Below are 72,089 nucleotides of genomic sequence, written 5' to 3' on the forward strand. Positions count from 1 at the left end.
TGATGTATGTATGTACTAAGTGTGCACAATGACTGACACGCCGGGTTTCCGATGCAGAAGGTAATGCCAGCAAAAGCGTTACCCTATGGAAGCCTATGGGTTTCTTTCTGCATTGGTGCTGTCAGGGAGATCCGATCTGATCCCTCCCTGCATCCCCTGCGGCTGTGGCATCACTCTGCACATGCGCAGGCGGATGCCCGGGACATAAACTGGGAAGTCCAAGGACTGGCGGCCATCGCCTTTACAATACTAATGGCATATTTTAGTACATATACTATTATTATCGGTGCCGTAAGTGGCGGGTGTACCGCAAGAGGTTGGTACATCCCACCCACTATCTTTTGTGAGATGAATTATTGTAAGAGAGATAAGTGTTCATGAGGCCCAAGCAGTAGCCTACTAATCCATGACACTACACAGGGGGTCATTATGACCCGATCGCTACTGCGTATGCGCGGGGTCCGTAATGCACACGCGCATTGATGCTTCATCGGGCAATGACAAAGGGAACTAAGAAAGTGATTGCAGCGGCGATCGCTTGAGAATTTACAGAAATGGGCGTTCCTGGGCGGCAACACAGCGTTCGGAACCGTTTTCTGGGAGTGGTAAGAAAAATGCAGGCGTGTTTGAAGAAACGCAGGCGTGTCCGGGGCGGGTGTTTGACGTCAGAGCCAGGACCGAACAGGCTGAAAACGTTGCAGCTGGTAAGTATGTCTAGACCTACTTAGGAACTGCACAACATTTTTCCCCATAGCAGCACTGCACAAGCGATCGCAGCCTTGCTATGGGAAAAAACCCACCCCCATAGGCGAAGTATAGTTGATCGCACAGGCTGCAAAAAGCAGCTTCGTGCTATCAACTCGTAATCAGGCCCACTGTCTGCCTACTTCTGTGACCTTGCAAGTTATTATTATTATTATTATTATTATTATTATTATTATTATTATTATTAAAAAGAGTTTCTAATTATTCTGTTGCGCTTTATAATTGTAAACAGTAATAGAACAAAACTGGGTAATAACAGACAGACAAAGCGGTAGGAACAGGGACGGCTCTACCATTAGGCAGCTGCCTAGAACGCCAGGATCTGGGGGGGTCTGCTTATCATAAAATTAAGGATAACTCTGAGAGATGCATCCTTGTTTAACTTAATGCAGACTGTGGCTGTTGAACTTCTAAGATGCCACCTCCACACTTTCACCTGAAGAGCTGGATAGTAGGTACTGGTTTGTGGTTTGGGAGGGAGTTGGGAAGGGGGGGGGGGGGGGGGGGGAAGCAGCACGCTGAAGTTTTGCCTAGGGCGTCCAGAAACCTTGCACCGGCCCTGTCTGCTGTATCTTACAACCTGAAGGTTTATATGATACATTACTGTTGAATTAGGAGCAGCGATTGCACAGGATAAATTCCCAAAGAGGTACAGAGTCAGATAAAGATTTTGTACTTTATACTGCTATACTGTTTTACGTTACCTTACAGCTTGAAAGTATACTTGATACATTGCTGTCTGATACAGGAGCAGTTATTCTGCTACTAAAGGGAATTATTCTCTGGCATTCAAGGAGTGAGACAATCTTATCTCTGTGTTACTTATAGAGAATTGACAGTTTGTTTCTAAGCTGAATGTTGTTCTAGATGGAACTATAACAATACTTATTACATGACTAATACTGGTAACATTTCCCTATCTTATTTGCAAAATAGCATTTTTTGGGACTTCTTTATCTATGGTGTATATTGAACAAGCCCAATGGGCGTTCTAGTGATTATTACATAATATTGGAGTGTCCTCTCTAAGCGCATGCAATTAATCTAACAATCAGGACTCATTACAGTCCAAATAATATTTTTGGTCCCTAAAATCCACGCATTATTTATAATGTACCTGCACAGGTTTAATCAATACATTATTGAAACCTATACGGCATTTATTCGCTGTCCAGGAACATAGTTTTCCCCTTTTTTATGTGTGTCTGTGTTGCTCCTCTTATTTTAATGCATATCTAATAAATAGTAGATTTTAGACTGATCAATATTGATACTGTTCTGGACTGTTTTTCCTATTATAGTTTAGAGTGACCCCAGTATAGAGTCTTCTTTTTTCCTCACACCAAAATACGTTTTTTCTGACCCTGGGGAGCACCACCAATCCCAATCCCTGTATTATTGATTTTGCTGACATAACATCAGCCATCAAATGAAAGGAATTTGGTTATTCATTTTTATTTCTATCTCCTTATGCAATTCTAAGCATTCCTACTGAGGAAGATAGATGTATTTAGCTTAAGCATGTCAGCCATTTTGTTAAGTAGCAGCCATGATGTAGTGAATAAGAAGTATGCTTTGCTGAGGTAATCATAATAATGCTGACATTTCATAGTTAGTACATTCTGTGCTAAGCAAGGTCTAAACTATAAGTCTTGAAAACATGTTATTAGACAGTCTCTTGTGTTTAGACTTCTGGTGAAGGACACATAGGAGGATGTCATCCTGAGAGGAGTTATGAGAAGAGATGCATTATTGTTTTTGAAATGTGACGTGTATCAAGTATTCATGCAAGTAGCTTTTTTCTCTATATAATGTCATGCTAAATAAAGTGAATGCAGTCTCATTTTGCTGAACATAACAGACGTGTGTCTGCTTCCTGGGATTCCCAATCGATTGGTAAACAAAGGGTAACGAACAGACAATTGAAGGAGATTGTTAGAAGGAGGCTTATCTCCAACACTACTCACCCTAGTGGGTTAATAGGGCTAGGAGTGATCCTGTGCGGTAAAAACCACTCTGTTCTTTCTATTATCACAGATGTCCAGCATGTGGGAGAGGGGGAGTGGTTGCTATAGTGCAGCTGTCCAGTGGGGGGGGTTATTGACCATGGAAATATCCTGAGGTCCCCGGGCAACTGCCCCGCACATGAGAAGGGTCCTCATCAGTACTCCTAGCTTTCTTCAGTTTTCTGATACTCTAGCCGACCCTCTGGTTCCTTATACAAGTTCACAAAACCCCAGAGACCTGACACATGGATACTGAGGGGGGAGGGTGATTACAAATTTCCTGGGCGCCAGCTTCCCTTTGGTGCCCAATTGTGGGACATACGTTGTGAAAAGTAGCTGCACAGATTAATAGCTTCTTATTGGTCTATACCACAGGTTCTCAAACTCGGTCCTCTGGACCACACACAGTTCATGTTTTCCAGGTCACCTTTGGATTTTTAAAATGTGACAGTTGGTGACACACAGTGCAGCTGCCGGATGACCTGGAAAATGTGAACTGTGTGGGGTCCTGAAGGCCTTGTTTCTGAACCACTGGTCTATACAGACACACCCCTCACAGGTTGCATGTTCATCAGCTCTTGCCAAAGTTCTACGTGCACTCGTACAGACTTGGGGGACCTTCCCAAAAAGCAGCCACAACAGGCAGAAGGTAACCTTTGACAGCAAATACACACACCCTCACTTACCCTCTCAGCAAGTCTCCCAGTCCCATTTTTAGACACTTGAGTGAGTGCCCAGAAAAGCATCAACTTTACTTAAACATAAACCTGTCAATTATGTCCAGTTACTATTTGGTAGTGCACAGACTTTGATACATTATTATTCACAAGTGGCCTCACATACTCATAAATATACTGTACTCATTTTGAAATGTAAATTAACAATAAATTGTGTCACATTTATAATATTTTTTTACATAAATTTACATATTATGATGTTCATGCAAACTTATAGGGGGTCATTCCGAGTTGATCGCTCGATAGCTGTTTTTAGCAGCCGTGCAAACGCTAAGCCCTCGCCCTCTGGGAGTGTTACTTAGCTTAGCAGAAATGCGAACGAAAGTTTCGCAGTGCGGCTACAAAAAAATATTGGGCAGTTTCTGAGTAGCTTCAGACCTACTCAGCGCTTGCGATCACTTCAGACTATTCAGTTCCTGATTTGACGTCACAAACATGCCCTGCGTTCGGCCAGCCATGCCTGCGTTTTTCCTGGCACGCCTGCATTTTTTTCGAACACTCCCTGAAAACGGTCAGTTGACACCCAGAAACGCCCACTTCATGTCAATCACTCTGCGGCCAGCAGTGCGACTGAAAAGCTTTGCAAGACCTTGTGTGAAACTACAACGTTCGTTGCAATGGTACGACGCACATGCACATTGCGCCGCATATGCATGCGCAGAAGTGCCATTTCTTTTGCCTGATCGCTGCACAGCGAATGAAAGCATCTAGCGATTAACTCGGAATGACCCCCATAATGTCTACTTGTACAACTTCTTTTTTTAAATATAGAAGCTCCTGTTATACATATACAAAGTAGTGATGATGCTTTACCATTCATGTATGAGAAAATGAGTGCTATTCACACTATAGGTCAGATTGCACCTGATAGTTGAAAGTCACTGGACTATCAAATAGCACACATATACAGAACAAAATTAATAGTATTTTGATAAACTGTGTTTTCTTTCTGCAATTCTCCATAGCTCATTTCATGCCTTTCAGATAGATCATAATGGGTTTCTAGTTCCCATTCTCCAGTGTACAATAAGTTTCCATTTCAATAACTCTTTGCTGTTAATTTCCAAAATTCAAATGTATTGTACATCGTGTCTTCTGCAGCTTCTATAAATGGCTTAGGGTAGTTTTTCATTGTTGTTCAAAGCCAATACCAAAAGGTCTTTTATTTCAATTAGTTAACTTTGGTATGTAATTTGATGACTTCATTTCTTTTACAAATAAAGATAATTCCTTAATAGGGGATTGTTTAAATGGTCTGTTTGGGATGCGGTTACGATCCCGGCGGTCAACATACTGACGCCAGGATCCCCACCGCCATAATGCCGGCAGGGGGCCCAGGACTATTCCTACTCATGGGTGTCCACAACACCCATAGAGTGGGAATAGAACCTTTGACGAGTGCAGTGAGCCACCAAGCACGCAGCGTGGTGAGCGCAGCTAGCCCGCAAGTGGCTTCATTGCGCTCGCCCCCCTGTCGGCATTCTGGTTGTTGGGATCCCGGCATGGGTACGCTGCCATCGGGATCCTGCCCACCGGTTAAGCATACCCAACCCATCCGTTTAATCCTCTGCATGTCTGCATCTTCTTCTCCCCATGTGTCTGTCTAGACCTATCACTACCTGTCTGTGTCTCCAAATTTTTATGTGTCCTCTCTTACTCCTTCTGTCTTACCATGTGTACCTCTCTGTCCCTCTGAAACCTTTTGTCGGTGTCTGTCCCAATCATTCTCTGTTTGTTTCTATTTTTTTATGTGTACTGCTTCTTTGTCTCCCCTTTCTTTTTGTTCCTTACTTGCGCCCCTCATCTCCCTTTTATGTCTGTCTCTGTCACAGTGTACTGGAGCTCAGTCCTCACTTACCGGGTCCGGCGATGCTGATCTCCCAGGGCTGCAGTGGGTTCCATGTGGGCTGGTGCTGGCAGGCGGGCCCCACCAGAGTGTCCTCTGGTGGTGGCTACTGGAGATGACTGGATCTCCCTCTCTATGGTGCCAGAGTATAGGCTCCAATACCTTACTCCAGCATTATAAACTTGTGCTTCACAGTATGAATTCTATTGTGTTTTCCCGGTTCCTTCCATCCCTAAATTCTGTTCCCAGTTCCTGCTGCCACCCCTGTGTTCTGTTTCTATTTCTGCCATTCTTGTGTCCTTCGCCCGGTTCCATAGGTGTGCGCAGGGGGGGTTCCTGGTGCGCACAGGCACCCCCTAATGTCTGGTACCCCGATCTCACATGCCTGATGCAGCGATCGCCGAGCAGGATGATTACTGTCCCCTCTGCGCTGCACCCTGTCAGGACTGCATTACTGACCGGACGCCTGGGTTAATCAAGGGTGCCACTGACACCGCTTTCAAATTCCCAGCTCCACCTCCATGTACAAAAACTGTGATGTGACGTGATTACGTCATGCTGCTTGCATGCCCACCCATCACACCCGCCACATACACACCTCTCTCCTTCTAAGCTATGCCAACGCCAGCCACTTATGAGGATCAGCATGCAGCCAGCGTTCCTCTTAGGAAGACAAATTCAATACTGGAAGGCGGTCGGCAGCAGCATTGACACGTCACTCGTTTTTCCAGCAGCAGCAGTACTAGTCTGCGACTGTCAGTGTCAGTTTAGTTACCGACTTGTAAGTAAGCTGCTGCAGCTTGCAGGGGAAAGAGAGGGGGAGCCAGACGAGGCTGAGGAGGAGCAGTGTAATTGCAGTGAGTGCCATCAGGGGTGTTTGTTTGGTGCACACCACAACATCTGACAATGTACCTGCTTTATTAGGATTGGTACAAAGGTGGATATTTTATATGCGTTGACCATCGATAGATGGTGCTAGACACGCCCAAAAGGCGATGCTAGACACACCCCTCCGACGGTGCACCCCCTAATAAAATGAGCTGCGCACGCCAGTGCCCGGTTCCTGTCACTTTTACCAATTCTCCCATTTATTCCTGACCCAGTCTGCCGGCTCTGCTATTATATGACTCACAGCTATATACCTGTTCCAACTCCAGTGTATACCAGTTCCGTACTAGGAAATCCAGACAGAGGGCTGGCCGCAACCTGCTTGATGGGTGTAGTAAAGCCAAAACCACCTTGCAGGGGTCCCTGGTGAAAAGTACCATCATGTTAGACTGCGCACCTCTGTTCTAGGTATCCACCAATCCCAAAGTATGGGTCAGCATCTAATAGCCATCCGTGAGATGTGACAGTCTCACTTTGCCGCTTTTATATATGTCCTTCCTCCTTCTTCTACCATTTGCCCCTACCACATTTTTTCCCTCTACTACCTCCAACAGCAACTTTTCCTTTGTGCCTCCGTTGTGCCAGAAACAAACCAACTAGCATGGCCTCCTTCTCTGTCATCCCAGATATTTAAATATATATATATATATATATATATCCTACCATGGCTGCACTGGGGATGGAATAAATGAAGACTCTGACAACAGCTTGTAGCTACAAGCTGTTGTCAGAGTCTTCATTTATTTCATCCCAAGTGCCGCCACTGGAGGATATATAACACATAGCCCACGGGCTAATGGTGAAGAAGACACCGAGTACAGCAACTTTTTGTTTCCAGTGAGTGCCATTGCTTGGAGATTGTGTGTGTGTGTGTGTGTGTGTGTGTGTGTGTGTGTGTGTGTGTGTGTATACATACACACACACACATTATTTTTTAAAGGAAATTACTTTGTTTAGGGGCAAGGGGGACATTCCCATAGAATGAGCCTACACACATACAGTACTTTATGTTTTTATAGACCAATAGCCTGCTCCAGGGTTGTGCCGATACTTCTGTAATGCAGGATAGCTCTAAGCACTCTTTCCATTCTCTAAATCAATTCCTTCAATGCGGTATGGACTGCCACTGGTATGGGGCACATAAAGATGTAGCCGTGCTCATCTTTGCTGCGATGCGACATGCTGCAACATGGCTTGCTGCATGGTATGCCGGGCTGCAACTTTTCACAGCAGGCGATCGCTCCATTAATTCCTTAATGGAGCTACAGATGGGTCCACGGTTATCTTGACTAGTTTTCTGCGCCTAGGCACAACATGACTTATTAGCATAAACCCTTCATCTATTGTTCTCAACTGCAATACAATACAGAGAACAATACAGCAGGGGATTAAGTCATTACAGCAGGGGATTAAGTCCGACTGGCCAGTCATAGTTAATCCTATTAAAGGTCAAGATAAATGTGGACTCATCTGTATAGCCTGTCACACCATGCAGCAGGCCGCTATGCAGCATGCTGCATCGCGGTAAGATGAACATGGCTACATCCAGGGCCATAACTATGGGGGGGGGGGGGGCTAAGGGGGCATGTGCCCAGGGTGCAGGATTTGAGGGGGCGCCGAGGAGTTACAGAGGTGCAGGGTTTTTTTTTCCCGGCAGTGCTGTGCTACTCCAGTGAGACAGCAGACAGCTCACAGGTCTATGTATCTGACCCACCTGTCTGCCCGCAGCTGGCTCCGACGCTGCAGATTAATATATTTTGCCGTCATTGTGGCTGAAAAATTGGGCACAAAAGTGATTAAGTTTAGTGTCCATAAAATTAAGATATTTATTGCAATATGTTGCAACATAAGAGCCATAGCTTTCCTGAAATAAAAAATAATAATATAAAGCCCTCTTGATTAGACTTAGGAATATAAAAGTTATTGCAGATGAAAAAAGACATGATAAAAATACCAATATTTTTCCAGTAACCTGCCACTGGCCATGCCATGGTTAAACAATATTAACATCAAAGACCTTGGCCAAAGATACCAATTTCCCTTGATGTGTTTAGAGCCTTCTACAGTTTTTCTGCATTGATTTAAAGCTTAGAAAAAACAAACTGGGGCAGAAAATTAGCCTATCACTGTTAATCTCTCTATAAATACTATTTCTATCGCTCTGCCAGGATGCAGAAGTGATTTGGAATAGTTCAGCTTTCTGAATAATGCCACATTAATGTAATGTATACTGCTCATTCTGTTCACAAAGCCCCACAATACTATTTTAATAAGATTAATGAAAAGGAAATAATACAGATCCGTTTTTATTTTGTAGCAAATTAAAGAGACAATAAACTGCCAAAGTACAAATAAGTTTCCACACAAGGCATAAATATGGATTTTATAGTAACTGGGTAACGCTGGCCCCACACGGCTTGATCCTAAGAGCTGAATGAGTGGATTAGGTTCCAATTTGACCACTCACATACTGTAGTTGCCAAAATTGTCGCTCTCTGGCTAGTGTGTGTTCAGGCAACAGAAGTTGACTATGCAAACAAACTGGACAAGTGACCATCAGAAAAGATTTTTGGACATTCCCAAAAATTACCCATTTGATTTAATTTTATTTTTCAGGTGTGCTAATCATACCAGAGCCACATATATGTAACAATTTGCTGATATCACGTTGCTGATGCAGAGATGATTGCAAAATGGGTGTAAAAAATGCAACAGAAACTTCTACCCATATGCAGATGTATTCACATCAGTGGCGTCACAAGAGGGGTGCAGGGGTGTGGCCCGCTCCTGGGTGTCACCCGCTGAGGGGTGACACCAAAATGCCGGCTCCTGTCACTGTGTAGGAGCCAGCACTGCAGGGACAGCACCCCTGGGAGTCAGCCCTCACCTTCCATACCCCTCATGGACAAAAAAACGGGTGTCGGGACTAGTGATGAGCGGATTCGGTTTCTCGGAAACCGAACACCCTCCCCCCCCCGAACTTCACCCTTTTTACACGGGTCCGAGCCATACTCGGATTCTCCCGTATGGCTCGGGTAACCCGAGCGCGCCCGAACGTCATCATCCCGCTGTCGGATTCTCGCGATATTCGGATTCTATATAAGCAGCCGCGCGTCGCCGCCATTTTCACTCGTGCATTGGAAATGTTAGGGAGAGGACGTGGCTGGCGTCCTCTCCGTTATTGTTGAACTTGATTGTGCTGTGCACTATTGCTTAATTGTGGGGAGGGCTGGGGAGCAGCTGTATAATATAGGAGGAGTACAGTGCAGAGTTTTGCTGATCAGTGGCCACCAGTTATCCGTTCTCTGAAAGTGCCATCCTGCCTGACACTGCAGTGCCACTCCTAGATGGGCCAGGTGTTTGTGTCGGCCACTTGGGTCGCTTAGCTTAGTCACACAGCGACCTTGGTGCGCCTCATTTTTTCTTTGCATCATGTGCTGTTTGGGGACAATTTTTTTGAAGTGCCATCCTGCCTGACACTGCAGCGCCACTCCTAGATGGGCCAGGTGTTTGTGTCGGCCACTTGTGTCGCTTAGCTTAGCCATCCAGCGACCTCGGTGGAAATTTTAGGACTAAAAATAATATTGTGAGGTGTGAGGTGTTCAGAATAGACTGAAAATGAGTGGAAATTATGGTTATTGAGGTTAATAAAACTATGGGATCAAAATGACCCCCAAATTCTATGATTTAAGCTGTTTTTTAGGGTTTTTTGTAAAAAACACCCGAATCCAAAATACACCCGAATCCGACAAAAAATTTTCGGTGAGGTTTTGCCAAAACGCGCCCGAATCCAAAACACGGCCGCGGAACCAAATTCAAAACCAAAACACAAAACCCGAAAAATGTCCGGTGCACATCACTAGTCGGGACGTGAAGCCCCACCCCCTCCTGTAAACCCCCGCCCCCTTTCCGTGCCTCCAATGGGCTAAAAACGGGTGCCGCTCACGAAGCCCCGCCCCTCTATTTAAGCTCTACCCATTCCCACAAAGCCCCACCCCCTTTTTCTCGCTGTCGCACCGGGTATTACAGAGGTGAGTGACGCCTCTGATTCACATGCCGAGATGTATCCACCTTCGCTACCATACCTTCTCCATGTAAGTTATAGGATACTTATTCCCCTTTCTCACAGAGTAGAAGACCTGGGATATTGCGGTGAAAAGCTTGGGTGACCTGGACCTGTGGCCTGTGAAAGGGTCTACCTGGCTCAAAATTTCTAGGTCGGACCCAGGTAGCCTCCGGCAGTGGCGTCACAAGTCGGGTGCACCCTGCACCCGTGTGTAACCCTGCACCCGGGCATAACGGAAAGGGTGACACCAAAGTGCCAGCTCTTTTGTAGTGACAGGAGCCAAGCGCTACAGTGTGATAGTCTCCAGCAGCACCCGGCTCCTGTCACAGACGATGAGCTGGCACTAGACATAGCCAGTCTCTGGGGCAGCCAGCATCTCTGGGGGATGCTGGACACGCCTCCAGAAGTGATGGAATGGAGAGCCCAGTAAGATCACGCCCATTCCATTAGGCCGCACCCATGTTTTGGGCAGCAGCACCTCCGAAGCTGGGGGAGTAATGCATCGTGTGTCAACACACCCAGTGATGCCTCCGGCCTCTGGTGTGAAAGGCATGAGCTGGGTCAGGATGACCTTGATCATGCCTAAAGGGAGCTGATGATACAGTATCTTCTCCATGTGACCACTGCTAGATGGAAGACCTGGGTCACTGGAAGACGCGGGCATGTTATTAACGGCAACAACCTGGGAATAACCCGAGTCCATCCACCAGTGTGAAAGGGGTCAGTAACCTCAAACCCGACTTCAACCGCATCTTCAGTGTCTTGGGTTGGAAATGGGTTTTAGGTGTGAAATTGGTATAACACTCTTATTAATGATAAAGCCAAATATTTATCCTTTAACACAAGCTATTTACTAATACCGTGTAGCCGTAATGGCCGCTAAACCTCGTGCACGTGCTACGCACTTTGTACGCTATATGCGTACAAAGACCTCACACGTGGTACGCTAGTTACGTACACATGCTGCGCTGGGTGTACGGAATACACACAGCGAGCATACACACAGACAGTAACCTTTATAAACTTTAAACACAGAATATGCTTATACTGTAAACCTTAATACCGTGATACTATAATGGTGTAACACTGAACCTTTGTGAGTATGCAAGCTGTTTGAGCAATTGAGATGCTCTGAAACCCTTAGCACTTTTATGGTGAATCACACAAACACTTGTTAAGGTTCCAACACCTTACCAGATGATTTTTAGTAAATAAAAGGGAAAAGAATACAGATTACAGCTTATACACTACAGACCTAACATTAATACCTAAACAGATTAACTAGACAAAAATATACACAATGGCGAACGAACGCAAACACAATACATAGAATAAGAGTGAATGGCTTACATTAAACGGGTAACACAGTGGCCACAGAGAAACATACCATACGGGGGAACACTCGCTAGCGCAACCGGATCCAGTCCTCCAATTATCCGACTGATAATTGTTGATGAGAGAGAGTACTGGCCGGCCAGGGGACAGTGGCCTTTATATACACAACATACAGTACACTACAAAGGGCCCTACAATCTCATTGTTCATTGGACACAGGAATGTCTCTCTGCATTATAACAAAAGGTCTTAGGTGGATTTGAACAGCTAGGCTGTGACTATTTCAAACTGCTCAGGTGGGAGGTATCCACAGGATTCCCGCCGCATGGATAATGAACTGCAAATACAGTAAATGTCCATAAACTTCTTATAGACATAACTATACGCAGGAGCGATTAATCTCTTCCTAACTGACACCGGAATGTTTCTAATAAAATACTCTTCAGTTAGGTACTAGACACCACTGTTCAACCTTTGTCAGACCCTTCGTATCATGCAAAGAGGAATTCCCATGTCCACGAACCATTTACATTAAACATACTTGCAGACATTATTAAAGGGAATACAGGTTGAGTATCCCATATCCAAATATTCCGAAATACGGAATATTCCGAAATACGGACTTTTTTGAGTGAGAGTGAGATAGTGAAACATTTGTTTTTTGATGGCTCAATGTACACAAACTTTTTTTAATACACAAAGTTATTTAAAATATTGTATTAAATGACCCCCAGGCTGTGTGTATAAGGTGTATATGAAACATAAATGAATTGTGTGAATGTACACACGCTTTGTTTAATGCACAAAGTTATAAAAAATATTGTCTAAACTGACCTTCAGGCTGTGTGTATAAGGTGTATATGTAACATAAATGCATTCTGTGCTTATATTTAGGTCCCATCGCCATGATATCTCATTATGGTATGCAATTATTCCAAAATACGGAAAAATCCGATATCCAAAATACCTCTGGTCCCAAGCATTTTGGATAAGGGATACTCAACCTGTATTATCTACAAAACGCACTATTTTAGTTAACTATGTTATAAACGAGTCGCCCGCTACAAGCTCATAAACTCTACCGTAAATACGCATATACCGCGCGTAATCGCCGGAGCGAGTGTACGCAATTTGCGGACATGTGCACGTACGGCAGACTGAATGCACGAGCAGCGGGCATGTGCATGGGGTTAGTATATGGCAATGTGAAGCACGATATTTTTTTACTTTGACAGTCCACCCTTTGGCAGTCAACAATAACTGCCACTTTCTAAACAATTCAAACAGAAAAATATATGTCATCATGGAATACTTTTTTATGATTGGGTATAGGGGGAGGAGAGGAGAAGGTGGGAAAGATATGACCTAATGTGATAGTGAAAGCATGTGTGTATGGGATCCATGTCTGAGGGGTCATGTATCATCGTGCCGTACGTGTTCTAAATCAAGCTTCGAGGTATTGCGAAGTATACATTTGAATCCTTCTTATCCCGTATTAAGGGTCTGTGGATGGGCTGTCAAACTCTACCGAGCTCTTTTCGGCTTTTGGTTACAACAAATGGGGTGCACATTAGTTGATGATACATGAAGTGGGAGAGTATGTGGATGCTAATATGTGAAAATCACCTTTCGACTATGTGGGATACTACCTGGAGGTTGTAGAGATGAAGATAAGAAACAAGCGTTATAAATGCAGTCATATAACTATGTGAGGTTTAGTATACAGTCGCCGATTGGGGTCTTGTTGATGTCTTGTCTGATGTACGTGTTTTCTGATGTCTCGCGGTGCTTTTGCTGTAAGTGGTGAGCAAAAGCTTTTCCAGTGTCCATAAAATTACAGTCTCTAAAGCAGGCTTGTCCAACCTGCGGCCCGCGGGCCGCATGCGGCCCAAGTCGGCTAGTAATGCGGCCCAGGAGCAGCGCTGCAGCAGAGGTTTTTTTTTTTTTTTCGAGTACGGACACCACATGTGAGGCTGAGCCGGCCCCAGCAGGCTGTCAGCACATCCATCCTGATTGGATTGCTGCTGCTGGGACCAGCACCAGCTCATGCCCTCTCCGCTGTCAGTCACAGTGTAGCCCTCCTCCGCTGCATAGCGGCACACGTGACTGAGCAGCGCGAGAGTAGAGGAGCCCAGCGGAGAAGTTGGTTGTACAAGAACACGTAAGTGAGCCGGGGGTGGGTGTCTGTCCGTGGCCGCGCCGCTGTACAGTGTCCCGGGGGGGGGGGGGAATCAAGATCTGAAGTCCTGCGCCGCTGTACAGTGTCCGGGGAAGGGGGGGGGGGGGGAGAAATCAAGATCTGAAGTCCTGCGCCGCTGTACAGTGTCCGGGGAAGGGGGGGGGAAGAAAGATCTGAAGTCCTGCGCCGCTGTACAGTGTCCGGGGAAGGGGGGGGGGAATCAAGATCTGAAGTCCGTGGCCGCGGCCTGCGCCGCTGTACAGTGTCCTGTACAGATGTCCCTCCCGTAGTACAGCAGAGAGGAGCGGCGGACGGAGACGGAGGCAGCGCTGCAGGAGCGGTAAGTATGTGTCTGTGTGTGTGTGGTTTTTTTTACAGCTACAAGGGGCACAGTACAAGGGGGCAGCTACAGGGCCACAACTACAAGGGGCACAGTACAAGGGGGCAGCTACAAGGGGCACAGTACAAGGGGGCAGCTACAGGGCCACAACTACAAGGGGCACAGTACAAGGGGGCAGCTACAAGGGGCACAGTACAAGGGGGCAGCTACAGGGCGACAACTACAAGGGGCACAGTACAAGGGGGCAGCTACAGGGCCACAACTACAAGGGGCACAGTACAAGGGGGCAGCTACAGGGCCACAACTACAAGGGGCACAGTACACGGGGGCAGCTAGTGCTACAGGGCCACAACTACAAGGGGCACAGTACAAGGGGGCAGCTACAGGGGCACAACTACAAGGGGTACAGTGCAAGGGGCGATGCTACAGGGGCACAACTACAAGGGGCGCAGCTACAGGGGCACAACTACAAGGGGCACAGTACAAGGGGTGCAGCTACAGGGGCACAACTACAAGGGGCGCAGCTACAGGGGCACAACTACAAGGGGCACAGTACAAGGGGGCAGCTACAGGGGCACAACTACAAGGGGCGCAGCTACAGGGGCACAGCTACAAGGGGCGCAGCTACAGGGGCACAACTACAAGGGGCGCAGCTACAGGGGCAAAGCTACAAGGGGCGCAGCTACAGGGGCACAACTACAAGGGGCGCAGCTACAGGGGCACAACTACAAGGGGCACAACTACAAGGGGCACAGTACAAGGGGCACAGCTACAGGGGCACAACTACAAGGGGCACAGTACAAGGGGCGCAGCTACAGGGGCACAACTACAAGGGGCGAACGTCTTCCCGCGTCAGTGAGGGCATAATATTCATTCATTCGTTTGTAAGTATAATTTTCATTTTTATAGGTACCGACCCTTTTGGATTCTACTGGACAAGTGGACGTGACCGGCGCGGGATGTAGGTAAGTAATCTGTCTCTCATTCAGGTATCGTTACTGTTATTTTATTTTATGTGCGGCCCAAACCAAATTTTCATCTTCTAATGTGGCCCAGGGAAGGTGAAAGGTTGGACACCCCTGCTCTAAAGTATTGGGTTTCCAGTAGATAGTTAAAGTCACTAAAAGTATTGGGTGTCTGTGACACAGTTCATCAATGGTCTGTATAAAAGAGGTTGTCAAATTCTTCTTCCAAGTGGATGTCCTTGTACCTTGGAGAAAATAAAAGGAGAAACGGGTGAAAGAAACGGACCGTGGAATCACATTTTATCACAACATTGTCTCGATTGACGGGTCATATATCAGGTTAGTTGTTGTTACAATGCCCTCACTCCTCAGACTCATCACCTTGGTACTACGCTTGCAACTCACCAGACTCCGAACACATCCGAATACCAGACCAATCAGCATGACAACTCCCAGGACACACAAGAGGAATTTCCCTACGTCCATGATGACGCTCTAAGCCCATTCTCCTAAACCTGAAAACCAATTTCGTGGGTTCAACCATGACACCCAGCCAGTCAATTCATTACCCACAGCAGCGAGTGTAAGATTGTGCCTCCTTCGAAACTCCCACTTTAATTGCAATATATCATCCATTTTTCGATCTATAACCTCGGTTGGGTCCTCAGCGCTGTTAGTGATATATGTACAACATTTCACGCCATACTGAGTTGCTAGGGTGACACAATACCCGCCTGTTACTGCTGTGAGGTAATTGAGAACCATTCTATGCTGGACCAGCTCTGTTTTGTAGGCTTGCAGCTCTCTCCCAGTATACCTGAAGGTGTCATCATACATCTCGGTGATATTGTCTAACAGGTTCGCTAACGCAGATATATACCTATAATTTATAACTCCTCTGGCGGTACGGGTGATATCTAACGCAAGTAGGAATTGAATCCCGGTGGATTCGTGAATCAAATCAGAGGCCGCATGCTCTGTCCTATCTACAAGGTGTCTTTTAACGATGTGTTCGTAATGGGTGTGAGTGTAAGGAGCTTGGGCACTGCGGTGAATGTCTTTAATTTTGTTATGGGCAATGGTCATTACTTCAGGCAGTACTTTTCCAACGTAACACAATCCTTCTGAGTTTGGGGCAAGCCACTTATACGCCTTCCTCTCACATATGAAATATGCATCATCGGGGAGAACATATGGGATGGAAAATGACATAACCATATTACAAACCTTCCATGAAAACAGTGCTATCCCTAACTCTTTCATTTGTCTAGTACACGTATCAGGCTGTATGACATGTGCACAGTATCCTGGTGATACTTCTCCAACTCGCATGATCCTACTTCCTAGAGTGTACCTATACCAGAAATATTTTCCACTGTCGGCTATTTGGCGTATAAGTTCTGAGTCTAGGGGCATTTTGTTGGCTCTGTGTGGGAATGTCATGGTTTGGTTGTTCCATGACACTTCCCAATTTCCCGGCTTTCGGGGATTGGAAATGTTAAAACATATTAGGGACCTATCTACATGGTATTGGTGGAGCTTTAAACTAGGAGGACTAGAAATATTAAATCTCTTGTCCACCGGTCTCCCGCCCTTTAATCAAGTACCTCATCTACCGTTAAAGGATATGGCACTAGTCCTGACTTTCTATGGCCTTGAGGTACTTGTGAGCATACCCAACAGTCTGTCTGATTTAACACTTTACCCACCAATGAGTGATAGTCACTCAATGGATGCCGGTCCATGTTGATATTAAAACTGGACTGACATTCCTTGATGCAATCGTCCTCAACTATATTTTTACAATTTCTACAGATGCAGTTCTCTTCAGCTAACAATCCTTCACAATGTCTATTAATGTCATGGCTACCAGATCATTTTCTGATACTCGCCTTTGCTCGGTGATTGTGTTGCTCTGGAAATTCTACGCCTCCATCCTGATCATCAGATCCCATTCCAGATCCCTCTTTGGCCTCTCTGGTACTCTCGCCGAAACAGACTGCTCTGGTCAACAACAGGGTCAACAGGAAAATCCGGAATACAGTCTCTAGGGGCAAGTCCATCTTAGAGGAGGGAAAGGAGAAAAATAAGAAGGGGGGAGGAGAATAGGAGGGAGATGGGAACTGGAGAAAATAACAAAAGGGAAAAAGAAATCTTAACTCGACAACCGCCTCCGATCTTATTGTTTTCAGCGCTCAGGTGCCGTCTCAACCTTCCTGGAACAGACACTCTAACGATACAATTTCCTCTACCGTCTGTTCTTTGTCACGGGACCTCTCTGGGTCAGTGACCTTCTTACAGTGAGACGAATGGACCCAAGTCTCTCTCTCGGCAACCTTTAACGCTGTCGTGCTGGTCAATAAGACTTGATATGGTCCTTCCCATCTGTCAATAAGGCAACCTGAGCGTAGAAAATTGCGAATCATTACATAATCCCCAGGTTCAATGTCATGACAATTACTGTCTAGCAGATCAGGAATCACTAGCTTTAGGTTGTCGTTTTGATTCTTTAACTGCTTACTCATCTTAACCAGATACTTTACAGTTACTTCATTGTTACATTTCAAATCATCCTGGGGGTCAATCATTACATGGGGTTGTCGACCAAACAGAATCTCAAAGGGAGACAGATTAAGAGGGGACCTGGGAGTGGTTCTGATGCTGTACAATACAATTGGCAAAACTTCCGGCCACAACAATCCTGTTTCAGCCATCACTTTGCTCAACTTGTTCTTAATAGTGCTGTTTACTCTTTCCACTTTCGCACTCGCCTGGGGGCGATACGGAGTATGCAGCTTACTATTAATTCCCATTAACTTACACATTCCTTGAAAGACGTCACCTGTAAAATGGGTACCCCTATCACTTTCAATTATTCTAGGGATACCATACCTGCACACAAATTCCTGCACAATTTTCTTTGCAGTAAACACAGCGGTATTTGTGGCAGCGGGGAATGCTTCTACCCAATTTGAAAACACATCAATACAAACCAATACATACTTTAAATTTCTACAAGGTGGTAATTGTATGAAATCAATTTGTATTACCTGGAAAGGACCATCTGTAGGAGGGATATGGGATGGCTCTGTTGGTATTGCCTTTCCGATATTTTTCCTCAAGCAGGTGAGACATGTCATCGCTCTTTTACCCGCATGGGAAGAAAATCCTGGCGCGCACCAATAAGCTCTTACCAACTTACACATTCCTTCTTTGCCTAGATGAGTCAGCCCATGTGCCGCTTCCGCTAGACTTGGGAGGTATGCTCTGGGTGCCACTGGCTTACCCTGTCCATCTGTCCAGAGTCCTGAGGACTCCTGGCCATATCCTTTTGACCTCCAAACTGCCTTTTCTTGTGGTGAACACAAATTTTGCATTTCACACAATTTCTGTGTGCTGACAGTATTAAATACCATCAGTTGAGTGATGTCTGTCTGCATGGGGGTACTGGCTGCTGATTTAGCAGCTTCGTCTGCTCGGCTGTTACCAAGTGACACTGGGTCTTGGCTGTACGTGTGGGCTTTACACTTGATAACCGCCACTCTGTCAGGTTCTTGTATTGCTGCTAAAAGTCTTTTGATGTGTGTTGCATGTGCCACGGGTGTGCCAGCTGCCGTCATGAAATTTCTAAGGCGCCATGGGGCCCCGAAATCATGAACTACTCCAAAGGCGTACCTAGAATCTGTGTAGATATTGGCTGATTTACCTTTAGCCAATTCACACGCTCTGGTTAGGGCAAACAGCTCAGCAACTTGTGCTGAGTGAGGTGGGCCCAGGGGTTCCGCTTCTATGGTACCTTTGTCATCTACGACTGCGTATCCAGTACACAAGTCTCCCGAGTCCGTCTGTCTGTGACAACTACCGTCAGTGTAGAAAGTAAAATCTACACCTTCCAGTGGATTGTCACTGATGTCAGGCCTTGCCGTGAAATTTTGGGTCAAATATTCCATACAATCATGTGAGTCAGTGTCTGTACTAAATCCTCCTTCACCATCACTCTCATCCCCCACCCTTTGTGCCTGTCCAGGCACACCTGGGAGATACGTTGCTGGATTTAGTGCACTGCATCTCTTTATGGTGATGTTTACAGGGGCCATTAATGCTAATTCCCACCTTGTAAACCATGCGGATGAGACGTGTCTGGTTTGGGCAGAATTTAATAAGGCTGACACTGCATGAGGTGTATGGATTGTGAGGTTGTGTCCTAGCACTACATCTTTGCTTTTACTCACTAGCAATGCTATTGCTGCAACACTTCGCAAGCATGTGGGGAGGGATCGCGCTACCGTGTCTAGCTGAGCGCTGTAGTAGGCTACCGGCCTGCTGGCATCACCGTGCTTCTGGGTTAAGACACCTGCCGCACATCCAGCATTTTCCGTACCGTACAGTTCAAAGGGTTTCCCATAATCTGGCATACCTAATGCTGGTGCCTGCGTTAGGCATTGCTTGAGTCTCTCAAACGCCAGCTCAGACTCATCTGTGTGCGAGATCCGATCTGGTTTGTTTGATGAGACCATCTCCTGCAAAGGTAGGGCCAGTATGGAAAATCCTGGGATCCAGTTATGACAGTACCCACACATTCCTAGGAACGTGCGAATCTGTGAGTCTGTGGCAGGGTCATGTCATGAATTGCCTGTACTCTATCGGTGGTGAGGTGTCTCAGTCCTTGTGTCAAACAATGCCCCAAATATTTTACCTTGGTCTGGCATAATTGCAACTTGTCCTTTGAAACCTTGTGTCCTGTATCAGAAAGATGAAACAGAAGCTGTTTCGTATCTCTCAACGACGATTCGAGTGAATCAGAACACAGCAGTAAGTCGTCTACATACTGTATTAATATTGATCCACTCTCAGGTTGAAAGGATTGTAAACAATCATGCAAAGCCTGCGAGAAAATACTTGGGCTGTCGATGAAACCTTGTGGTAAACGAGTCCAGGTGTACTGTACTCCTCTATATGTAAATGCAAACAAATATTGGCTGTCAGGGTGCAGAGGTACCGAGAAGAAGGCGGAGCAGAGGTCAATTACAGTGAAAAATTTGGCGGTGGGAGGGATCTGCATAAGGATGACAGCTGGATTTGGCACTACGGGGAATTGGCTCTCAACTATTTTGTTGATCCCCCTTAGATCCTGCACTAGCCTGTAACCCCTCCCCCCACTTTTTTAACAGGGAAGATGGGACTATTGGCAGTGCTGGACGTTCTGACCAGGATGCCCTGTTGTAGCAAGCGCTCTATTACTGGGTAAACTCCTAACTCCACCTCTGGCTTCAGAGGATATTGTGGGATTTTTGGAGCTATCCTACCATCTTTTACTTGCACAACTACAGGAGCTACATTTGCCATTAATCCAGTGTCTTGTCCGTCCTTGGTCCAAAGTGACTCCGGTATCTGGGAAGTCATTTCCTCTACCTTGGACGGACACCTATCTACAACAACAGTGTGTGACATTAATTTTGATGGGGAATCTAGCATATCCTGCACTTCCTGAGCGTGGTTCTCGGGTATGTCCAAGAACACACCTTCAGGAGTACAGTATATGACACATCCCATCTTACACAGTAAATCTCTACCAAGTAGATTAGTCGGAGCCAATGCAGCCAGCAGAAAAGAATGCTTAGTCTGCAAAGGCCCTATCGTAATCTCTGCTGGTTTGCTTAATGGGTAGTATTGTACTACTCCTGTTACTCCCATGGCTGGAATTGTCTTACCAGTGGTCTTCATACCCACTGTTGAATTTATCACTGATTTGGCCGCCCCCGTATCTACAAGGAAAGGTAGAGATCTACCAGCTACATCAATTGTGACCTCAGGTTCACTTCCAAGGCTCGCAATTAATTTCACTGGCTGCAAACTACAGGTGTGGCCCCACCCCTATTGTAAATTGTGACCTTCCCGCAGCGCATTGGTTGCTACAATATGTGAGGGAGGTAACTGGGAATTTTCAGAGATCTGCCAGTCTCTTTTTGGTGGGTACCTCCTAGTTTCCCCTGCGTGTCGCTCATCACTCCTCCTCTGCGGTCCCTGCTCCCATCTACGTGCGCCATACTGTGTGTCATGCTCTGGTCTAGGGGGTCGATATACATTATGTGAGTTTCTATTGGTGCAGTTACGTGCAAAATGTCCTTCCCTATTACAATTGTAACATTTTACCATATACGGCTTACCACCATGGGTCTGAGATTTAAACTGAGGCGGCCTTGTTGTAAGGGCTTGGATACTTATGGCCATCAGTTTATCACCCTGTGACTCCCTGCGTCTCGTGATGTTCCTGTCGTGCCCGACAGCAGTCTCTCTTAAGGCGGCCACCGACATACCTCTCCAGTTAGGTTGAGTGGTTTGTACCCTATTTCTTAATACTTCCTTTAAACCGTCCATCAGTACGGACACCGCTACCTCTCTATGATATACATTTGCCTCAATGTCCATGATCCCAGTATATCTAGCCATTTCCTCCAGTGCCCGGTGGAAATAATCAGAAGCAGTTTCTCCTTCCATTTGCTTTATGGAGAAAATTTTGTTCCATTTTACAACAGTTGGGAAATATACTCCTAACTGCAGATTGATCTGTTTAACATTTTCCTGATTGTACTCGTCAGTGAGGGGTACCTCAGCATCTAATTTACAATCTGTAATGAATTTAACTGGGTCAATACTAGAGGGCAGACATGCCCGCAGTAGTGTCCGCCAATCTTTGTTATTGGGTTCAGCGGAGTTACCTAGGTCCTTAATGAACCTTTGACATGCAGCTAGATCTTTTCTGGGATCAGGAAATTCAGACAAAATTGTTCTTAATTCTGCCCGGGACCAGGGACAATGCATTGCAATATTCCTGATGGGTGTGACTCCATTTGCGTCGGTCTTTCCATTGGGGACCGCTATCACTCTAACAGGATTAAGATCAATTACCTCACTCTGGGTTGATTCTACAGTGTGTGGTGTAACAGTTTCAGCATATTGTACAGTGCCGTACTTACCTGTAGACACAACCTCACCTGTCCCTGCACTATGGACCTTCGATACCGCTCTTACTGGTTGGGCCGTGCCCACTGGAGTATCGTTTATGGTGGCCGCTAGAGAGAGAGCTGAAATCGTAGTGGGCTCATCTTCCTGGTCGCATTCCTGAGGGAAGTTTAAAATGGGATACAACTTGCACGAGTTAGCATTAGCATCAACATTTGCATTAACATTCATTTTACTCTTATCACTACTATATTTGTTAAGTGCACTCTTTTCGTACACCCGTATGCCATTCTCTGCAGCCACTTTTTCCCCTACATATATACGGTGGTGGTGCCGTTGCTATCAGACTTCTACCAGGATTTGAATTTGCTTTTTGAGCTAATTCCTGTTGTATTTCACTCTCCTGTTGCCATAACTGTAAACAATCATAATGTCTAATCCTCTGTTTTGCAGATGTTATTAGACCTATCCTCTTTCTTAAGTTTTGCAATACCTCAGGATTCAAACTGCCCACCCTGGGAAACTGTTCCCCATCATCCTCAGTCATTCGTTCCCATTCTTTGCATAATACCTGAGTGTGTGATCCGTATTTCTCACACATTATATACCGTGCTGACCCTTTGGGCCAACAAACACCAACGTGAGCCCTTGTTGGTCATCCCTTACTTGATCAACTGGCCCCCATCGTTTGCAGATATTGCTGTCTCAGCGAATTCTTACAAAACAAACCAAGTTCCCAGAGATAAGGCGACGGTGAAAGTTCAACGAGTGCCTTCACTCACTCACGCCCCTATTGGCCAATACGAATTCCTGCAATGTGCCCACCACTGGTCGTACACAATCTCGGGATCTTTTTGTAACCTCTATTTACTGGGGCGTGTGGAAGTATGCTACCCTTCCCAGTAAATATTAGTTGTTGGAGATTTCCTGAGTGAACAGCGAAACTCCCTTAAAATAACAGAAACCTACACAAATCACGTTAAAATGTACAAATAGCGTCTATGATCCCACAGCAAATTTTAGTGGGTATCAAGGTGACCTAACTAATGTACACAGTAGCGTGCGGTCCAGTCACACTTCGTATAAATAACTATTATTTATTCGCCGTGCGACCAATGGAATCGGTTGATTAGGCTACGAAACCTTCAGCCGGAGCGTTTTCTCAACTTGTGCCTATATGGGTGCTACGCCAACTCCCAGTGCTGCGCTTTAACCTTCGCAGTTCTTTTTGTCTGCGAATACTACTTGCTCCTTTACCTTATACAATGTTAACGTGGGCAAGCCAGTCCCACTCCACCAAGTGTCCACTCACCTGATGTGGTCTCTGACGGGATCCCGATTTCTGGGTTCACAAAAAGAATACCTTTATTTGCACACTCACTCCTATTCACTCATATGCACACTGATTTTTCTGTACAGAAATCGCTTTTATTCAGGCAGTAGTTCGATCCCCAGGTTTTGCAATAGAAAAAGGTTCTCTTTAAACTAAAACTTTTGGAAACTGAACAAACTTGTGCTATTATCGCGTGGCTGCTATACCGCCCACACTAAAACAATGTTATCGTGTGATTTGAGTTTAGTGGGCGTATCCGTACGCACGTTGTGTAATATACGCCACGTGTGTACGCCTTTGCGTCGCGTACGTAATCTCGCACGTTGCCCGAGACACGTATGCACAAAGTCCAAATACGTTCACAGTAACACAAATAACACGCTTCTATAAATGTAAACGATGTTCAACTGTAATCGCTTACCGAACACCACACAGTATCTGTTTATGCTGTGTGCGTGCCCTTAACAATTATTCCCTTAAATATTACTTTTATAATCTCAACTAAATAGCACCAAATTTCCTCAGCACGTGTCTAACAATCAATTCTAATGGCAACAAGAGAGTGACTATGCGAAAATACACAAAATAAAAATACAGGTGTGTGTGCGTGTATTGTGTGCGCAATTGGCGCCAAACAGAGAGAGGGAGAGAGAGAGAGAGAAAACAGATTTAAACCAATAGCTGTATGCTCTTACCTTCCTCGGATCTCACCAGCATCCCTACAAACCAAGCAAAGCAGACGCAGACGCTTATCCGATCAGCACTACTGTATCCCCAACCACAAACACGGATACAGGGGATACTACCTTTCCGCCCTTTGCTGATCGATAAAGTTTGCGCGTTTTCGCCTGACTGCGGATATGAGGTGGACCGGACGAGTCCCCAATTGATAAAGCTAAATATTTATCCTTTAACACAAGCTATTTACTAATACCGTGAAGCCGTAATGGCCGCTAAACCTCGTGCACGTGCTACGCACTTTGTACACTATTTGCGTACAAAGACCTCACACGTGGTACGCTAGTTACGTACACATGCTGCGCTGGGTGTACGGAATACACACAGCGAGCGTACACACAGACAGTAACCTTTATAAACTTTAAACACAGAATATGCTTATACTGTAAACCTTAATACCGTGATACTATAATGGTGTAACACTGAACCTTTGTGAGTATGCAAGCTGTTTGAGCAATTGAGATGCTCTGAAACCCTTAGCACTTATATGGTGAATCACACAAACACTTGTTAAGGTTCCAACACCTTACCATATGATTTTTAGTAAGTAAAAGGGAAAAGAATACAGATTACAGCTTATACACTACAGACCTAACATTAATACCTAAACAGAATAACTAGACAAAAATATACACAATGGCGAACGAACGCAAACACAATACATAGAATAAGAATGAATGGCTTACATTAAACGGGTAACAAAGTGGCCACAGAGAAACATACCATACGGGGGAACACTCGCTAGCGCAACCGGATCCAGTCCTCCAATTATCCGACTGATAATTGTTGATGAGAGAGAGTACTGGCCGGTCAGGGGACAGTGGCCTTTATATACACAACATACAGTACACTACAAAGGGCCCTACAATCTCATTGTTCATTAGACACAGGAATGTCTCTCTGCATTATAACAAAAGGTCATAGGTGGATTTGAACAGGTGGGCTGTGACTATTTCAAACTGCTCAGGTGGGAGGTATCCACAGGATTCCCGCCGCATGGATAATGAACTGCAAATACAGTAAATGTCCATAATCTTCTTATAGACATAACTATACGCAGGAGCGATTAATCTCTTCCTAGCCGACACCGGAATGGTTCTAATAAAATACTCTTCAGTTGGGTACTAGACACCACTGTTCAACCTTTGTCAGACCCTTCGTATCATGCAAAGAGGAATTCCCATGTCCACGAACCATTTACATTAAACATACTTGCAGACATTATTAAAGGGAATATTATCTACAAAACGCACTATTTTAGTTAACTATGTTATAAACGAGTCGCCCGCTACAAGCTCATAAACTCTACCGTAAATACGCATATACCGCGCGTAATCGCCGGAGCGAGTGTACGCAATTTGCGGACATGTGCACGTACGTCAGACTGAATGCACGAGCAGGGGGCATGTGCATGGGGTTAGTATATGGCAATGTGAAGCACGATATTTTTCGACTTTGACATTAATAACTTGAACCAATAAAATAACCCAACACATAATACATTAGCAATACACTTTGGATTTATTTTTTAACCTGACATGCTACAAATCATCACCCTGATTTATTCTGTGTTGAAAAATAAAAAATACCAGATGATTTATATTGACATGCAGTTTCACAAACTGCTGCAAAATGCCTTAATAAAAAAGAGGTTGTTGAGACAGGCATGAGAGCTCAAACGGGGGGGGGGGGGCAATGCAAGCTATCTAGCCTGTCTGCATGTGTTTAAAACAAAGAATGTTTACAGTAACCTCCAGCCCCTCACTTCCCTTCAAGGCTTCAATGGTGTTGCAGATTTATCCCCCCCCCCCCTTCCTAGTAAAATCTGCCATACCAATCAGTGTCAGTGAGATGGATGCAGTACTGCTTGACTGCACTAACTTCACTGTGCCTTGCAGTGACTTCCTATTGGAAGTCCTACCTGTCAGTCACAGACACACAAGGCAGTCCAATTGGGAGGTGCTTCCTCCCTCTGTGACTGCCAGACAAGGTTGCAATAGGCAGAGATCTGGCTTCCTGTAGGAAGCCACTCCCTGCCTTTCGCACAGCCCAACCCGGCTTCTATGGGCTGCAGCCGACTCAGTCCATAGAAGCCCGGGGTTTACAAATGCACAGTCGTACAGCAGTATCTGCACATGTGCCGGTCCCAGCACCTGCCGTTGTGCAGGTGCCGGGACCCAGGGCTGGCTGTCTCCTCTTCTCTTTGGGCATGGAGGAAGTGGCAGCCCCCCTACTTAAAGAAAGTAGGAGCTGCAGCTGCTAGTTAGCATCAGTACCATCCCTCTAGGGGGAAATATGAACACTTCTAACCAATTCCAAGTAGCAATGGTCCCCTCCAGGTACCCCTGGCATGCATGTATCAACTTAATAGAAGACCAGCCACTCAGAACCAGATCTCCCATCTAGCAGAGGATGCTGTTCATAAACCAGGTCTGACGGTAAGTAGCAGAGCCCATTAACGTAAGGGAAAGAGGGGACAATGCTAGCTATCTGAGGCTGTTTGACACCTGCACAAAAAATCGCTGCTTGATGCATTTACTCCCTGGAGTATATAGGTTGCAGTCACAACAATGCCGGCTGACGGGATACCGACATACTAAATCCAGGTGACGACTCACTGCTATTTCCGTCTGTGTGAGTTAGGAAATTAAGAGGTCTATTTACTAAGCTTTGGATGGAGATAAAGTTGCTGGAGATAAAGTACAGGCCAATTGGCTCCTAACTGCTATGCCACAGGCTGGGTTTGAAAAATGACAATTGGCTGGTACTTTACCTCCAGCAACTTTATCTCCATCCAAGGCTTAGTAAATAGAACCCTAACTAATGCTGAAAAGTTGTATCATGACCAGATAGAATAAATGTCTCCAAAAATACACCAGTTCAGGAAAGGGACAAGTTGGCAGGTCTTTGCATAAGGTAATAAAGTTGATAGATTTATGTAAATGTATTGCTGTTTGAGTTTTCCAGGAATGGCCAATCACAGTAGAGCTCAATATTTAGCCTGTAGGTCATGCAGCCTTTTTGTGGACTAAAGACCGTGAACTAATCAGGGAACTAACAGCTTCATTACCTCTTGGACGTCAGATTTGAGGACCTGCAAATGTCTGAAATGATGCTGTTTTAGTTACGAATAAAGATTAATTTAAAAAATACAGAGCATTTATGTGTTTACACCCCCAAATCCTGACTAGACTCATGATGTAGGTGTATGTTTTATGTATCATATGTTGCACTAGACCAAACTGCTGTTCTGATTAAGTATAATACAGTATGTTTATATTTCTATAGACAAAATGTCCATGTTCCTGGAACTCTTGTAATGTCTACACCAAGCCAAGAACAGCAGCTGAAACTCAGCTAATGTCCTCGCTAATTGAGTTGGTCATTTATTTTCTCAACTTAAACGTGTGCAAAGATCTAATCAATCACTCAAACAAACATTTCTTTGAAATCTTGCTGCGTCTAATTATTTCCAGGGAATAAACATAATGTGTACTGCGTGAAGAAGGAAACCAAACAAAATAATAATTAACGAAAAATATAAAATCTTGCTATAAAATACAAATTGCTGCGTTACTCTAGTCATTACAATAAAATATGCTAGTATTGTACAGAATTTCTACTTCACTTGAAGGAGTAGCCGATTTGTGTAGCCTACTTCTACCTTTGTAATTAGGGAGGTCTCCCCCTATATGGGTCCTGACATTGGGGCCGATTCAGGTTGGATCAAAGAATGCGATACAACCGCAATTAAAAAAAAATATGCAGATGCATACGCAGCACCTTTCCTGCTCGTGTGCCCACATTTTCTGTGGGGGGTGCAGAAAATACGATCGCAGGCAGGGGTGTTCGCGGGGCCGGGTGGGTGGCAATGCTCCATTTCCTAGGTGGAGACGGAGCATTGCAGGGGTGTGGCCTGAAAAAGGGGGAGTGGGGACGTGAACGGGGTGTGATGCGGCAGCTGCATGATGTCACACGCAGCTGCCACAATTGGAGAGATGGTGGCTGGCGATCGCAATTTTTGCTTGATGAAGGGGGGAGGCAGCGGTCGGCATGCTGTCCATCCTTGCCCTGCGATGGGCGGCTCCCAGCATGTATTCACAAGGATTGCAAATTCTGCTAATTGGCAGAATTTGGAATCCTTACTGAATCGGGCCCACTGTCAATAGCTGGATCTGCAATTCTGTGCTCTACTAATACACTTTTGTATTGTGTAATTATGTATTCATTGTTCCCCACATTCACTCTGTCTCAAAATCATGTTACATACATATAAGAAATATATCCAAAATACGACCATAGCTTACATAAGATACAGCAAAATCTCTGATCTATGCTCTTATTATTTATCTCCCACATTGATGATTGCAATAGTCTCCTTACTGATCTCCCCAAAAATAGGCTCTCATCACCACAATCTATTTTGAATGCAGCTGCGAGGCTGATCTTCCTCGCTAGACGTTCATCATCTGTGGATCCACTCTGTCAGTCCTTCTATTGGTTACCGGTATTCTACCATATTAAATATAAAATACTTTTACTTACATACAAGGCTATTAACCAAACTGCACCAACATCTCTTCGCTCATCTCAAAGTGTCTCCCAACCAAACCTCTCCACTCTGCACAAAATCTGTGTCTCTCATCCACACGCAGTGCTTGGCCCTACTCTAAATTACTTTATCCAGGCTGTGCCCACTCTGTGGAATGCCAACCCATGCACAATAAGACGTACCTCTAGTCTCCAAATCTTCAAACGTTCCCCAAAAACTCTTTAGACAGGCTTATCAAATTCCGGACCCACCCACAATGCCTCCCTATCTAATTACATTCTCTGTGTACAGTCAACACATAACCTCACATATTTTGTCTTTCTTCACTTTCACACCCTCCTGACCCTTGGCCAACAGTTCTGGGTGATCATATCATACAACCCACTAAGAACCTTTGCAATCTCGTGAAACATTATGTAATACAGTAGATAGCACCTATCCTTGTGTTTTAGTGCCTATTTTAAATAATAATAATAATAATAATAATAATATTAATATTCATTGTTGTTAAATGTGGTCTTTGTTCACCCCTGTGTACGAAGCAGCAGACCATTTGTGGCACCTTGCAAATAAGAGTTAATACTACTACTCATCATTCATCATCATTCATCATCATCATTCATCATCATCATTCATCATCATTCATCATCAATCATCATTCATCATCAATAATCATTCATCACCATTCATTCATTCATTCATTCATTCATTCATTCATTCATTCATTCATTCATTCATTCATTCATTCATCTTGTGGGATCTGGTGTATTGAATCTATCCTACATCATCCAGCAGGGAAATTCTGCGTGTAGATTGGCTCTTGCTTTCTCCAATCAGATATAATACGTAAAATAAAACTGCAGAGTAGGAAATTGTAATTACAGTACAATTAGTGCCCACCCTTGATGATGGTGCTCTCTTCTGAATTATGTTATCATTGGCAGTTCAGCTAGGTGGCACCAAACAACTACATTAGGGATGCTGCTATGGAATTTGACTAAGGTAATAACTGGATAAAGTATTCAATCAATAGGTCCGGACACCGCTTGACTAATTGAGGAACCAAGGCTTTCAATGGCAGCTCTCTTGGCATTAGCAGGATCCCATTTGGGTTTTGGCTCCCGCTTGTAGTTCAGCATCTCCCCTTCTCTGTGATGAATACATCTTGGGACAAATGTAGGCATAAACATAGAAAAGTAAAAGTGGAGGTTTGACCTAACTTAAAGGGGCGTGGCCTTGGTGGGAATCCCGGTGATGTCACTCCTGGGGCAGCCCAGAGTCCCCAAGATGTTGTACTGCCCCCAGAGAGCAGTATCAGGTCCTTCTCTATGACTGGAGCTTGGTGCTGCAGGAGAATGTCACAGTGCAGCACCCAGCTCCTGTCAGTGTGTAGAAGCCGGCATTTTGGTGTAACTCCCTCCAAGGGTGATACCTGGTTGCGGGCCACCCTCACCCCTCTTCAGTTTGCAAGTGCCAGTGTCCATTCTACACAGTGCTTCAGTTTGCAAGTGCCAGTGTTCATTCTACGCAGTGCACTTCCGTTTACAAGTACCAGTATCAATTCGACGCAGTGCACGTCAGTTTGCAAGAACCAGTATCCATGCTACGCGGTGCACTTCAGTTTCCAAGTACCAGTATCCATTCTACGCAGTGCACTTCAGTTTGCAAGTACCAGTATCCATTCTATGAACTTTACTGAATATATAATCCAAAGCAAAAAAGCAAAAACAAATTTTCATGGAGAAAAAAGCCTGTGTATCTATACAGTACCTAATAATGGGCTGCTGCTCATTTTTATTGTCCTCTTTTAAAATGGTAATTAAAAAAAATTTAATATGTGATCTTTTTGAAAAGTGCTGTCAGACTGATTATATGAGACCCATAGGTGGTGTCTGTAACATTTTTTCTATATGCACGTGGTGAAAGAATGAGTGACAAGAGACACTTTAAAGTTTGGAACATATGTTTAAGTCGCTGCACTTGCAGAGTAAGCATACATAATATACAACTTGTGAACGAGGCATTACAACTTAATCACAAAACTTGCGTACTTGCATGTTATTTTGTAACACGTTTAGGGTCTTTGATAAGTAACACTTGATAATCTTAATTAACGTCACAAAGTCACAAGCATGTCAGGTGTTATTTGTGCATGCAATAAATCTGACAAATGGGCAAAGATAGTATTAACACTATGGGATGTGACTAGCACATTTTGTTACGTGTTAATACAAAATCTATCTATTGTAATTCCAGCAGCTAAAATTCTAAATTTTACTAGATAGAAATCACAACTGTAGAACTAATTCTGCAATTCAATCTGTTCAGTTTTAATGACGATTTATCACACACTGTTTTAATTGGATTTCAACTTCAGTTTTGGCTTATGTGCCTTTCTAGTTATGGGTTTAACTTATTTCTATTCCTTAGTAATGTCTGTTTTATTCATTATTGTTGTAAACTCTTATTTGATTTACAGGTATTATTACATTTGTTGGGGGGAGGGGGGGGGTCTGTACTTACTATGTTTACACTGAGTACTGTAGGTTGACCTCACAATGCAGACCCCAGAATCCCGAGACAGGTTTAATACTTCTCACAGCATTTTACCCTATCACTTTAACCATGCCGATAAGTACTGTATCACATGCTTCATTATTATACACGTGTGTCATTGTACTGCATTCCCATGTCTACATGGTATATTCACTACAGTGGATGATCTGGTAGATTATACTGTATGAACTGTCAGTATTTACTATATACTATATATTTATTGTAAACAGGAAACCAGACCATGAACTAAAGTATTCATGTTGAAAGCTATGTCCTCTCTAATGGTTGGCTAAGCCCTAGTCAGACACTAGATAGATAGATAGATAGATAGATAGATAGATAGATAGATAGATAGATAGATACAGGGTCGGAATGGCCCACAGGGGAACAAGGGAAACCACCGGTGGGTCCCACTGCCTGTGGGCCCTCCTCCTCCTCTAGGGATCAGGTTCCAGACTCTATCCTAGTGCTCTTGAATTATGCATTATACTTATGTTACATTATACTTCACAAGAATATGATTTATTATATATTTACCAAGGGGTACAGAACATGTACTCTGTAATAGTTAGCCAAACCTCTGTGGTGGCTGGCCACACCCTTATGCATGGGCCCCTACAACAGCATCCCCCCGGTGGGCCCTTAATGCCCCAGTCTGACACTGGATAGATAGATTAGATGGGAAGATAGATAGATAGATAGATAGATAGATAGATAGATAGATAGATAGATAGATAGATAGATACAGCCGCGCTCATCTATGGCGGCTCCATCGCAAACGGGCATTCCTGGCGTGATAGGTGATCCGTCCACCTAGTCACGCCGAGAGTGCACAGAGACGCTTCTATTCAGAGCGTCTCTGTCCAGGTGCACGGACGGACACACTCTCCATTCAAGCGAATGGGGCGCGTCTCTGTCAAGCGTCTGTCTAATATATCTACAGATGGAACCACACTGACGTGGCTCCGTCTGTGCCTAGGCTCCATTTGTAGATAGATTAGACAGACAGACAGACAGACAGACAGACAATCTATATGGGAAAGAGGGAAGGTAAAGGGTTGAATTATTATTTAAATAGAAATTCAAATAAAGTAATAAGGGAAAGGGGGAATTAGGCCATTGGACAGCTATTTTGATCTCTGTATATACACAGTTTACCGCATTCCCATAGTCTGCTGTAGGGCTTGCGGTGGCTGCTCAATTGAACAAGCAATTGCAGATGGCATTACCTACATACCCAGGGATGGGGGGACATGCAAAGTGGGAAAGCGAGCAGATTTTAGAGGTGGTCTGCATAAATATACTCATTTACATTTCTGTAAGGATGTGGTTTAACAGTGTTAAACATTATGTTTTTTCTTTTTTCTTTTATGCACTTCAAGTTTTTCCAGGTGTTCTTTATAAAGCAGGGCAGTCAGAATTGATCAGACAACCCCTATCCGCACTCTATAAAGTCTACATTATTACTTTCTGTTTGTGAAATTTTTAACCTCTTAAACATTTTTTGGGTCTGTGGTTATGTGAAGCGTTTTCATCAATAATTAATGTTTTCATGCAGTAGTTATGCCTGCTGCATCAAGTGACTTTATATGTTTTAGTTATAATGTGTACAGAAGTAAAAAGATAATGAGAATACATTGTGTCGAAATGACTATAACACTGCGGCTCTAGAAAACTCTTATGACTTATAAATCTTAAAATGTAATGGCAGTGATATCACGTTGTAAGTCAGCTTGAGTGTTGTAAAAGACTTTGACAAGATAAAGAAAACAAGGGCATTATAAACAGTAGGAGATGAAAATGAGTTGACTATTATCTCTGTTGGTGGTCCTTCCTGTTCCATTTCAGAAATGAGGTGTTGTTTTCAGCTTTTGTTGTCAGACACAAACTCCCTAGAAATTTCTTGAAGAGAATTTAAAAAACAAAAAAACAATCAATAGGACATTTGTCTCTTGCAGGCACCAGGGCTTGATTCTGAGTCACATGAAAAAGCTATGGGCTGCCACTCTTGGCGAGCTTATGCAAATGGTCTCCAAATATCTTCCCTGGTATACAGTACATCTGTGCAGCCGAATGTGCAAGGACTGAGATGTCTACTTCTAGCGCCTATAGTACTAAACAAGCTTTGGTGCATTCTTATATGGCAGCATCGGTTGCACCATCGCACTTGTGCCAGATCTTGGCAGGGGCAGTTTCTCAATCTGAAAATGGCCTTGTATAGTATGCTTCGAACGCAGCAACTTGCAATGACGTCCATGAATCTCCCATAACACGCCCACTGAATTAACCATTTTTGTGTGCACTACTAGCCACCTCCCAGTCACCGCCCAGGAATTCCCATCACTGTTCTGCCATCTTTCTGATACCGTCTGATGTGATCGCTACAGCGCCTTTGTGCGTACACTTTGCATAAAGCATGCACTGGGGTCGATAGAGATTTTTCACATGCACAGATGCAAATAATCACTCAGCTTCATGAATATCAGCATTGTGTATAGCTCTGAATCAGGCCCTCAATGTGTTTTGTTACTGATGTAGGTGTATGCAGGAGCAGACTGGAACTTATAGTGGCACTGGAAGCATTATCCAATGTGGCATTGTGTAGGGAGAACCAAGACATTGGTAGGTGGATCCAACACAGCACAGCGGATAGCAAACTATTAACCCTAGCCACAGTATGAGATACAGTACAGAGCATCCAAATGACCATCATACAATACAGATAGCATTCCAGTGACATCATAAAATACAGAAAGCATCCCAGCAACTATCATACAATTCAAAGAACATCTAAGTGACCACCATACCATACATATATCATGTATGTACTTTGAGTATCCCAATGATCATCATACAATACATAGAGGGGTAAATTTACTAAGATGGGAGTTCTATTTAAGATGGGATGCTGCCCATAGCAACCAATCAGATTCTACTTCTCATTTTTCTAGCACCTACCCTACTAGAAGATAATACTTGGAATGTGATTGGTTACTATGAGCAACATCCACTCTTAAATAAAACTCCCATCTCAGTAAATTTACCCCTGAGCTTCACAGTGACTGGCATAAAGTACAGTATATCAGTGAGCCCTTATACCAGCCCTATCATTGGTGCAAATGATCCATCTGGGGACAGACACATCTCTACATACCCACAAATCTTCAATTTCATTGGCATCCACTCTACACATCCTCACTGAAGTAAACCTACATGTGAAGGCCCAGTTGCCACCCAGTTACACTCATTCTGCCATTAGTGATGATGTAACTGAGGTGTGTCTGACCCTGATTCACTTGTTAATGAGTGCACATGGCTACAGAACATGTGCTGAGATCTATCTGCAAAAATGGACTTGCCTGTAGCTCTGCATTGGACCCTCTAAAGCAGAGATTTTCCACCTTTTACAACTCGCGGCACACTGAACAAGATTTAAATTTTGCCAAGGCACATTCAAATATAATGGTGATGCATGGTGCAGTTGCGTGTCCTAAGATGTCATGTCGCAGCTTCTCCATAGGTAACGCCTGAGCCACATCTGAGAAAGCCAGAAGAGCTTAACACTGCCCGTGCCCAAAATTAGAACTGGCTCTGCAACCACTAAACCCACCAGTATTGATTGTTCCAGGGCCGCAGTAGCGGCAAAACACTAACGGGCCTGGCTCTGCTTCTATGGCGGCACACCTGGAGACTGCTCAGGGCATACTAGTGTGCCACGGCACAGTGGTTTAAAAACACTGCTCTAAAGGAAAGTGTTATCTTGATGCACAAAAACATGTAAAATGTATTTGTCTCCAATACAAACACAATAACCCTTTACATGCCAGGAGGTAGATAAGAACCCTAAGATATATTCCTTTTTTAAATAAACCACAAAACCACGCCCAACTTGCATAACTGGGTTGTTCCATTACCAGGGCCCCCGTAGTTACTACTTCTTGTTAACCAACCATGATAGCTCAGTACAGTGATAAGGAACTATGGGTTCTCTTATATAGAATCTTGGTGATTATGCTAGATGGTGTGAATGAGGGGGTGGGGGGGGGTCAATATTTTACTAACTGATAACATTTAAGTGATGTTCCTTTTAAAGGGTAGCTCAGCTTGAGTGCATGTCAATAGATAAAATTTATGTCGCCTTTAATCATTTATTATTCAATCATTTGCACCCAAGAGAGAATATTTCTACCTTGTGGACTTTTAAAAGATCATAAAATAGTTGATATAATTACTGCTACCCTTTAATACAGGAACACTGTACAATAGTCTATAATTTACTTGTCTTGTTCTGTAGTTTGGCATGCATGATGTTCCCATTAAATAGTAAATCTGGGAGTTAAATTGGGCAATGTCAGTGGCAACATCAGGATAAAATGATTACAGATCAGAAGTAGCCCCTTTAGTTCAAGAAGTTTGAGAGAAGTAATGTCAACGGACTGTTATTAAGTCATAAGGAAGTTACAAGGAAGAAGTGTGTCTTTTTGCATCAGTGGTAAGATGGTAGATGTTCAAGCAAGACGTAAAAGAAAAAACAATGTATCAGCCTTCATGTATATCTCAAATACAAATGTTTACTGTAGGTCTTTGTATTATAATGTTTTTTATTTGTAAAAGGTATTTTCACTAAAAGGACGATTTTCATCTATTTGTATTGATATATAAATGTATTTCCAGGGCTAAAACATACATTTAAAAATTAATATTAAAAAAATCATCTGTTAGTACCATACATGTGTTTTAGCCCCTGAAACAAAACATTGATCAAGATCAATTTTCATCTTTTTGAAATCTATAAAAGTTGTAAAAAGTTGCCCTTTAGTAATTATACCACTAAAGGCCCGTACACACTGGTCGATATATCGGGCATTCTCTTGAACGGCCGATACATCGCGGGACCGTCAGCCAGTGTGTACGGGCGATACGTCTGCGAACTCCGTTGTTCACAGACGTATCGCGTCGGCTGCGCAGCACAGCCGACGGCCAATATATCTAACGATATATTGGCGCGTCGCTGTGTGTGTACGGGGCGGTCGTCCGACCGCCCGTACACATGCTGCGGCGGCCGGCGGTGATTGACAGGTGAACTGGGCGGGCGCCCGCCCGCCCAGTTCATGACGTCAGTCCCTCGACGGATCGGGCAGTGTGTATGCACAGCACACTGCCCGATCCGTACATAGATATATCTGCAGATCAATTGATCTGCAGATATATCTACTAGTGTGTACCCACCTTAACACAGATATTTATTGTATAAGTTTTTAAGATTGGTATGTAAACTTGGTGGGAACTTGTACCTAAAAAAAACCAACACATGATTAAAGTAATTGACCTATAGTATGTACACTACAACATTATAATAATACCCCTTTCACTTCGCAAATGTGGGTCACACCCAGGATTTGTACATGGGACCTTCCTGGGTGTGCCCTGCCATGAGACCTATTTCAGACTGGCAATCCCGACCCGGTAATATACCAGGTCGGGTTGCCATCAAGGGCAGCACTGTTGTCATCAGGAGTGGGTGTGGAGGCGGTGCTTGGAGATGAGATCGTCTCCAACCCTACTAAATTGATTAAAAGGTTAGCCCGCACTGGAGTACGAGGAAAGGCTTACTAGGTTAAATATGTATACACTAGAAAAGAGGCGTTTAAGAGGAGACATTATTAACATCTTCAAACATGTAAAAGGACATTACAAGGCATTAGCAGGGGATTTCTTTATTAATAGAACTCTGTATAGGACGTGTGTGCATTCGCTGAGGTTACAGGATAGAAAATTCCATACACAACGTAGGAAAGGGTTCTACACAGTAAGGGCAATAAAGATTTGGAACTCCCTGCTGGAGAAGGTGATAATGGCAGACTCTGTAAATGCATTTAAAAACGGATTAGATACATTTCAAACTGAAAAAAGTATCCACGGCTATAGCATTTAATATATTGACATTAAGTATCTGGGAGGGTTGCAAGTTCTAGATGTTAATTGATACTAAACCATTACTTCATCAGGTACATTATAATGTGCACAGCTTAATACAGAATACAGGTTGAACCCGATGGGTATTTTGCCTCTTTTCAACCTCATTAACTATGTTACTAAGTTACTATGTTATGTATTTTGACAATGTGCAGGGCCGGATTAACAATGGGACGGATGGAGCTGCAGCTCCAGGCCCCCCATCAAAATAGGCCCAAAAGCATCTGCTGTACTGTAGACAGGAAAACATTTTTTCCTGCTACAGCAGCTTTCCAAAGGCCGTCCGAGGACCCGAATCTCCCGGCCGCGTCCTCCCCCCTTCACCTCCTCCCGCATCATGTGTGCCGATAGCATTGTAATGGAAGGCTTGCTCAGTAGCCCTGGCCTCCCTGCACTGCGGCGCATACAAAAATTATATCAGGCAAAGGCAGGATGACTTGTTCCCCTCCGGGCCATCACACTTTTAAGCATTTGGGGCTGGCAATCCCAGCCAGACATCAAACACATGCAGCATGCGTGGCACCGCTGTACTGCAGGCTGTACTAGTAAAGATGCTGCGGCCGGTGCGATCGTGATGCTCAGGGAGCATCACAGCCACTGGCCCAATTTCTTATGCATGAGTCTCCCGTAGTGGGGTGAAAAAACGCCTGACAACCGCTGCTGAATAATATATACAGTAATCGGTGCGCACGGCTATGCTGTCGTCTCCTCCTCCCTTCTACTCTATTGGCGCTCTAGTGACACTGGGCTGGGAGATGAGACGTCATGACATCTCATCATCCCAAGAAGAACGCGGCAAATAGTGGGACTCGGCAGCACTGCAGAGCTTGGAAGTGTGGCGAGGTAAGCTTCTGCACTCAGCAGTAGATACCAGGCCAGCCTGCTGTTGCAGTTTGAGACTACCGCTCAACCATAACTGACTACAGTTGTTTTAAAGGAGCTAGGAGTGTGTAAGTAAAAACGGGGGGTGGTTGTCACATGGTCCCCAAAAATATTTAAATATACAGAATAAGAGGTGGGGTGTTGAGACAAAAAAAAAACAAAAGATAATTAAAAAAGTTAAAGTCTATTATGAAGTCATAACATTTTTATTTCTAATAAACTTTTCTCCAATCACATCAATTGTACCCCTAATGTTAATAATAGTAACTTCAGTCATTATAGCCACTCTTTTTATTTGTCATCTGGGCATCTCTACTATCTTTAAACCTATACTGATTTAATATTGCTTTTATTTATACTTTTTGTAACTTTATTTTCAATAGTTGTATTTTAATAATATTTGCTTCTAGCACATCAGTGATCACCCACTAAACTCCTGTCCATTTTATCCCAGTCATAAATCTTTCTATTTGGCCACTTCATCTATCTATCTATCTATCTATCTATCTATCTATCTATCTATCTATCTATCTATCTATCTATCTATCTGTCTGTCTGTCTGTCTGTCTGTCTGTCTGTCTGTCTGTCTGTCTGTCTGTCTGTCTATCATATCTAACATCATATATCTCTATTGCCGCTCCCATATTAGGACAAAGGTGCGATTAATGGGATGGTATCAGGATCCCGGTGTCTGGGATGCCAGTAGTCAAAATAACGACAGCGACATCCTGACGCTCAGGATCCCGACACCTATTTGGTAAGTAAACTGCTTCTAACCTCCCTAACCCTCCCGCAGCCTGACCCTAACGCTCCCCCACCATTGCAACCTAACCCTCCCCGGTGGTGCCTAACCCTAATCCCCTCACTGCTGCCTAAAACTAACCATCCCTTCCCCGCAGCCTAATCTTAACATTCCCCTGAAGTGCCTAACCCTTCCTCCCTGGAGCCTAATCCTAATGCGCCCACAGTCTAAACCTAACCTTTCCCAGTGCGGCTGTTCGGGATTCCGACGCTGGCATTTCAATTCATGTCAGGATGCCGGCTCCGGCATTCTGAGCAGTGTCAGGATTCCTGACCGAATCCCTGATTAATGAGCCAAGCAACCAGAGCTGTTTATTTCATAGCGATATACAAATGTTGCACTTTTGTATTTCTCATATATTATTTCCCTAATTTCTATTTTATCTCACTTCACTTATATTTACTGGCGCCTACTGCCTGAGCCTAATAGGATATCTATATGGTAGATAGATGCTGCAAGAAGAGTCAATATAGGGTGCTGGTAAGGTAGTGATGTACACAACACATGGACTGAATTAAATTAACATATACAATTATTAATAGCTTTATTAACAGTTATTTATATAGCACACACACATTATGCAGCGCTTTACAGAGACCATTTAGTCATTCTTATCAATTTCTGCCTCAGCAGACCTTCCTCAGTATGTGTAGCACACTTGACATTAGGGTTACATTTTGGCAAAGTCCAATTAACTTACCAATATGTTTTTGGATTGTGGTAGGACACTGGAGCACCCAGAGTAAACCAACACAGACCTGGGAGACCACATAAACCCCACATATTTAGGGCATTTGAAATTTTTGTTGTATATGTAGCAGATTGTTTCTAATTGTAAAGCGCAACGGAATATGCTGCGCTATATAAGAAACTGTTAATAATAAATAAATTGTTTGTTTTAAGGGTTAAATACTTATAGATATTTTTATGCAAAGTTAGTAATATTAATATTTGTTTTTAGGGGGGAAAGCGTGCAGGGGATACTGTACCCCGGCCCCCCCTTGGTCAGGGGACCCCATGGCCAGAGACCACTGACACCGTTAGCCCTCCCTCTTGGCAGCAGCAAAACCAGGCATCCATAATGTGAGCAGGAGAATATGCAGTGCAGGCAGAGACAGAGGAGTATCAGGTTTCATGAGCTAACAACGGAGCTTCCCAACCAGAGGAGAGATAAGAGGGGGAGATTGCTGCAAGGGATCCAGAGATCCCAGCTTCTCCTCTTCCCCGTCTGGGTGCCTGGGTCCTGTGCAACCTGTTATCTAGTGAGAGCATTCAGGTCTAGAGAGAGACACACAGAGTCCTCCTGAATCCTGTCCCAGTGTGTAAGTAGTACAGAGGCTGCTGCTTTTCTTGCATGTGACAAGATATATTATAGATTTTATTTTTCTATGTGTATTATAAGGTTGTTTAAGTTGTCTTTGTTCCACTTTTGATAAAGTCTGGTGAGTGCCCTCTCCTCCATCTAATAGAATAAGGTGGAAATCACTAAAAAGTAAAAACTGATACAGCGCATGTGTTACACTGTGTACACTCATAGGTGCTGTTGTACAGTAGTTGAGATGAATGGCATCGGAAATGTCTTGGAAAAGTGTCCAGCGTTTCTGGGTAGTGATTGGAAGGTTGCTATTAAGGTGCACAAAAATGGTCTGTCTATGTGCTTGTTATGGGAGTGTCGTAGGTGTGACGCTAAAGTGCTTTCCTACACAGATGCTTCAGTATTCATATTGGAGGCCACACGCAGATGGAAATCTGCACCTGCTATAGATAGATCTGGTGCAAGTTTCCATGGTGTGACTGATGGTGGTTTCTAAAGTTGGGCATACACACTATGATTATCTGGCCAATCAACCCCATATCAGTTGATCGCCTAGATAATTGTAGCATGTATGCGACTGACTGATACAAAAATATCGATTGGTCGTGCATGCCAGATCGTCCAGCATGTTTATCTGCAATATTTTCCAAATGTCAAGTTGGCTGCATCGAGCAGTGTATACCCTACCGCAGCTGACCAATGGACATTTTCCCTGTTTCTTCACACGGGAAGGAACAGAGCAATGTCTCCTCCTGAGGGAGAGCAGATATTATGGCCAATACACTGTGAGAGATCTGACAGTGTATGTCCCTGATATCTGCCAGGTGCGAGGTTGCCTGATAGAACGCCTGTTGGTCTGATAGGCATTTTATCTATACATGTATGCCCAGCGTAAGGACTGCGTGTATAGATGCCGAAAGTAGGAATCTCAGTCCTTGCACATCTGGACGTATACTTGGACACAAGGGAAGGGCTTTGTAGTGGCATTTGCATAAATGCGCAGATGTGCGGCTGTCAAAATACGCAGCAGTGACTATGGGGACATTTACTAAGCAGTGATAAGAGTGGAGAAATGAGCCAGTGGAGAAGTTGCCCATGGCAACCAATCAGCACTGAAGTAACATCTGTAATTTGCATACTATAAAATTATACAGAGCAACTGATTGGTTGATGGGGCATCTTCTCCACTGGCTCACTTCTCCGCTCTTATCACTGCTTAGTAAATGCCCCCTATGTGTGCTCTCCTGTTCTGTTTGTTGTATTATTTAGATATATTTTCTGGATATGTTTTTGTGTGCTTCAATAATTGATTTGTTGGAGATAATTGGGCATTTAAGTGCTGAGAGTTTTCTATTCATATGCATTTACATGCATACACACACATAAAATATATACTGTATACAGAACTGATCACATCCCCATATCAGTAGCTACACACCTCCGTGCTGATCACACCCCACGCGGTGGCACACAGTAGGCCCTTCAGAAATGTCAGCTCCAGGCCCATGAAGACCTTAATCTGGCACTGACAATGTGAATGGGGTATAACTGATTTACTTCAAGAGTGAGTGCCGAATTTTAATAAGGATCATTCTTCCTCCGTCTTCTCTACAGTATATATTTCCAAATAGATACTGTCCTATTCTACAATATAGTCAGAAGATTACAGTAGCTGCAGATCCATAATATTGGGGTGATAGTTCTATTTTTGACAAATTGATTCTCATGACTTTTGTTACTGTTTCAAACAAAACATTTTTTGGTTTAAAAGTTATTAACAATGAGCATTTGGCAGTGGTTAGCATTGCAGTCTTGCTGGACTGGTGACTTGGCTTCAATCCTTACAGGAGATGTGAAAGTCTGGAATAAAAATTCACAGTGACTTTGTTGAAAAATATAAATTTGTGTAAAAAACACGCATGAATATTTTCTTTAGGATGATGAATAACAATATTAATGAATTTATTCATACATTTTTGCTCCTTATTTCTCAACTATGTAATAGAAACACGTTTATGCAATGCTATTTACAGCGATGCACAAATCACACACCAATGACTCTTCATGGTATTGTTGTCTCTGTGCCAGTAAATCTAGAGTTTCAAAACTGATTAAAACACATATTGAATCCGAATATGTGTCACCAAGACACAAGGGGGCTTTTTTTTTGTTAATAGAAAGCAAGCAAGGACTTACAAAACAACTTAGGGGTATATTCAATAAGAGTCTGGTCCATTCCGACATGCAGTTGTCGGAATGGACCCAACAACCCCTATTCAAAGAGCGGACAAATCCGACTGTCGGATTTGGCCACTACCGGTGTCTTGTCCTGCCGCTGCTGTTAGCGGCTGCTGGGTGCGCTGACAGCAGCGGCAGTGGGAGCTGTCAGCGGCACAGGGGAGGGAGGGGGGGGGGGGGAGAGCTGTCAGCGGCTGCTGTGATAGAGATGTCTGCGGCGGTGGGGGCAGCAGCGGGAGAGCAGCGGAGGAGGGGAGATGGAGAGGAGGAGACGGGGCGAGCAGCGGCTGCATCAGCGGAAGCTCACGGCGGCGACCTCACTTGCTGGAGCCGGGTGGACGCTGCCGCTGGGTTCCTGCTCTCCCCGCTGCAGCGCTGCTCCCCCCGTCTCCTGCTCTCAGATCCCTGATCTCAATCTGACTTTTTTTAAAGTCGGATTGAGATTTTCGGAAACGGGGCTAAAACCTGTCGGGTTTGGCCCTGCTTCCGACAATGCACGCTGATCGCGGCTGAAGTCGCCGATCAGCGTGCATTCCGACAAGTCGGGTTTCCCGACTTTTCGGAATAAACGGGGCCCTAATGAATAGGTCGGAACCCCTTCCGACCTAAAACTGTCGGATGATGCCGTCTTTCCAACAAGACGGCAGCTTCCGACAGTTATTGAATATACCCTTTAGAGTTGATGGTTAAGAACTGACAACCGACACAATTGGACTCTCCTTTTATTTATCTTTGCATCATGTGCTGTTTGGGGACTATTTTTTGAAGTGCCATCCTGTCTGACACTGCAGTGCCACTCCTAGATGGGCCAGGTGTTTGTGCCGCCCACATGGGTCACTTAGCTTAGTCATCCAGCGACCTCGGTGCAAATTTTAGGACTAAAAATAATATTGTGAGGTGTGAGGTTTTCAGAATAGACTGGAAATGAGTGGAAATTATGGTTATTGAGGTTAATAATACTATAGGATCAAAATTACCCCCAAATTCTATGATTTAAGCTGTTTTTGAGGGTTTTTTGAAAAAAAAACACCCGAATCCAAAACGCTTCCGAATCCGACAAAAATCCAAAAGGGTGGTTTTACCGAAACGCGTCCGAATCCAAAACATGACCGCGGAACCGAATCCAAAACCAAAACACAAAACACGTAAAATACCCGCTGCACATCTCTAGTTTCTTCATAAGTGGATTTAATATAAGGTTAATTTCTTTGTGATTAAAGATTCTAGTTGTCTATGATCTTTTTTGAATCCAGACCCCAAAATCTGAAAGGTTTCTAATTACGCACTTCTGTAAGGAAATCCTATTGACCCAGCCAATTATATTTGTCAAAGTGACATGTTATGTTAAAACCTATTATATTGATTAAAGGTGTAATTTTTCTAAACACATCTCCAGTACAATTCCATTTATGGAATATGACTTCATGGAATAAATCTTAGCCACACACACACACACACACACACACACACACACACACACACACACGGCCGTTTCTAGCCAATTTGGCTCCCAGTGCGAGATAAAAAAATGCCCCCCCCCCCCCCACATTCAGATAAAAAAAAATGCGCCCCCCCCCCAGATATAAAAAGGAAAAGCTCCCGGCAAGGGTGTGTGCCCTCATTAAAATGGGCGTGGCTTTGTTAAGGTGGGCGTGTCCTCATCTGATCTCATCATCACAGCCACCACAGGATAAAAAAAACAGTCCTCATTTTACACATTACAGCAGGCACGCGACCTCATTTTACACAGCACGGCAGGCAAGTGTCCCCATTTTACACAGTACGGCAGGCACATGTCCCCATTTTACACATTGCGGCAGGCGAGAGTCCCCATTTTACTCATTGCGGCAGGCACGTGCCCCCATTTTACACAGTACGGCAGGCAAGTGTCCCCATTTTATACAGTACGGCAGGCACGTGCCCCTATTTTACACATTGCGGCAGGCACGTGTCCCCATTTACACATTGCGGCAGGCAAGTGTCCCCATTTTACACAGTACGGCAGGCAAGAGTCCCCGTTTCACACATTGCGGCAGGCACGTGTCCCCATTTTACACATTGCGGCAGGCACGTGTCCCCGTTTTACACATTGCGGCAGGCACGTGTCCCCGTTTTACACATTGCGGCAGGCAAGAGTCCCCATTTTACACATTGCGGCAGGCACGTGTCCCCATTTTACACATTGCGGCAGGCACGTGTCCCCATTTTACACATTGCGGCAAGAAAGTGTCCCTATTTTACACAGTACGGCAGGAAAGTGTCCCTATTTTACACAGTACGGCAGGAAAGTGTCCCTATTTTACACAGTACGGCAGGAAAGTGTCCCTATTCTATGCAGTACGGCAGGCAAGTGTCAAGTGGGGGGGGGGGGGGAAGGGAGAGGGAGGGGGGGAGAGAGATGAACTTACATGTCAAGAAGATCTTCCCGCTCCTCGCTCCTCGCGCCGGCCGCCGGCGCCTCCTCTTAACAGCTTGGCTCCCCCTCCTCCCTATTCCCGAGTACTCCCGCTCGGGGGGCGGAGTTTCGCGGATTGACGCTGTTGCATTGTGACATCACGACACAACCGCGTCATACCGTGAAACTCCGCCCCCCGAGCAGGAGTACTCGGGAAAAGGGAGGAGGGGGGAATCTGGGACCCGTAAAGTGCCGCGGCGGGCGCCCCGTGCGGTTGCACGGCTCGCCCGCCGCAAGAAACGGCACTGCACACACACACACACAGACACACACAGACACACACAGACACACACACACACACACACACACGCACACACACGCACACACACGCACATCACGAATCAACATAATTTCTCTATGGAGTTATTCTTTAGCGCCCTCTGATTGTATATGTTACATATAGGGCAGATTCAATTGCCAGCGGGAAATAAAAATAAAAAAAACAAGCAGTGCAGGGATTTTTCTTAGAGATGAGCGCCTGAAATTTTTCGGGTTTTGTGTTTTGGTTTTGGGTTCGGTTCCGCGGCCGTGTTTTGGGTTCGAACGCGTTTTGGCAAAACCTCACCGAATTTTTTTTGTCGGATTCGGGTGTGTTTTGGATTCGGGTGTTTTTTTCCAAAAACACTAAAAAACAGCTTAAATCATAGAATTTGGGGGTCATTTTGATCCCAAAGTATTATTAACCTCAAAAACCATAATTTACACTCATTTTCAGTCTATTCTGAATACCTCACACCTCACAATATTATTTTTAGTCCTAAAATTTGCACCGAGGTCGCTGTGTGAGTAAGATAAGCGACCCTAGTGGCCGACACAAACACCGGGCCCATCTAGGAGTGGCACTGCAGTGTCACGCAGGATGTCCCTTCCAAAAAACCCTCCCCAAACAGCACATGACGCAAAGAAAAAAAGAGGCGCAATGAGGTAGCTGTGTGAGTAAGATTAGCGACCCTAGTGGCCGACACAAACACCGAGCCCATCTAGGAGTGGCACTGCAGTGTCACGCAGGATGTCCCTTCCAAAAAACCCTCCCCAAACAGCACATGACGCAAAGAAAAAAAGAGGCGCAATGAGGTAGCTGACTGTGTGAGTAAGATTAGCGACCCTAGTGGCCGACACAAACACCGGGCCCATCTAGGAGTGGCACTGCAGTGTCACGCAGGATGTCCCTTCCAAAAAACCCTCCCCAATCAGCACATGATGCAAAGAAAAAGAAAAAAGAGGTGCAAGATGGAATTGTCCTTGGGCCCTCCCACCCACCCTTATGTTGTATAAACAAAACAGGACATGCACACTTTAACCAACCCATCATTTCAGTGACAGGGTCTGCCACACGACTGTGACTGATATGACGGGTTGGTTTGGACCCCCCCCAAAAAAGAAGCAATTAATCTCTCCTTGCACAAACTGGCTCTACAGAGGCAAGATGTCCACCTCATCTTCACCCTCCGATATATCACCGTGTACATCCCCCTCCTCACAGATTATCAATTCGTCCCCACTGGAATCCACCATCTCAGCTCCCTGTGTACTTTGTGGAGGCAATTGCTGCTGGTCAATGTCTCCGCGGAGGAATTGATTATAATTCATTTTAATGAACATCATCTTCTCCACATTTTCTGGATGTAACCTCGTACGCCGATTGCTGACAAGGTGAGCGGCGGCACTAAACACTCTTTCGGAGTACACACTTGTGGGAGGGCAACTTAGGTAGAATAAAGCCAGTTTGTGCAAGGGCCTCCAAATTGCCTCTTTTTCCTGCCAGTATAAGTACGGACTGTGTGACGTGCCTACTTGGATGCGGTCACTCATATAATCCTCCACCATTCTATCAATGTTGAGAGAATCATATGCAGTGACAGTAGACGACATGTCCGTAATCGTTGTCAGGTCCTTCAGTCCGGACCAGATGTCAGCATCAGCAGTCGCTCCAGACTGCCCTGCATCACCGCCAGCGGGTGGGCTCGGAATTCTGAGCCTTTTCCTCGCACCCCCAGTTGCGGGAGAATGTGAAGGAGGAGATGTTGACAGGTCGCGTTCCGCTTGACTTGACAATTTTGTCACCAGCAGGTCTTTGCACCCCAGCAGACTTGTGTCTGCCGGAAAGAGAGATCCAAGGTAGGCTTTAAATCTAGGATCGAGCACGGTGGCCAAAATGTAGTGCTCTGATTTCAACAGATTGACCACCCGTGAATCCTTGTTAAGCGAATTAAGGGCTGCATCCACAAGTCCCACATGCCTAGCGGAATCGCTCCCTTTTAGCTCCTTCTTCAATGCCTCCAGCTTCTTCTGCAAAAGCCTGATGAGGGGAATGACCTGACTCAGGCTGGCAGTGTCTGAACTGACTTCACGTGTGGCAAGTTCAAAGGGCATCAGAACCTTGCACAACGTTGAAATCATTCTCCACTGCACTTGAGACAGGTGCATTCCACCTCCTATATCGTGCTCAATTGTATAGGCTTGAATGGCCTTTTGCTGCTCCTCCAACCTCTGAAGCATATAGAGGGTTGAATTCCACCTCGTTACCACTTCTTGCTTCAGATGATGGCATGGCAGGTTCAGTAGTTTTTGGTGGTGCTCCAGTCTTCTGTACGTGGTGCCTGTACGCCGAAAGTGTCCCGCAATTTTTCTGGCCACCGACAGCATCTCTTGCACGCCCCTGTCGTTTTTTAAAAAATTCTGCACCACCAAATTCAAGGTATGTGCAAAACATGGGACGTGCTGGAATTTGCCCATATTTAATGCACACACAATATTGCTGGCGTTGTCCGATGCCACAAATCCACAGGAGAGTCCAATTGGGGTAAGCCATTCCGCGATGATCTTCCTCAGTTGCCGTAAGAGGTTTTCAGCTGTGTGCGTATTCTGGAAAGCGGTGATACAAAGCGTAGCCTGCCTAGGAAAGAGTTGGCGTTTGCGAGATGCTGCTACTGGTGCCGCCGCTGCTGTTCTTGCGGCGGGAGTCCATACATCTACCCAGTGGGCTGTCACAGTCATATAGTCCTGACCCTGCCCTGCTCCACTTGTCCACATGTCCGTGGTTAAGTGGACATTGGGTACAACTGCATTTTTTAGGACACTGGTGAGTCTTTTTCTGACGTCCGTGTACATTCTCGGTATCGCCTGCCTAGAGAAGTGGAACCTAGATGGTATTTGGTAACGGGGGCACACTGCCTCAATAAATTGTCTAGTTCCCTGTGAACTAACGGCGGATACCGGACGCACGTCTAACACCAACATAGTTGTCAAGGACTCAGTTATCCGCTTTGCAGTAGGATGACTGCTGTGATATTTCATCTTCCTCGCAAAGGACTGTTGAACAGTCAATTGCTTACTGGAAGTAGTACAAGTGGGCTTACGACTTCCCCTCTGGGATGACCATCGACTCCCAGCGGCAACAACAGCAGCGCCAGCAGCAGTAGGCGTTACACGCAAGGATGCATCGGAGGAATCCCAGGCAGGAGAGGACTCGTCAGAATTGCCAGTGACATGGCCTGCAGGACTATTGGCATTCCTGGGGAAGGAGGAAATTGACACTGAGGGAGTTGGTGGGGTGGTTTGCGTGAGCTTGGTTACAAGAGGAAGGGATTTACTGGTCAGTGGACTGCTTCCGCTGTCGCCCAAAGTTTTTGAACTTGTCACTGACTTATTATGAATGCGCTGCAGGTGACGTATAAGGGAGGATGTTCCGAGGTGGTTAACGTCCTTACCCCTACTTATTACAGCTTGACAAAGGGAACACACGGCTTGACACCTGTTGTCCGCATTTCTGGTGAAATACCTCCACACCGAAGAGCTGATTTTTTTGGTATTTTCACCTGGCATGTCAACGGCCATATTCCTCCCACGGACAACAGGTGTCTCCCCGGGTGCCTGACTTAAACAAACCACCTCACCATCAGAATCCTCCTGGTCAATTTCCTCCCCAGCGCCAGCAACACCCATATCCTCCTCATCCTGGTGTACTTCAACACTGACATCTTCAATCTGACTATCAGGAACTGGACTGCGGGTGCTCCTTCCAGCACTTGCAGGGGGCGTGCAAATGGTGGAAGGCGCATGCTCTTCACGTCCAGTGTTGGGAAGGTCAGGCATCGCAACCGACACAATTGGACTCTCCTTGTGGATTTGGGATTTCGAAGAATGCACAGTTCTTTGCTGTGCTGCTTTTGCCAGCTTGAGTCTTTTCATTTTTCTAGCGAGAGGCTGAGTGCTACCATCCTCATGTGAAGCTGAACCACTAGCCATGAACATAGGCCAGGGCCTCAGCCGTTCCTTGCCACTCCGTGTGGTAAATGGCATATTGGCAAGTTTACGCTTCTCCTCCGACAATTTTATTTTAGGTTTTGGAGTCCTTTTTTTACTGATATTTGGTGTTTTGGATTTGACATGCTCTGTACTATGACATTGGGCATCGGCCTTGGCAGACGACGTTGCTGGCATTTCATCGTCTCGGCCATGACTAGTGGCAGCAGCTTCAGCACGAGGTGGAAGTGGATCTTGATCTTTCCCTAATTTTGGAACCTCAACATTTTTGTTCTCCATATTTTAATAGGCACAACTAAAAGGCACCTCAGGTAAACAATGGAGATGGATGGATTGGATACTAGTATACAATTATGGACGGGCTGCCGAGTGCCGACACAGAGGTAGCCACAGCCGTGAACTACCGCACTGTACTGTGTCTGCTGCTAATATATAGACTGGTTGATAAAGAGATAGTATACTCGTAACTAGTATGTATGTATAAAGAAAGAAAAAAAAACCACGGTTAGGTGGTATATTCAATTATGGACGGGCTGCCGAGTGCCGACACAGAGGTAGCCACAGCCGTGAACTACCGCACTGTACTGTGTCTGCTGCTAATATAGACTGGTTGATAAAGAGATAGTATACTCGTAACTAGTATGTATGTATAAAGAAAGAAAAAAAAACCACGGTTAGGTGGTATATACAATTATGGACGGGCTGCCGAGTGCCGACACAGAGGTAGCCACAGCCGTGAACTACCGCACTGTACTGTGTCTGCTGCTAATATATAGACTGGTTGATAAAGAGATAGTATACTCGTAACTAGTATGTATGTATAAAGAAAGAAAAAAAAAACACGGTTAGGTGGTATATACAATTATGGACGGGCTGCCGAGTGCCGACACAGAGGTAGCCACAGCCGTGAACTACCGCACTGTACTGTGTCTGCTGCTAATATATAGACTGGTTGATAAAGAGATAGTATACTCGTAACTAGTATGTATGTATAAAGAAAGAAAAAAAAACCACGGTTAGGTGGTATATACAATTATGGACGGGCTGCCGAGTGCCGACACAGAGGTAGCCACAGCCGTGAACTACCGCACTGTACTGTGTCTGCTGCTAATATAGACTGGTTGATAAAGAGATAGTATACTCGTAACTAGTATGTATGTATAAAGAAAGAAAAAAAAACCACGGTTAGGTGGTATATACAATTATGGACGGGCTGCCGAGTGCCGACACAGAGGTAGCCACAGCCGTGAACTACCGCACTGTACTGTGTCTGCTGCTAATATATAGACTGGTTGATAAAGAGATAGTATACTCGTAACTAGTATGTATGTATAAAGAAAGAAAAAAAAACCACGGTTAGGTGGTATATACAATTATGGACGGGCTGCCGAGTGCCGACACAGAGGTAGCCACAGCCGTGAACTACCGCACTGTACTGTGTCTGCTGCTAATATATAGACTGGTTGATAAAGAGATAGTATACTCGTAACTAGTATGTATGTATAAAGAAAGAAAAAAAAACCACGGTTAGGTGGTATATACAATTATGGACGGGCTGCCGAGTGCCGACACAGAGGTAGCCACAGCCGTGAACTACCGCACTGTACTGTGTCTGCTGCTAATATAGACTGGTTGATAAAGAGATAGTATACTACTAATATTATATACTGGTGGTCAGGTCACTGGTCACTAGTCACACTGGCAGTGGCACTCCTGCAGCAAAAGTGTGCACTGTTTAATTTTAATATAATATTATGTACTCCTGGCTCCTGCTATAACCTATAACTGGCACTGCAGTAGTGCTCCCCAGTCTCCCCCACAATTATAAGCTGTGTGAGCTGAGCAGTCAGACAGATATATAATATATATAGATGATGCAGCACACTGGCCTGAGCCTGAGCAGTGCACACAGATATGGTATGTGACTGACTGAGTCACTGTGTGTATCGCTTTTTTCAGGCAGAGAACGGATATATTAAATAAACTGCACTGTGTGTCTGGTGGTCACTCACTATATAATATATTATGTACTCCTGGCTCCTGCTATAACCTATAACTGGCACTGCAGTAGTGCTCCCCAGTCTCCCCCACAATTATAAGCTGTGTGAGCTGAGCAGTCAGACAGATATATATAATATTATATATAGATAATAGATGATGCAGCACACTGGCCTGAGCCTGAGCAGTGCACACAGATATGGTATGTGACTGAGTCACTGTGTGCTGTGTATCGCTTTTTTCAGGCAGAGAACGGATTATATTATGTACTCCTGGCTCCTGCTATAACCTATAACTGGCACTGCAGTAGTGCTCCCCAGTCTCCCCCACAATTATAAGCTGTGTGAGCTGAGCAGTCAGACAGATATATATAATATTATATATAGATAATAGATGATGCAGCACACTGGCCTGAGCCTGAGCAGTGCACACAGATATGGTATGTGACTGAGTCACTGTGTGCTGTGTATCGCTTTTTTCAGGCAGAGAACGGATTATATTATGTACTCCTGGCTCCTGCTATAACCTATAACTGGCACTGCAGTAGTGCTCCCCAGTCTCCCCCACAATTATAAGCTGTGTGAGCTGAGCAGTCAGACAGATATATATAATATTATATATAGATAATAGATGATGCAGCACACTGGCCTGAGCCTGAGCAGTGCACACAGATATGGTATGTGACTGAGTCACTGTGTGCTGTGTATCGCTTTTTTCAGGCAGAGAACGGATTATAAATAAAAGTGGTGGTCACTGGTCACTATCAGCAAAACTCTGCACTGTACACTACTGAGTACTCCTAATGCTCCCCAAAATTAGTAAATCAAGTGTCTCTCTAATCTATTCTAATTCTAAACGGAGAGGACGCCAGCCACGTCCTCTCCCTATCAATCTCAATGCACGTGTGAAAATGGCGGCAACGCGCGGCTCCTTATATAGAATCCGAGTCTCGCGATAGAATCCGAGCCTCGCGAGAATCCGACAGCGTCATGATGACGTTCGGGCGCGCTCGGGTTAACCGAGCAAGGCGGGAAGATCCGAGTCGCTCGGACCCGTGAAAAAAAACATGAAGTTCTGGCGGGTTCGGATTCAGAGAAACCGAACCCGCTCATCTCTAATTTTTCTGCAACTGCAGGGTTTCAGTATTCAATTGCTGGAAAGAAAATGGGACGCAGTGATTCCTATACAATTCACGGTGTCTTTTTTCACGCACCGACAGAGCAAAAATCATCAGTTTTATGAAAAATTACTGGAACTTGCTCTGACCAGACACCCTGGTGGCACCAGACCCCCCCACTGAGGAGTAATGAGTGTGTGTGACACAATGAGTGTGTGCGGAGACAACCGGATACCCCCAGAGAGGTGAATATCTTTTTTTTTTCTTTTCAATGCACAGCAATGTTTTCATCACTGACAACCCTGTGACCATTATTTTTTCTTATTGGATACAGTGGGTATTGTTAGAGTGTATACCCGCAGTAATCCAAAATTGGACACAAGGGGGGAAATTTACTAAGCTCCCGATTTTGACCGAGATGCCGTTTTTTCATCAAAGTGTCATCTCGGTAATTTACTAAACACTAATCACGGCAGAGATGAGGGCATTCGTAATTTTTTGCAAGTCCAAGTAAAAAATTACGAATGAATACACCATCGGTCAAAACGCGGCTGTTTAAGTATGAATCTCGGTCATTTACTAAGAAGTGCAAAGCAAAAAACAAACAAACACTGCCGTGAAAAATTACAACTCGTAAAAAAGTGCTAAAAAAAACCAGACCTTTTTTTTTTATTCGTGATTGGATAGGCATGCACGGATCCATGAGATCCGTGCATGTATATCAGTGGGAAGGGGTGGGAAAGTGCTTATTTTTTCAAAAAAAATTGCGTGGGGTCCCCCCTCCTAAGCATAACCAGCCTCGGGCTCTTTGAGCCGATCCTGGTTGCAGAAATATGGGAAAAAAAATGACAGGGGTTCCCCCATATTTAAGCAACCAGCATCGGGCTCTGCGCCTGGTCCTGGTCCCAAAAATACGGGGGACAAAAAGAGTAGGGGTCCCCCGTATTTTTAAAACCAGCACCGGGCTCCACTAGCTGGACAGATAATGCCACAGCCGGGGGTCACTTTTATATAGTGCCCTGCGGCCGTGGCATCAAAAATCCAACTAGTCACCCCTGGCCGGGGTACCCTGGGGGAGTGGGGACCCCTTCAATCAAGGGGTTTCCCCCCCAGCCACCCAAGGGCCAGGGGTGAAGCCCGAGGCTGTCCCCCCCCATCCAATGACCTAAAGTGACGTCACCGCTGAGCAGAAAGTTCCCATCATTGGTTACAATGTAGCGCATAGGCGCTACATTGTAACACTGCCGTGTGCTGCCTGTCAGTGAGGACAGGACCACACAGCTGATCAGGAGAGTGCTACAACGTGGCGCTCCCTGATTGGCTGAAGAAACCCACTTAGACAGAAGTCAGAGTGGGTTTCTGGCATTCGTGGAAAGGTGACCCATGTGCAAACATGGGTCCCCTTTCAGTTCGTGGTCGGGACACCGTTTTTTTTTTTTTTTCAAGTACGTGGATTACCCCTGGATTTCCCGAGGAGCCTGGACCCCTGGATCTCGTGAGTATAATTTCTTCAACAGGTACCCCTTGGATTCTACTGGAGAAGAGGACCGACCTGCGTGGGAACTTAAGGTAAGTATGTATGTATGTGTGTATGTATGTAATAAAATTATACTTTCACGGTGTGTGTGTGTCTTGTCTTTTTTTGGGTATTTTTTTAGTAGTAGTACTACAGGTACCAGCGGGCCAGTTTTTCCGCCGCATGCTGGTACTTGTGGTTCTCCAAGTACCAGCATGCGGGGGAGGCTTGCTGGGACTTGTAGTACTGCTACTAAAAACAATATCTTTTCTTTTACAACAAAGGCTATCAGCCCCCCCATCCGCAGCCCATTGGATGGGGGGGGACAGCCTCGGGCTTCACCCCTGGCCCTTGGGTGGCTGGGGGGGGACCCCTTGATTGAAGGGGTCCCCACTCCCCCAGGGTACCCCGGCCAGGGGTGACTAGTTGGATTTTTGATGCCACGGCCGCAGGGCACTATATAAAAGTGACCCCCGGCTGTGGCATTATCTGTCCAGCTAGTGGAGCCCGGTGCTGGTTTTAAAAATACGGGGGACCCCTACTCTTTTTGTCCCCCGTATTTTTGGGACCAGGACCAGGCGCAGAGCCCGATGCTGGTTGCTTAAATATGGGGGAACCCCTGTCATTTTTTTCACCATATTTTTGCAACCAGGATCGGCTCAAAGAGCCCTTGGCTGGTTATGCTTAGGAGGGGGGACCCCACGCATTTTTTTTAATTATTTTACAGTGTTTAATTAAAAAATAAAATAAACCCCAGCACGGATCACACAGATCCGGCCGATATTGATTGTAAAAAAAGTCGGCAGTGTTTTGCTAATCACTGCCGTAAAAATAGATAAAAAACCACGAATGACATCGACATCGGAACAAAAGAAAAACCCGAATACGACAGCTTAGTAAATTAGTCGTAATCAATTCAAAAAGTTGCAGTTTTACACTTTCGATGTCATTCGTGATTGAACTTTGACCTGAAACGGGAAAATACGAATCTTAGTAAATTTACCCCAAGGTTCACAAGGTTTATTACCTCACTAAACTTCGCACCCACACACACCAGGGTAATACAGAAAATATAGACCATCCAGGGTCATTCACTCTCCCCTTCCTTCCACCTCATGGTTAGAAGTGCTATTCCAGAGGTTCTCAATAGCGGTCCTCAAGGCACTCTAACAGTCCAGGTTTTAAGTATATCCATGCTTGGCTACATGTTACTTAATTATCACCACAGTCAATTTGATTTAACCATATGTGCCGAGCCATGGATATACCTAAAACCTGGACCATTGGGGTGCCTTGAGGACCGTGTTTGAGAACCTTTGTGCTATTCTATTCTTGAATGCACAGGAAGTGAAACCTGACTAAATTTATTGTCAAATATAGCAGGTGTATGGTGGTGAGGTGAAATGCATGCCCTCCAACATGACCCGCCCCACTAGGTACAAAATGCTCTGTTTCTGGACTTCCCTCTTAATTTATTATTGCTATCACCTGTGAAGAAACAGCTTTCTTATCATTTAACTATTTCAACACAGGTGATGGAAATCATAAATTAAGAGGGAAGTCCAGAAACAGAGCATTTTGTACCTAGTGGGGCGGGTCATGTTGGAGGGTCTGGAAATGTTCAATAATGAACGAACAAAAGTGCATGAGGAAGGTCGACTGGGACACCCACCACACAGATTTGGGTGGAAGGGTTTTGATTATACACCCTATAGTATGAACCTTGCTCCAAAAGAGTCTCATCTTTTCATTAAGCTCAAAGCGTTCTTGGGCATAGGGTTGTTTTTTTTTTAAGTGATGAGCTTTCAATCAACAACTGGATCAATGGACTGGATGCAGCTGAGTACAACAAGGGGATTCTAAAGCTAATGGACAGAAATGGTACATGCTTAAATGGAAGAGGTTATTATGTAGAAAAATAGACAAAGAGATACTATATAAACTATAAGATAAGATAATGACAAGCAAATAATGACAAACAAACAACAACAAACAGTATACATTCCCAGTGCTACTTGGACTACCAAACACACCCTTGTAGGTAAGAAGTGACTTTAAACTCCCAAAACAATTTTATGGGTGTAAGTCAGAAGATGCTCTACCTAAATGTCATTAACCAGATTTCATGACCTCAGCATCAAAACTATGCCCAAACAAACTTTGCAATGAAATAAATATTGCAATCATCTCTATAGAAGTTACTTTTTATATCTAAACTTATAAATAAGATGACAACTAAAGGTCAGAAGAATATTTACCACACTCTTGAAAGTTGGAAGAGCAGTATATTCTTCAGCGACCTCATTGTAAATAAATGAAAATGCATATTCGCCCGAAGCTTTTAAATTACTAAGGGCCTAATTCTGACCTGATCGCCGCTGTGTGTTTTCACACAGCTGTTGATCAGGTCTGAACTGCGCATGCGCAGACGCCGCAGTGCGCCGGCACATGACAGAGATGCTATCAGCATCTCAGCCCAGAGATCTCCTCTGCCTGATTGACAGGCAGAGGCATTCGCTGGGCGGGAGGGGGCGGGCCAGCGGCGTTGGGCCGACGTTTTGGGGGCACGGTGTGGGGGATGGGCCGCGTCGGCTGCGTGACGTCACACGCAGCTGCTGCGACCCGAAGATTAACAGGTAGCTCCCTGCCAGTGCGCCGGAGCTGCGCTGGTAGGGAGCTACTCTTCAGGTACAAAAGCATCGCTGGCGTACAATTCTCTTGTACCTGTGCGGTGGGGGCGGGGCCAGACGTGCGGGGCGGACTAGCCCTGTGCTGGGCGTCCCCTCGCATGTCAGGAATGCTGATCAGGTCTGAATTAGGCCCTAAAGCCAACATGTTGTTTGCCCAGCAATCATTCTTTGAGCAAGAACATGACCTCCACCCAGTATCACTCATTGAGAGACTACCATTTGTGAGCTCAACTGCTCAGACTCACACGGAGGGGCATGGAAACCCCTTCAGGAAAAGACTACCATTCTTTATACCTGGATTCGTTATACCTGGATTAGAGACACTCTTTAATCATAAGACTTTTTCTCAGTGATATTCATGAGTTGGCATTAATTTTGTACCTATTTATTTCCCTATTACATTGTATTATTACCACTGGTAAAAGGACAATACAGTGCAATCACTAATATTATCAAGTATATATGTATTATTGTGCTATCTGTTATACTCAGCATTGTGACTGAAAAATAAAAGTATTTACAGAACATAGAGACATATCATTTCTCATATACAAACAGAGGGTGAACGCAGGTATCGAAACCCTGTACTGTTCCTTGAGCAAGGCTATTCTGCAGTCAGAATATAGACATACCATGCAATACTGTATGTCCAGGAAAAAATCAATGAAGCAATATGTCTTGCAGTAGTTATAGATGGTAGAACAAATGCATGGGGAGAAGGGACTTTTCTAGTACAAGATCCTTGGTGATAACGTCTCATCCAGTTTTATATATTAACAAAGAATTGTACCGGAGAGAACAGTAATTCCTAAAAATCTGTAATGGTAAATTATGTGATATGTATACTTTGAAAGAGTGCGCAATATATAATAGTATATTATATAATAGTAAAATATGTGAATTCCCAGAAAAGATTGGGAGTGTTAAAGTATATGCTCTTCTGGAATACAAACGAATCCACGGTGGATGGAATGTCGAATGTCATGATACCGACTGCGGGATATCGGCACGGTGGCTCTCTGCGTGTGCCACATGTTATATTCTCCCTCTATGGGTGTCGTGTACTGTGTCACCGGTATTATGGCAGGTGCATTTCACCGCCTGCCAGGATTCCGATGTTGGTATAGTGACCGGCGGGACCCCGACTGATGGTATTGTAACCCCTTCCCGCTCTGCTGTTAATACAAGTAATATGAAACCAGTCTGAAAGCTAATAATGGATTCATATCCAGATAATATAGCAGTAAGATGTGCAATGAAACCATAAAGTTAGACAGGGTCGGACTGGCCCACAGGGGTACCAGGGAAACCACCGGTAGGCCTCACTGCCTGAGGGCCCACTCCTTCCTCTAGGGATCAGTTTCCAGACTGTGCACTTGTATTATACATGGTAGATATGTTGCATTACACTGCACTAAACTATTGTGTATTTTAAGCCTCTGTGGAGGCTGGCCACACCCCCTTTGTAGGCTGGCCACACCCTTCAGTATGGGCCCCTATCACTGCATTCGCTCGGTGGGCCCATTGTGCCCCAGTCCGACACTGAAGTTAGACAATCTTCAGAAGAGCTGTTGTATAGAGAACACATGATCCTAAATATAAAATAGGCTTATATTGTAGTAGTAGACTGTAAGAAGATGCTGGAAGGAAATATAGCAAATAATAAAATACTGATTGTTAAATGCTATAATAAAACTGGACGAGATGCTTTGTGACTGTATGTAAAAGTTTAATAGAAAATAAAGTTCTTTTGGAAGAAATAGTAAACTGTGATGCCCGTATTGTACCCAGAAGTGTAAAGCACACAGTACTTGATGAGGATGTCTTCTGAGTTTAGAAGCAGAAAGCCCTGAAGATCTCAAGGCCAAATCTGCAATCACTGCATCTGGCTCATACAGCGCACTGTCAGACAAATCATCTGTTGATAATTTAAATGGATCTCTGCTTACAAGTATGGAAGAAGAGAAAGTTAAACACTTGCTAACATTTAAAAATGTGACCAATCATTTCATGCTGCTGCAAATCTCCTGAATCTTATATTTAAAGATTTAGGGGGACATTTACTAAGCAGTGATAAGAGCGGAGAAGTGAGCCAGTGGAGAAGTTGCCCATGGCAACCAATCAGCATTGAAGTAACATCTATAATTTGCATTCTATAAAATGACACAGAGCTGCTGATTGGTTGATGGGGCAATTTCTCCACTGGCTCACTTCTCCGCTCTTATCACTACTTAGTAAATGTTCCCCATAGGGGTCTATTCATGAAGCTGTGAAAACAGTGGAGAAACAGACTAGTGGAGAAGTTGCCCATAGCAACAAATCAGCTTTGAAGGAAGCCTTTATTAAATACATTTTATAAAATATAAGGGAGATTCTGTTTGGTTGCCATGGGCAACTTCTCCACTGGTCTGTTTCTCCACTGTTATCACTGCTTCATGAATAGACCCCACAATGGAGATGTGCCTGGACTGCATCAGTTTTCTGAAGTTACTGTCACTGTATTGACTGACCATCATTCACTGCCTAGATTGTCTACCAACTACTGTTACTCTGCTACCATTATTTTCTGCCCTAGCTACTGCTTCGTTTTCACCATGTATTTCCACCGCACTGTATCTATGCCTGTACGCTAGACCTCCACTTACTACATGTATCTCTATTCATACAGGGTATATCATATTGCTACACACATGCCAAATCTCCCATATATGCCTTGGGTCCTTGTATGGCTTATTTCACACACTGTAACCTTTCTAGTGCGCCCAACATGGTTGCCTCTTCTGGTACGCTCGTGGATGGAATGAAAAATACATGGACCTGACTTTTATGTTTGGAACCCTACTCCTAGCGCCATGATGCTGTAACCACCCTTTTTGTGTCACCTCTTCTAGGAGTGACTTATTCCACCCAGGGTGATCCTACATAGTGCGCCCAACATGGCTGCCTCTTCTGGTACCTTTCATGGATGGAATATATTAACTGTGTACAATTGTACAAATCATTGTACAATGTATCAGGTTTCTGATGGCTGTAAAGCAACTTTGAGTCCTACAGGAAAACAGTGCTAAATAATAAAATGATGATGATTATTATTATTATTATTATTATTATTATTATTATTATTACACTTGCATTTCACTTTTTATTGCATTTTACTTGGGAGCTAGAAAGAAACACTAAGATGTTGCTGAATATGAAAAATATTTTTGCATTCTGTCCAACAAATCTGGGACCAAGCATCGGCCAAACAGAATCCTCATAGAACCTGATAGTGAGGCTTTTACAAGGTGAGGTCTTTGGCACCACTTGCTTTTTACTTGCTTAATATTATTACTTCTTCTGCAAAAAGAAAGAAATAAACTTTGGACTCACCCACCAGATACAAGAAAATGACATGTGAAGAATTTGGCAAGCCTGCTTCAATCCAAGTCACTTGGTTAACACTTTGGTCAAAAAAACTCCAAAAAGTAGACTAATACAACACATTTAAATTATGTGACTTTAAGTGGTATTGTCCACACTGTTTTTTTTTTATCATTTACATTCTACAATATTTATAATGGTTTCTTGAGAAACTGTTATTTTTAAAAATAGTTGAAAGTAAATATTAGCAAATGTACTTATACAATATAATGAATATACCAGCTGTGATGGTGTTATGAGATAATCAACTAATACATAATACATTTCTTGCTTTTGAAGTGGGATAATGAATTTGGCTTTGTAAACAGTGCTCAGAAAATATGTATTAAATATTGTAAATTAGATGTTTAGGTTAATATCTTTATTGTCTCTGTGTGATTCACACTTTTCTACTGGGTGCTGTGATGACTAATTCTCAGGCGTACATATAGTGCAATGGTGCGCACATCATGACTTCACATTCATACATATGTACATGACGTGATGACGTCCTCCCAATCCCTGTTGTCAGTTTTCTGATCAGGAGGTAAAAACTCCTTGAGCCAGTGCTGTTATGCATATTTTAATATATATAAATAAAAAACACAATTTCAATTTCCCAATTTAGAATTTTTTGGTTCTATTTGTAAAATATAAGATTTTTAAATTCTATTCAAACCTTAGTAAATAAATAAATAAATAAATACATAATGGGGGAAAATAAGATTTTACTCACCGGTAAATCTATTTCTCGTAGTCCGTAGTGGATGCTGGGAACTCCGAAAGGACCATGGGGAATAGCGAGCTCCGAAGGAGGCTGGGCACTCTAGAAAGATTTATGACTACCTGGTGTGCACTGGCTCCTCCCATTATGACCCCCCTCCAAGCCTCAGTTAGGACACTGTGCCCGGACGAGCTGACATAATAAGGAAGGATTTTGAATCCCGGGTAAGACTCATACCAGCCACACCAATCACACCGTACAACTCGTGATACTATATCCAGTTTGACAGTATGAAAACAACTGAGCCTCTCAACAGATGGCTCAACAATAACCCTTTAGTTAGCAATAACTATTTACAAGTATTGCAGACAATCCGCACTTGGGATGGGCGCCCAGCATCCACTACGGACTACGAGAAATAGATTTACCGGTGAGTAAAATCTTATTTTCTCTGACGTCCTAGTGGATGCTGGGAACTCCGAAAGGACCATGGGGATTATACCAAAGCTCCCAAACGGGCGGGAGAGTGCGGATGACTCTGCAGCACCGAATGAGAGAACTCAAGGTCCTCCTCAGCCAGGGTATCAAATTTGTAGAATTTTGCAAACGTGTTTGCCCCTGACCAAGTAACAGCTCAGCAAAGTTGTAAAGCCGAGACCCCTCGGGCAGCCGCCCAAGATGAGCCCACCTTCCCTGTGGAATGGGCTTTCACTGATTTAGGATGCGGCAGTCCAGCCGCAGAATGCGCCTGCTGAATCGTGTCACAGATCCAGCGAGCGATAGTCTGCTTAGAAGCTGGAGCACCCAGCCTGTTGGGTGCATACAGGATAAATAGCGAGTCAATTTTCTTGACTCTAGCCGTCCTGGAAACATAATTTTCCAAGGCCCTGACTACGTCCAGTAACTTGGAATCCTCCAAGTCCCTAGTAGCCGCAGGCACCACAATAGGTTGGTTCAAGTGAAAAACTGATACCACCTTAGGGAGAAACTGGGGACGAGTCCTCAATTCTGCCCTATCCATATGGAAAATCAGATAAGGACTTTTATATGACAAAGCCGCCAATTCTGATACACGCCTGGCCGAAACCAAGGCCAATAACATGACCACTTTCCGCGTGAGATATTTTAGATCCACGGTTTTTAGTGGTTCAAACCAATGTGATTTTAAGAAACTCAACACCACGTTGAGATCCCAAGGTGCCACTGGAGGCACAACCGGGGGCTGAATATGCAGCACTTCTTTTACAATGTCTGAACTTCAGGTACTGAAGCTAAGTCTTTCTGGAAGAAAATCGACAGAGCCGAGATCTGTATCTTAATGGAGCCTAATTTTAGGCCCATAGACACTCCTGCTTGTAGGAAATGCAGAAATCGACCTAGTTGAAATTCCTCTGTTGGGGCCTTTTGTGGCCTCACACCAAGCAACATATTTCCGCCATATGCGGTGATAATGTTTTGCAGTTACATCTTTCCTGGCTTGAATCAGCGTAGGAATGACTTCCTCCGGAATGCCCTTTTCCTTTAGGATCCGGCGTTCAACCGCCATGCCATCAAAACGTAGCCGCGGTAAGTCTTGGAACAGACAGGGCCCCTGCTGCAGCAGGTCCTGTCTGAGCGGCAGAGGCCATGGGTCCTCTGATATAATTTCTTGAAGTTCTGGGTACCAGGCTCTTCTTGGCCAATCCGGAACCACGAGTATCGTTCTTACTCCTCGCCTTCTTATTATTCTCAGTACCTTTGGTATGAGAGGCAGAGGGGGGAACACATAAACCGACTGGTACACCCACGGTGTTACCAGAGCATCCACAGCTATCGCCTGAAGGTCCCTTGACCTGGCGCAATATCTTTTATAGCTTTTTGTTGAGGCGGGACGCCTTCATGTCCACCTGTGGCCTTTCCTAATGGTGTACAATCCTTTGGAAGACTTAAGGATGAAGTCCCCACTCTCTCGGGTGGAAGTCGTGTATGCTGAGAAGATCTGCTTCCCAGTTGTCCACTCCGGGAATGCACACTGCTGACAGTGCTAACACATGATTTTCCGCCTATCGGAGAATCCTTGTGGCTTCTGCTATCGCCATCCTGCTTCTTGTGCCGCCCTGTTGGTTTACATGGGCGACTGCCGTGATGTTGTCTGATTGGATCAGGACCGGCCGGTTTTGAAGCAGAGGCCTTGGCAGACTCAGGGCATTGTAAATGGCCCTCAGTTCCAGAATATTTATGTAGGGAAGTCACCTGACTTGACCAAAGTCCCTGGAAGCTTCTTCCCTGTGTGACTGCCCCCCAGCCTCAAAGGCTGGCATCCATGGTCACTAGGACCTAGTCCTGTATGTCGAACCTGCGGCCCTCTTGAAGATGGGCACTCTGCAACCACTACAGTAGAGATACCCTGGTCCTTGGAGACAGGGTTATCAGCCGATGCATCTGAAGATGTGATCCATACCACTTGTCTAACAGGTCCCCCTGAAAAGTTCTTGCATGGAACCTGCCGAATGGGATTGCTTCGTAGAAAGCTATCATTTTTCCCAGGACTCGCGTGCAATGATGCACCGATAACTGTTTTGGCTTCAGGAGGTCTCTGACTAGAGATGACAGCTCCTTGGCTTTCTCCTCCGGGAGAAACACTTATTTCTGGTCTGTGTCCAGAACCATCCCCAGGAACAGTAGACGTGTCGTAGGAAACAGCTGTGTCTTTGGACTGTTTAGAATCCAACCGTGCTGTTGTAGCACTTTCCAAAATAGTGCTACCCCGACTAGCAACTGCTCCTTGGACCTCGCCCTTATAAGGAGATTGTCCAAGTACGGGATCATTAAAAACTCCCCTTTTTCGAAGGAGTATCATCATTCCGGCCATTACCTTGGTAACACCCTCGGTGCCATGTACAGTCCAAACGGCAGAGTCTGGACTTGGTAATGGGAATCCTGTACCACAAATCTGAGGTACTCCTGGTGAGGATAGTAAATGGGGACATGCAGGTAAACATCCTTGATGTCCCGGGATACCATGTAATCCCCCTCGTCCAGGCTTGCAATAACCGCCCTGAGCGATTCCATCTTGAACTTGAATTTTTTTATGTATGTGTTCAAGGATTTTAAATATAAAAAAGGGTCACACCGAACCATGCGGTTTTGGTACCCCAAACCGTGTGGAATAGTAACCCCGTCCTTGTTGAAGTAGGGGCACCTTAAGTATTACCTGATGGGAATACAGCTTATTAATTGCCTCTAGCACAGCCTCCCTGCCTGAGGGAGTTGTCGGCAAGGCATATTTGAGGAAACGGCGGGGGGAAGACATCTCGAATTCCAGCTTGTACCCCTGAAATACTACTTAAATGAAACAGGGATCCACCTGTGAGCGAGCCCACTGATCGCTGAAATTTTTGAGACGGCCCCCCACCGTACCTGGCTACACCTGTGGAGCCCCAGCGTCATGCTGTGGACTCAGAGGAAGCGAGAGAAGAATTATGATTCTGGGAACAGGCTGACTGGTGCAGCTTTTTCCCTCTTCCCTTGTCTCTGTACAGAAAGGAAGCGCCTTTGACCCGCTTGCTTTTCTGAAGCCGAAAGGACTGTACCTGATAATACAGTGCTTTCTTAGTCTGTGAGGAAAACTGAGGTAAAAATATTTCTTCCCAGCTGTTGCTGCGGATACGAGGTCCCAGAGACCATCCCCAAATAATTCCTCACCCTTATAAGGCAGAATCTCTATGCGCCTTTTAAAGTCAGCATCACCTGTCCAGTGACAGGTCTCTAATACCCTCCTGACAGAATGGACATTACATTCATTTTGGATGCCAGCCGGCAAAATATCCCTCTGTGCATCCCTCATATATAAGACGACGTCTTTAATATGTTCTCATGTTAGCAAACTAGTATGTTTGACAGGGTCACCGACCACGCTGCAGCAGCACGCTCTGCAGGTTTCAGTCTAGTACCTGAGTGTGTAAATACAGACTTCAGGATAGCCTCCTGCTTTTTATCAACAGGTACCTTCAAAGTGGCCGTTCCTAAAACGGCAGTGCCACCTATTTTGACAACCGTGTGAGCGCCTTATCCACCCTAGGGGATATCTCCCAGCGTAACTTATCCTCTGGCGGGAAAAGGTACGCCATCAGTAACTTTTTAGAAATTACCAGTTTCTTATCAGGGGGAACCCACGCTTTTCACACACTTCATTCATTCATCTGATGGGGGAACAAAACACTGCCTGCTTTTTCTCCCCAAACATAAAAACCCATTTTTAGAGGTTAATGTCAGAAATGTGTAACACATTTTTTATTGCCGGGATCAAGTCACGGATGTTCCTAGTGGATAGTGTATATGTCTCAACCCTGTCGACACTGAAGTCAGACTCCGTGTCGACATCTGTGTCTGCCATCTGAATGAGCGGGCGTTTTTGAGCCCCTGATGGCCTTTGAGACGCCTGGGCAGGCGCGGGCTGAGAAGCCGGCTGTCCCACAGCTGTTACGTCATCCACCCTTTTATGTAAGGAGTTGACACTGTCGGTTAATACCTTTCACCTAACCATCCACTCTGGTGTCGGCCCCACAGGGGGCGACATCACATTTAACGGCATCTGCTCCGTCACTATATAAGCCTCCTCCTCAAACATGTCGACACAGCCGTACCGACACCCCGCACACACACAGGGAATGCTCTGACTGAGGACAGGACCCCACAAAGCCCTTTGGGGAGACAGAGAGAGAGTATGCCAGCACACACCAGAGCGCTATATAATGTGGGGATTAACACTATAACTGAGTGAATTTTCCCCCATAGCTGCTTGTATATACAATATTGCGCCAAAATTTAGTGCCCCCCCTCTCTTTTTTAACCCTTTGAGCCTGAAAACTACAGGGGAGAGCCTGGGGAGCTTTCTTCCAGCTGCACTGTGAAGAGAAAATGGCGCCAGTGTGTCTGAGGGAGATAGCTCCGCCCCTTTTCCGCGGCCTATTCTCCCGCTTTTTTCTGGATTCTGGCAGGGGTATTTACCACATATATAGCCTCTGGGGCTATATATTGTGGTATTTTTGCCAGCCAAGGTGTTTTTATTGCTGCTCAGGGAGCCCCCCCCAAGCGCCCTGCACCCTCAGTGACCGGAGTGTGAAGTGTGTATGAGGAGCAATGGCGCACAGCTGCAGTGCTGTGCGCTACCTTGGTGAAGACTGATGTCTTCTGCCGCCGATTTTCCGGACCTCTTCTTGCTTCTGGCTCTGTAAGGGGGACGGCGGCGCGGCTCCGGGACCGAACACCAAGGACTGGGCCTGCGGTCGATCCCTCTGGAGCTAATGGTGTCAAGTAGCCTAAGAAGCCCAATCCGGCTGCAAGCAGGCGAGTTCGCTTCTTCTCCCCTTAGTCCCTCGCTGCAGTGAGCCTGTTGCCAGCAGGTCTCACTGAAAATAAAAGCCCCTAGTGTGCATCCAACCTCGGCCGGGCACAAGATCTAACTGAGGCTTGGAGGGGGGTCATAGTGGGAGGAGCCAGTGCACACCAGGTAGTCATAAATCTTTCTAGAGTGCCCAGCCTCCTTCGGAGCTCGCTATTCCCCATGGTCCTTTCGGAGTTCCCAGCATCCACTAGGACGTCAGAGAAATTTAATAGAGTCTGAGTTTTGCAGAGGTCTTGGATTTTGGTCGAGATTGCCTGTATTTTTAAAGTACCAATCATTTGCAAGGCTATTACATCTCCCCCAATGTGAAAAACCTGCCCCATAATAGTACAGTAATCCAGCCATTGTGTCCAAGAAATGTACAAATCATTGCTGCTTCTAATTTCTGTAGGGTTTGTAATTGTGTGCTGAAACTGTAGCAAAAAGTTAATTCATTCAGGCTCAAGATGTTACAACTATTGGGTCATTTATTATTCATTTTATTACTAGACATTTTTCATGCTGGCTAAACACAACCTCTTATATTGTATGTCCCTGTTGGATTAAATTAAAAATGTATATATATAACATACATAAAAACATAGTATCTGAGGTTGAAAAAAGACAATTGTCCATCGAGTTCAACCTATTTGTGGTCTCCTATGCATGATGATTTGACTAAAATTTCTGACTGATGCTGATGTCAGCCGTTGCATTTTATCCCTATTTATAGTAACTATAATGCATGGCTATGCACCATACCCCTGGATATCCTTATCCATTAGGAATTTATCTAACCCATTCTTAAAGGTGTTGACAGATTCCGCCATTACAACTCCCTCAGGCAGGGAATTCCAAACACGTATTGTCCTTACCGTGAAAAAGCCTTTACACCGTATTGTGCGGAATCTCCTCTCCTCTAACCTGAGCGAGTGTCCACGAGTCCTCTGTGTTGATCTAACCAAAAACAGGTCCCGCGCAAGCTCTTTGTATTGTCCCCTTATATATTTGTAGATGTTGATCATATCCCCTCTTAGTCTCCGCTTTTCCAATGTAAACATGCCTAGTCTTTCAAGCCTTTCCTTGTATTCCATCATCTCCATGCCCTTAATTAGTTTGGTCGCCCTCCTCTGAACATTTTCTAGCTCCAGGATATCCTTTTTGTAGTACGGTGCCCAGAATTGTACACAGTATTCAAGGTGTGGCCTCACTAGTGATTTATATAACGGGAGTATAATACTCTCGTCCCTAGCATCAATACCCCGTTTTACGCATGCTAATATCTTATTAGCCTTCTTTGCTGCAGTCCTACTTTGGGTACTACTGCTTAGTTTGCTATCTATGAGGACACCTAAGTCCTTTTCCAGTACAGAATCCTCTAATTTTACCTCATTTAGTATATACACAGTGTATATATATATATATATATATATATATATATACATACATACATGCATACATACATACATACACACACTATATATATATATATATATATATATATATACTGTTATCGGACCTATGTTGCTCCAGAGAAGTCTGCATAAACAATAGAGATGAGCGGGTTCGGTTTCTCTGAATCCGAACCCGCCCGAACTTCATGTTTTTTTACACGGGTCCGAGCGACTCGGATCTTCCCGCCTTGCTCGGTTAACCCGAGCGCGCCCGAACGTCATCATCACGCTGTCGGATTCTCGCGAGGCTCGGATTCTATCGCGAGACTCGGATTCTATATAAGGAGCCGCGCGTCGCGGCCATTTTCACACGTGCATTGAGATTGATAGGGAGAGGACGTGGCTGGCGTCCTCTCCGTTTAGAAATTAAAATAGATAGGAGAGTGAGAGTGAGACACTTCATTTACTTACTGGAGCTTAGGAGGAGTTATACTAGTGACTGATGACCAGTGACCTGACCACCAGTGCAGTTTTATAATTTATTATTATTTAATAATCCGTTCTGTTCTTGTTCTCTGCCTGAAAAAAACGATACACAGTGACTCAGTCACACTCACATACCATATCTGTGCTCAGCCCAGTGTGCTGCATCATCTATGTATAATATCTGACTGTGCTCACACAGCTTAATTGTGGGGGAGACTGGGGAGCAGTTATAGGTTATAGCAGGAGCCAGGAGTACATATTAAACAGTGCACACTTTTGCTGCCAGAGTGCCACTGCCAGTGTGACTGACCACTGACCACTGTGACCAGTGACCTGACCACACTGACCACCAGTATAGTATATTGTGATTGAATGTCTGCCTGAAAAAGTACACTCGTCGTGTGACTTGTGTGGTGTTTTTTTATTCTATAAAAATTAAAAAACTCATTCTGCTGACAGACAGTGTCCACTCCAGCAGGTCCGTCATTATATAATATATACCTGTCCGGCTGCAGTAGTGATATATATATATATTTTATATCATTATTTATCATCCAGTCTACTAGCAGCAGACACAGTACGGTAGTTCACGGCTGTAGCTACCTCTGTGTCGGCACTCGGCAGTCCATCCATAATTGTATACCACCTACCCGTGTTTTTTTTTTCTTTCTTCTTTATACATACTACATCTCATTATCATCCAGTCTATATTAGCAGCAGACACAGTACAGTACGGTAGTCCACGGCTGTAGCTACCTCTGTGTCGGCACTCGGCAGTCCATCCATAATTGTATACCACCTACCCGTGTTTTTTTTTTTCTTTCTTCTTTATACATACTACATCTCATTATCAACCAGTCTATATTAGCAGCAGACACAGTACGGTAGTTCACGGCTGTAGCTACCTCTGTGTCGGCACTCGGCAGTCCATCCATAATTGTATACCACCTACCCGTGGTTTTTTTTTTCTTTCTTCTTTATACATACATACTACATCTCATTATCATCCAGTCTATATTAGCAGCAGACACAGTACAGTACGGTAGTCCACGGCTGTAGCTACCTCTGTGTCGGCACTCGGCAGTCCAACCATAATTGTATACCACCTACCCGTGGTTTTTTTTTCTTTCTTCTTTATACATACTACATCTCATTATCATCCAGTCTATATTAGCAGCAGACACAGTACAGTACGGTAGTCCATGGCTGTAGCTACCTCTGTGTCGGCACTCGGCACTCGGCAGTCCATCCATAATTGTATACCACCTACCCGTGTTTTTTTTTTTCTTTCTTCTTTATACATACTACATCTCATTATCAACCAGTCTATATTAGCAGCAGACACAGTACAGTACGGTAGTCCACGGCTGTAGCTACCTCTGTGTCGGCACTCGGCAGTCCATCCATAATTGTATACCACCTACCCGTGGTTTTTTTTTTCTTTCTTCTTTATACATACTACATCTCATTATCATCCAGTCTATATTAGCAGCAGACACAGTACAGTACGGTAGTCCACGGCTGTAGCTACATCTGTGTCGGCACTCGGCAGTCCATCCATAATTGTATACCACCTACCCGTGGTTTTTTTTTCTTTCTTCTTTATACATACTACATCTCATTATCAACCAGTCTATATTAGCAGCAGACACAGTACAGTACGGTAGTCCACGGCTGTAGCTACCTCTGTGTCGGCACTCGGCAGTCCATCCATAATTGTATACCACCTACCCGTGGTTTTTTTTTCTTTCTTCTTTATACATACTACATCTCATTATCAACCAGTCTATATTAGCAGCAGACACAGTACGGTAGTTCAAGGCTGTAGCTACCTCTGTGTCGGCACTCGGCAGTCCATCCATAATTGTATACCACCTACCCGTGGTTTTTTTTTCTTTCTTCTTTATACATACATACTACATCTCATTATCATCCAGTCTATATTAGCAGCAGACACAGTACAGTACGGTAGTCCACGGCTGTAGCTACCTCTGTGTCGGCACTCGGCAGTCCATCCATAATTGTATACCACCTACCCGTGTTTTTTTTTTTCTTTCTTCTTTATACATACTACATCTCATTATCATCCAGTCTATATTAGCAGCAGACACAGTACAGTACGGTAGTCCACGGCTGTAGCTACCTCTGTGTCGGCACTCGGCAGTCCATTCATAAGTATACTAGTATCCATCCATCTCCATTGTTTACCTGAGGTGCCTTTTAGTTGTGCCTATTAAAATATGGAGAACAAAAATGTTGAGGTTCCAAAATTAGGGAAAGATCAAGATCCACTTCCACCTCGTGCTGAAGCTGCTGCCACTAGTCATGGCCGAGACGATGAAATGCCAGCAACGTCGTCTGCCAAGGCCGATTCCCAATGTCATAGTACAGAGCATGTCAAATCCAAAACACCAAATATCAGTAAAAAAAGGACTCCAAAACCTAAAATAAAATTGTCGGAGGAGAAGCGTAAACTTGCCAATATGCCATTTACCACACGGAGTGGCAAGGAACGGCTGAGGCCCTGGCCTATGTTCATGGCTAGTGGTTCAGCTTCACATGTGGATGGAAGCACTCAGCCTCTCGCTAGAAAACTGAAAAGACTCAAGCTGGCAAAAGCACCGCAAAGAACTGTGCGTTCTTCGAAATCCCAAATCCACAAGGAGAGTCCAATTGTGTCGGTTGCGATGCCTGACCTTCCCAACACTGGACGTGAAGAGCATGCGCCTTCCACCATTTGCACGCCCCCTGCAAGTGCTGGAAGGAGCACCCGCAGTCCAGTTCCTGATAGTCAGATTGAAGATGTCAGTGTTGAAGTACACCAGGATGAGGAGGATATGGGTGTTGCTGGCGCTGGGGAGGAAATTGACCAGGAGGATTCTGATGGTGAGGTGGTTTGTTTAAGTCAGGCACCCGGTGAGACACCTGTTGTCCGTGGGAGGAATATGGCAGTTGACATGCCTGGTGAAAATACCAAAAAAATCAGCTCTTCAGTGTGGAGGTATTTCAACAGAAAAGCGGACAACAGGTGTCAAGCCGTGTGTTGCCTTTGTCAAGCTGTAATAAGTAGGGGTAAGGACGTTAACCACCTCGGAACATCCTCCCTTATACGTCACCTGCAGCGCATTCATAATAAGTCAGTGACAAGTTCAAAAACTTTGGGCGACAGCGGAAGCAGTCCACTGACCAGTAAATCCCTTCCTCTTGTAACCAAGCTCACGCAAACCACCCCACCAACTCCCTCAGTGTCAATTTCCTCCTTCCCCAGGAATGCCAATAGTCCTGCAGGCCATGTCACTGGCAATTCTGACGAGTCCTCTCCTGCCTGGGATTCCTCCGATGCATCCTTGCGTGTAACGCCTACTGCTGCTGGCGCTGCTGTTGTTGCTGCTGGGAGTCGATGGTCATCCCAGAGGGGAAGTCGTAAGCCCACTTGTACTACTTCCAGTAAGCAATTGACTGTCCAACAGTCCTTTGCGAGGAAGATGAAATATCACAGCAGTCATCCTGCTGCAAAGCGGATAACTGAGGCCTTGACAACTATGTTGGTGTTAGACGTGCGTCCGGTATCCGCCGTTAGTTCACAGGGAACTAGACAATTTATTGAGGCAGTGTGCCCCCGTTACCAAATACCATCTAGGTTCCACTTCTCTAGGCAGGCGATACCGAGAATGTACACGGACGTCAGAAAAAGACTCACCAGTGTCCTAAAAAATGCAGTTGTACCCAATGTCCACTTAACCACGGACATGTGGACAAGTGGAGCAGGGCAGGGTCAGGACTATATGACTGTGACAGCCCACTGGGTAGATGTATGGACTCCCGCCGCAAGAACAGCAGCGGCGGCACCAGTAGCAGCATCTCGCAAACGCCAACTCTTTCCTAGGCAGGCTACGCTTTGTATCACCGCTTTCCAGAATACGCACACAGCTGAAAACCTCTTACGGCAACTGAGGAAGATCATCGCGGAATGGCTTACCCCAATTGGACTCTCCTGTGGATTTGTGGCATCGGACAACGCCAGCAATATTGTGTGTGCATTAAATATGGGCAAATTCCAGCACGTCCCATGTTTTGCACATACCTTGAATTTGGTGGTGCAGAATTTTTTAAAAAACGACAGGGGCGTGCAAGAGATGCTGTCGGTGGCCAGAAGAATTGCGGGACACTTTCGGCGTACAGGCACCACGTACA

The sequence above is a fragment of the Pseudophryne corroboree genome, chromosome 10 (genome assembly GCF_028390025.1).
Source record: "Pseudophryne corroboree isolate aPseCor3 chromosome 10, aPseCor3.hap2, whole genome shotgun sequence".
Taxonomy (NCBI): Eukaryota; Metazoa; Chordata; class Amphibia; order Anura; family Myobatrachidae; genus Pseudophryne; species Pseudophryne corroboree.